The following is a 65,949-nucleotide window of genomic DNA, read 5'->3' on the forward strand; positions in this document are numbered from 1 at the left end:
GGTGCCTCTTCTCCTGTTGGGACAGTGATGAGTTTGGACTCGTTTCTGTGACAGAAACGTTTATTTAGTAAAGAACAGAAACATCAGGTTTTGTTCAGACCTGTCTAATGTTGTTCCAAAGCCGCAGGGACGGCTGGGAAGCGATGTGACAGGGCGGCCTGTTCCCGGGCTTGGTGAAGGAAATGGCTCTGGCTCTGCGGCAGCCCGCGCTGCACAGTGCAGGACCCCCACTTCCTCCAGCTGAGGGGCAGACTGTACCCCATGACACGTGCTGCTGCCCAGCACTCCCCAGTCCCCAGGCGTGAACTGGGGAGCCCCAGAGTCGGGCAAAGGGAAATGTGGGGGCTCAGCCAGGGGCCGAGCCGTAGAAGGGCAACTTGGTGTGGGAAGAGAGCCTTTGAGAAACCCAGTTAAAGACTAGAAAAACAAGCAGGTAGAGCATCCAAGCTGGCCTGGGGCAGAGCAGAGAATGGGGAGTCCCAGCCCAACCCGAAGGGAGGGAGTGAATGGGCCGAAAGCTGCATTTTCGGCCTGTGGTAAGGGGAGTTGAACAAAGTGTGAGGTGAGCAGGGGCAGCCTCAGGCCAGCAGGAGGGACAGAGATGATTCGGTTTAGAGCCTTTGCTCACTTTGGGGGTTATTTATCTCGTGTTCCAAGTTTCTAAGTACATTTTGTGCCTTTTATTGAGTGTGAGAGAAGTAAGGAAATAGTGGTTTTGAGCGAAGGGAAACCAAAAAGCATTTCACTTGTTTTTTCATTTTTGCAGTATGGATTTTCCTGGCCCCACCCTCAGCCAGGCGACATCTGTGAGCACTTCTGTCCTTTAAGCAATTCAAGCCACAGGAATTTTTCTTTCCCAGGGAGCTGAAATGGAAAATCAGCACTAATAAATTAGCATGCCCCGTGGCTGTACGTTCTGGAACCTGTGTTTCTCTCGCCGCCAGGGACCGGCTGGTTAGTTTTGTGTTTATTTTTTGTTCTTCTATCTTGGTACTGTTGGTTTCCTTATCTCCGCGCAAGATGTGTGTCACAACTCTTGCTTTGAATCTCCAGCCTGCATCTCGTGGGTGTTCTCTCACCCTGGAGGCTGTCCACGGTGCTAGAGCTTGGAGCCTGAAGACCTAGGTATTCCAGGGCTTTTTTTGGAAGATTTTATTAGAGAACACGGATGGCAGAGGGAGGGGACAAGCAGACTCCCTGCTGAGCACAGGTGCCAATGTGGGGCCTGATCCCAGGGCCCGAGATTGTGACCCGAGTCATAGACTCTTCACCCTCTGAGCCACCCACGTGCCCCCCTGGGTATCCAGTTCTGACGCCGCCTCTGGTGCGTCTGGCCCAGAGCTTATTAATGTGGGGGGTGGGGGGCGAATGCCAGAGCAAACAGCAGGACGTCGGCTGGAGGGTTATGTTCTGCACCTTTCCTGGGTTTTGGAAGAGGATGTTTAGGTAGGAAATGTGTGGTAATTTCTGGCAGTTTTTAAGGGGATGTCAGTACCAGGTAAATGACGGCCTTCAGGGTATCGTTTGAGAAAAAACAACAGGTGTCATCATGGAGAAGGGAGTAGGAGATACGGAGAGACTCCCAACCCCCCCCCCCCCCCCCCCCCCCCACCGAGAAAAGCCTTGATGAGGAGAGAATCGTTCAGTAATGCCCTCGCTGATCGGCTTGGGGAGGTGGTGGGCACCGGGGACTCGATCCACAAAGGTGTGCCTAACTTGGCTGTCTCAGGAAGCCTTGCGTATAAGAATTCTGATTCGCTTCATTTACTTCCTCGCGCCCTGCGTTTCCATTGAGCACTTCACAGGACAGCCCTATGCCAGCCAGAGTTACTTGCATTAGAATACTGCGTCCTTCAGCTAGATGTCCCTTACAGGTTTACCAGACGAGATTTATAAATACAGAGAGATCTGGAAGCTTGAACGGATCACCCAGCAAGTAAGTGGCAGAGCTGGCCTTTGAACCCCAGCAGAATGCCACCGTCCAGCCCCTGCACCATAGTGCTGTGCTGCTCTGGGGAGAACCATGTGGGGCCCGGACCTGCTGGGGAGGGAGGCCGGTGCAGCTCTCTTGGTGCCAGAGCTGTAGGCTGAAGGCCGCTCCTTCGTCAGCTCCCGGTGCGTGTGCGCGTGTAATAACGTATATGCTAGTTTTAAATCTAGTTGCACCTTATTCACAAGGTCTGTGTTTGTGAATTCACCCATTCACTAACGCTTACTTGTGATGCCAGGATGAGGACTCGTGCTTTTGCAGTCACAGGCAGACGTGCAGAGTGGTGACGAATTCAAGTGGCCCCACGCAGGGTTTGCAGCTGAGTTCAAACAAGGCAGTGCTCTGCCTTCCTGTTTGGCTCACACGTGTCTATTTAATGGCAGTTTTTTTGCATTTTTTGCTTTTCCTGGATGATTTTACCTTTTAAAATGGCCCCAAAGCACAGTCCTCGAAGTACTGTCTAGTGTCCTAAACAAGAAGGCCGATGTGCCTTAGATGAGCTCTGTTCAAGCATGAGTTACGGTGCCGTTGGCTGTGAGTTCGTCATTAGCGAATCAATACATGTTCATGCAAGTGTTTTCATTTTTAAAATTTTTATTTCTTTTTTTTTTTTTAAGATTTTTTTTAATTTATTTGACAGAGAGAGATCACAAGTAGATGGAGAGGTAGGCAGAGAGAGAGAGGGAAGCAGGCTCTCTGCTGAGCAGAGAGCCCGATGTGGGACTCGATCCCAGGACCCTGAGATCATGACCTGAGCCGAAGGCAGCGGCTTAACCCACTGAGCCACCCAGGTGCCCCCTTACAATTTTTATTTCTTAAGATTTTTTTAAAATAATCTCTACACCCAACGTAGGGGTTGCACTCACAAGCCCTGGATCAAGAGTTGCATGCTCAGGGCACCTGGGTGACTCAGTCCGTCGGTTAAGCTTCCAACTCTGGATTTCGGGTGAGGTCAGATCTCAGGGTCGTGGGACCGAGCCCCTGGCACAGAGCCTCCTTGAGATTTTCTCTCTGCCCCTCCCCCCATAAAATAAAATAACTTAAAAAAAAAGTCATATGCTTCCCCGCCGGATTCAGCCAGGCACCCCCAATGAAAGTGTTTATAAACAAAAACACACATAAAACACAGTTATGTGACGATTGGTTGATGTGACGGGGGTGTGTGTGTCACAAAAACACCCCCGTTTCCCCAGGCAGCAGTGGTTCAGTATTCACTAATCCGCACCCAGCATTTGCAGTGACTTTCTGGAACATCATAACTACCATGAATCATGAGAACCAACTGTGCGTGTGTTTGGAGCGTGAGGGAGCGTGCACAAGCCAGCCTGGCCTTGCGGAGAGCGGCGTTTCCTGGAGCACGGACTGGACGTCACTGCTGTATTCCCTGTGCGCACAGTACTTGGTCTCACCGGGGGGATCGGAGCTGGACTCCTCAGTCCCACTCTGAATGTAGGACCCGAGAAGTCACATGGGAGGGAACCAGCACTCCCCACCTATCCTTCCGTCTTCTCTACTGCGTTTATCTTCCACCATCATGTGTTTTCACGTGTCCTTTCCCGGCCCTGTCCCCCGCAGCGAGTACCCATCTCCTAGAGCAGAGAGAAAGCAGAGGTTCAGGCTGAGGCTTCATGCCCCACCGCTTCATCCTGTCCAGCTTGCCCCCATGTGCACTGCCTGGTGCACGCCCCCACCCCCCAGCAGCAATACCAGAGCAGGGTTGCCGCCCCAGGCTCTCCTGTAAACCACCACCTCATGTACCTCCTCCTCCCTTCTCAACCAACTTCCAGAGGAGTCTGCCTTTGCTTCCACCACTCCCATCATCCCAGGGAGCCTCCAGTGTTGCCGCATCCAGCCCTGGGGGCATCTGTATCGTATAGGAAGCCCAAACCCTATAGGAAGCCCAAACCCTTAGCATCGCGGACAGCACTGCCTTCTGCCTTTCCCTGGCTTGCTTCTCTGCTCAAATTCTAAATGTTAGGGTGACCTAGTGCACTGCCTTTTATGGTCAACACTCAGGCCCCAGGAGATCTTAGTCTGACCCGCCACGGCTTTAAATACCGCCCTCACGACTGTCTTCCGAGTTGTGGCTTCGGCTTCCCTTTGGAGCCTCTGCCTCAGCCTGGGTCTGTGTCCCACTCCCCTCACCCCTGCTCTGCCTCTTCCCGCCCATGCACTGGCCTCGGCCTCCCACCCAGCCTGTTCTGTCTCCTTGCACCCATCCCTTGTCCGCTGTTCAGCCTCCTGCCACACCAGCGTCCCTCACATCCCCCGGTCAACTCTGAGCGCCACCAGAGTGGGGACCTGCCTGTCCTGCGCTTTGCTTTACCTCTAGTGCCAGCACAGGGCCTTGGACATCACAGGTACTCAGTGATGTCCGGGGTGACTGAGCAAGTCTCAGGGCCTGAAATTAGGCAGGGAAGTTGTTTGTACCTGAACAACAGCCCCTGTGGCAGGAAGAGCCTGAACAGGAGCGCACGGTCAGCGTGTTGTGCCAGAGCTGCGGATGTGATGCCCCAGGCCGCCGCAGAGCCCGCCTCAGACCTCCAGACTGCCGGGCCGGGTCCGGGAGGCCGACTGTCCGCTGCTCAGGCATTTCAGACGCGCCCCCCGGCAGCTGCTGCCGCAGGTGTCCCTGTATCTTCAGAAACTGGCTTGGAACTGGTCGAGGACTGTAACTAGTTCAAGTTCCCTTTCCTGTTTGCGACATGGAGCTTTTTGGAAAAAGCCAATTATTCATTTGAGTTAGAGGAGTGATCTTTTGTTGACTTTCGGAAATAGGAATATAATTCAGTCCATCTCCAGGCTGCCTGGAAGGGGGGCGGGGAGGGCTCGGTTTCCTTGGGCAACGGCGCTGGAACCGGGTGCGCCTTCTGCCCTGTGCAAGCTCATTTATGTCTACCTTTTGGCCCATGCTTGACTAAAGTGAGCTACTGTTACCGTATTTTAATATATTTCTGTAAAGAAAACACCATGGCACAGGTCCTGAGGCACTTTTCAGTTTTCTTATTCCACAGAATATAGTAAATGTTGAATAGGACCAAAAGCTTCATCTCAAAGATCCGTAAGTGTACTTGGCCCAGCACTGGGGATGATGGTGAGCAAGACACAGGCCTTGGCTTGAAGGAGCTCCAGATCTGATACGAGACACAGACAAGAGAAAGGTCAGTGTGGTGGCCCCGTAGCACAGGATGGCATGTGACCCAGGCCTCCGGGATGTGGGCAGGGCTGAGCTGAACTGGGTGGCTCACAGCAGTTTTAAGAAAGCAAGCTGAGTCCGGATTAGTAGCAGATGCCCTGTCACAGCCCGAGTCACTAGGTTAGGGGGATTGAAGTTGATCCAAGGCCGCAGGGAAACCTGAAGGGCTGGAGGGGGGCTGGAGAGATGGGAATTCTTCCGCTTCAGAGTGTGGAGATTAGATGGGAAGGGGACAGGTGGAAAGGTCTTGCAGGAATGCAGAACAGAGGTGACGAGGGCCTGAATTAGCGTGGGACCTGTGGGACCAGGGAGAAACGTGAGAGTTCACAGGATGGGGGTGAGAGGAATCAGGAATGACAGCAGATCTGTAACGTCACCAGCTGGGTGGCTGGTGGAACGCCTTGAGACTGGGGACCCAGGAGGTAGAGCAAGCAGGTGAGGAAAGATAAGGAATTCAGCTGTGAGTGTGTGGGGGGGTGTCCTGGGACATGCCCTGCCAGGACGAGGGAGATCCAGGCTGGAGGTGACCATTTGGAGTCAACAGCCTCCTTGAAACAAGGGGAGTGGGTGGGACCCATTGGGAGGGAAGTGGGGGAAACCCCCACATCTAGGGGACAGACGGCAGAGGGGGAGGCTGCACAGGTTAAAAAAAAAGGTGCGGGCACCGGAGCAAGGAGAGTTGTTTCTAGATGGGAGGAAGGCACGGCGGAAATCTGTCCTGGAGTTAGTTTCACAGTGGCAGTGGGCTGTTGAGGGCCGGGAAGGAAGTGGTGATGACTGCTCTCTTGAGAAGTGTGGCATGAAGTAGGGGAGGGGCAGTGGTAGGGGAGGTCGGAAGGGGTCAGGCTGAATGGGAGGGGAGGCGGGGGTGGGAGGCGCCGGGCTCAGCACAGGCTAGGAGGGAAGGTGGAACTGGCTGGCAGCTGGGTGAGAAAGGTTCAGGAAGTGGGAGGTGCAAATGTAAGATCTAAAGGGCAGTGACAAGGACTAGCCACAGGAGTCAGTGGCCAAGGGGACAGAACTATCAGGAGGCTGGCTACATCGTCCCGAGCAGGTGAGCAGCCAGCCAGATGAGAAGACCCAGGGAGAAGGAAAGCAGGGGCCGTGGTCTTCCTGGAATGAGAGGGTGTGCATTGGTGGGAAAATCAGAACATGATCGACCCTTGGGATGTGCCTTGGAGAATTGGATCTTTTCCAAGCTGAGGCCCAAGGAGAAGAAGCGACTTGCCGTGGCCAAACTCCTCAGGAAATCACAGCCCAGACTGTGCCTGGACATGGCAGCTGGGTGGCGCTCCCATGGGCCTTGCCCTGACCCTCCTCTGTGTCGTTGTGTACTTGACGGGCGCTCCAATTCTTGGCATTCTAACTGCTCCTCTCCGTTCAGCACCGTGCTGGCACCTTCCTTAATCTTCTATGGGGGAGAAAGCCATTTTCTGTGTGTGGTTGGGAAACTGGCTCCGAAAACCACTGGCGATGATGACTTAGATCTTGCTTCTGTCTGGACACGCTGGGTGAGCGCGCTTGGGGCTGGAGGCACCACTCGCTGGAAGTCAGACTCTAAGGGTGAAAATTAGAGCCAGTGATTCTGTCGTGGAAAGAAGGGTCATCTGTGATGCAATGATTCTCGTTTACAAAGTGTTTCTTCCTGTTTTCCACATCATTTTACAAAGAGCTGTTGGGTTTGGAGGGTTCTGCCCCCTAAAATGCAAATGATCCTTTTCTTAAATCCCTCTGTAATGTGTGTGCATGTGTGTTGGGCGGAGGGTCGGTAATCAGACCCTGGGATTTTCCTAGGCGGTTTTTGAGTGTCTTCCTGAATTAAAAGGTCTCGTTCTGGCTCTCAGCAACGGCCTCTAAAATACGTCTTGAGAGAGAAACGGATTTGGCCTGACATCCATTCACCTCTCTTCCTACAGCTGTCAGAAAACTCGGACCGGTTGACATGAGTGGAATTTTTCTTTCATTTGGATAAATGTGTCACTGTCGGGTAGGGTGGTGACAGATGGGAAAATCCTATGTAGGGCACGCAGGAAGGACTGTGAGGGGCCGTCTGGCACAGGGGCTTGATAGGAACCCATCTCGCCCGTCAGTTAGTCTCTTAGTTAATTATTCGTATGCACTTCCTGAAAAGAATGTTCCTGTATGAACAGCTCCCTAGAACAGCTCGGTCTGGTGGACGCCCATCAGGGGCCAAGTGAGCTGCACGCGGGTGAGGACCCCGCGTGTGTGGCTGGTCCTGTGGCTTGGGGGGGTGGGGTGGCCGGCTACAGTCCCCGCGACCACCTGACCGGCTCCGGCTCCAGCGTGCGGTGTGCAGCACACGGTCCACTCTCCAGCGGGTGTGGCTGCGGGAAACTCCCTCCTCCCCACTCCAGCCACCTCACCCCTGCGGCCCTGTGGCCAGACAATGGGATACCTGTTCCCTCTCCCCGCAGGGTGTGCCCTCCTGGCCTCTCCCCAGCCCTCCACAAGGCCCATGGCCCGTCCTGGGCATCCTTTGGGACTCACCCTGGGGACTCCGTGCTCGCTTTGGGCCAAAGCGTGAGTACCCAAGGACCGAGTACTCGAGCAGGCCGGGCACCTGTTGTCCAGACCCAGGGACCAGAGAAAGCGCGGCCGTGTCGTCCGCCCGCACCACCGGGGGAGAAGGAAGGGGGTGGTGAGAGCGAGGGATGCCCGGGCTTCCCGCCCCCGCCGCTGCCGAGCCAACCCGTGTTCACTGCGGCCCACGGCGCGCCCGCGGAACCGGAGAGATGCGCACCTTTCGCCAGTTTCCGCTCCCCGGCTTCCGGCCCGGGTGGTCCCGGCCAGCAGGTCCGCGCCACCGGGGTCCCCCAGGAGGGGCAGCGAGTCCCGCCCCGCCCTTTCCCCCCTCCTCCCCTCCCGGCCTGCCAGGTCACGTGGCCCGTGGCGGCCCCCATGGGCCAACCACGTGATGGCGGCGCGCCGTTGCCTTGACAGCGGCTGCGGTGGCCCGCGGGGGCGGGGCAGCCGGCGGGGGCGGGGCCGGGAGGGGGGACCCGGCGGGACGCGCGGAAGGAGGGAGGGGGCCGTGCTCAGCGCCCCGGCCGGGCCACGGGGCCACAGGGCAACGCGGCCACGCCGCCCGCCGCAAGCCCGAGCCGGAGTGGAGCCGGGCGGGCAGGCAGAGCAGCTCGGTGAGTGCTCGCCGTGGGGGGTTGGCGGGGTGGGGGGGGTACCCCGCCCTGCCGGGGGACGGAACGGGATTGCACCGGGAGACTGGGGCGGGGGGGGGCGGGGATGGGCTTTCTCCTGGGCAGGCTCGGGATGGGGTGGCTGCGGGCGTTGGAGGGTGGCCAGGTGGCCCCAACCCCATGGGATCCTGGCGGGGTGCGGCGCTGAGAAGGCTCAGAGGTCGGGGACAGGGGCGGAGTGTGTGTCTTGCGGCTACTGAGGCTTCCCTAGGGGAAGGGACTCAGATGCATGTGGACGCCTCTGGGAGACCCCTGTGGGGACTCTGCGCCCCCTCTCCCCCGTGGGTGTGACAAAGACGGGAGTCAGAAACAGACTCGCCATTGCTCATGCCCCAGATGTTTAAAGGAAGTTAAGACAGGCAAACCCCAAACCTACCCCCTGGAAGAGATTCAGACAGGCCTGCCAAGGAGAATAGCTCATCTTCAGAGAGTCACCGTTATTCTACAAGAGCTTTTTTCTCTAACCCGTATATATGAAAAAACAAAAATCCCCTGCAAAGTTCAGCCAGGAGAGCACCTTTTGGAGCCTCTGCCACCTGACCGAAATGTCCGGTTCCGTCTTGCCCCATACCCCGTCCCAGAGAGTGAGGACCAGACTCTGCCTTCCTCTCCCAGGGGTAGGGGTAGGGAGAGGAGGCCTGGCGCAAGGTGGGACGCTGGGGCTGGGACGGTTTGGATGGGTGGGAATCCGGTCCGGGCGGCTCCCTCAGCAGGAAGTGGCCTTCCTATCCCCGGGACCCGCAGGCCTGCCCGGAGACCCAGACTCCAAGCAGACACACGGCGCGTCTTTCCTTGGACTCCCTGCCACTCTGAGGACCTGTGCGGGGCTGCGACTGGCTGGCCACTACCCAGAGGCCCCCGTCGGCCCTCACGGCCCCCAAAGCCCTCTGCCTCCACTGTCCATCTTGAGCCCAGCCTTCCCCCTGCATTTCCTGGACCCCTTCTGCAGCCAGCTGGTCTCCCTGCCACGGCCCCTTGCCTCTCAGAACCCTCCCGTGCGGGCCGCATCTCATCTTTGAGGGAGGGTCCCTGTTTGCCAGGGCTGCCTTTACTAGGTCTGTTCTTGCTCCCCAGCAGGGACCGTCTCCCTGAGGCCAAGGCAGCCAGCCCCTCCTCTGCTCCTTGACCCTCCCCCCTCGCCACTAAATCAACCTTTAGCTCACTGGGTGATAATCAACCCCCGAAGCTGCTCCCCCACTGGGAGCAGCGGAGGGGACCCTCCCCACTTCCATCTCTGAGGCCTGAGTACCAACTGCAGCCTGACCTCAGAGCCCAGTAAGCATCTACTGGACGGAGTGCAGAAGACGGACCCTCTGAGCGGGCGAAGCCTGTGACTTTCACCCGTCCACTCACTTCTGTGATGTGTGGGAGAAGGAAAAAGAAAAGGAGGAAGGCGCCCCAAAAGAGAGAGCTCTTGCCCACCTCCCGGACCTTCCCACAGAACCCTTTTAGAGATTGACATGGATAGATCCAACTTGGCCCCTTCCCACAGCCACGGACCTTGGTAAACAGCCCGTACTCTCTGTCCCCCCCAACCCCGGCCATGCTCCCTGGGACCTGGAAACACTGATCTGTTCATAGTAGCTTTAAGTAGGCTTTCGGTGGGGCCTGTGGGGCCCTGGACGTACAAGTAATATCTGATGCCAGGCAAGCTGCGAGGTGCCTGTGCCCTTGAAGTCTGCCCTACAGATTAATTAGAGCCGAGCCCGGCGTGCTGCCGTGTGGGCCGGCCCCTTGGGCCATAGGAGACGGTCAATCCCCTATTTGGATTACTGGAGATTTGGGTTTAAATTCACAAATCTTAGCAGATTGGTCCTTCCGATCTTCGCGCCATGTTATTGTCAAACCAGATACCTACCTGGGATGACCGCAGTGCCGCCGGCCTCCGCTGCTTTGTGGAACCCGCTCCTGTGGGTCGGCTCAGTTTTCCTTTTGCTCACCGTTTCCATCAGAGCATTTCCCGAGTATTTCCGGGGGGTGAACTGCGCCGATCAAAATTCAAGTTGGATTTGAGAAATGAGCCCCGGCGTGGAAATGGGTATTTCATGGTTGGCGCCTGGGCGTTGAAAAGCGGTTTTGAGTCTTCGGGTCTGATATTTTGTTTCTGAGCCCTGTTGGGGTAGAGATGTCCCCCCTGGAAGATGCTTGGGGTCCGAACGTGCAGAGGTCATGTCCAGGATCACACCGTAGGAGCCAATCCCGGCCTAGTGACCGGGTCCTAGGATCGGTGTACAGGCCGTAGCTCCCTATTCCCCCAAGAGAGGAACAATTTGGAGGATTCCTTCCGTGCTTGTCCAACCACAAGCCACACTTGCTTGGAGCATTTCTGACGCGGGGGTGGAAGCCTGGGTCATTAGCTTTGTGGAGGCACGATGGATGCAATGTGGGTGGCTCAGGGCAGGGGGTGTCCTAGAAATGCCCTCCTGACCTTCCTCCCCCGCAGATGGGCCCCACACACAACACTGCCCCTTGTGAAGGATGTGTACAGCAGGTCCCAGAGAAGGTTAACTTGCCCAGTTTCTGGCTTTTCCAGGTCTCGGGGACCCTCTGGGATGCCTGAGAGTGTCTCTCTCCTGCCCCCAGCCTGGCTCCCACCATGAGCGCCGAGCTCAACGTGCCTGTGGACCCCTCCACTCCCGCCTGCTCTGAACCCGGCCACAAGGGCATGGATTACCGAGACTGGGTCCGCCGCAGCTACCTGGAGCTGGTCACGTCCAACCACCACTCCGTGCAGGCCCTGTCCTGGAGAAAGCTGTACCTGAGCAGAGCCAAGCTGAAGGCCTCCAGCCGGACCTCTGCCCTCCTCTCGGGCTTTGCCATGGTGAGTGCAGACCCGTGGCGGCACCCGCGGCCTGCAGGGTGGGCTTCTGCTGTCAGACTCCTGCAGCGCTCCAGGGAGCAAAGAGCTCTCTCTGGGCCCTATTGGCTGTCAGGACGGACCCTTAGGAAGTCTCCCCAAGGAGTCCCCAAGCCCTGGAGGCCACAGAAAACTGCCTTCTGTTTCTTTTTCTTTTTTTTTTTTTTTTTAAGATTTTATTTATTTATTTGACAGATCACAGTAGGCAGAGAGGCAGGCAGAGAGAGGAGGAAGCAGGCTCCCTGCTGAGGGACCTGGGATCCCAGGACCCTGGGATCATGACCCGAGCCGAAGGCAGAGGCCTTAACCCACTGAGCCACCCAGGCGCCCTGAGAAAGCCCCCTTCTGACATTCCCACAGAGCAGTTACCTGGCAGGGAAGTGGAGCTCGACTGAAACAGCTTCAGTGCACAGGGAGGAAAGTGCCCACGTCCACCCCAGCCGAGAAGGGAAGTCGGAAGGACGGAGCGGGATTGGGATCGATTGGGGTTCGCTTGGGTTAGCCCGGCTCGGGACACAGATCACCTCCCCCGCCGTCCCACATGTGGCCTCCTGGTGATGAAGCAGAGTCCCTGGCCTGCCTCCAGGCTCTCAGGCTGCAGCTTTCCTTCTGAGTCATTCCCCAGGACAAGAGTCGCTCTCGGGCAGAACCGCGTGCCCTAAGCCAGGGTTCAGAGTATGAGCACAGGAGGGACCGCCCCTCTTTCTCTGTTGTATGCTTAGAGGTCCTATCTGGTGGGAATAATGTTTTTCTTCATTTAAAATTTCTTTTAAAAAGATTTTGTTTATTTATTTGAGAGAGAGCGTGCACGCACAAGCAGGGGGAGCTTCAGAGGGAGTGGGAGAAGCAGGCTCCCCACTGAGCAGGGACTCCCCCCCCCCCAACATGGGGCTCGATCCCAGGACCTCAGGATCATGACCTGAGCCGAAGGCAGATGCTTAACTGATTGAGCCGCCAGGTGCCCCAATTTTTTTTCTTAAATGTAAAAAACAATTGTTATTTTTCCAAAGCCCAGAGCGTTTGTTGTCAGGTCGGTAGTACAGAAAATAAGCCGTCAGAATGAGCCACTGTGACCGGGTCTGTGGCCGGGGCCTGCTCTCTCGCTGGTACAGGCCACCCTGGGAAAACCTGTGTGGCCAGGGCGTGGCAGAGGCCACCAAGCTAGAGGCTAGAAGTTTGGGTTTAGACCTGTAGTTTAAAGCGAAGGCTTCATTTCGGTGTTGCATGGTATTGATTTACTTATTCTTAACGTAACTTCAGAAGGGTACACTCGCGCGGGGCACAACGTTGGTTTAGAGTGATTTTCTTCCTATGGTTTCCATAACGAGCAAAAGACAGAATGCTTTCTCAAGCTTCCTTTGAAGGGACACGTGTGAGAAGTATAAACAACACTATGAAAACGAGAGCTTGTTTTCTCCACCATGGAATTATAGGGTTGCGTTACGCTCGTCTGGCCCGCTCTTAGGATTATTTTTGGGCCTGTGGAAAACAAACCGTGGGGAGAATCATGGATGTCGGGTTTCCTTCATGTGGGGGACCCGGGTCTCACAAGTCTTTTCCTGTCTTCAATGTCTTCTTAAACCCTGGCCTTCCGGACACTTGGATCTGCAGACTTAGAGAAGCTCCGCTGTTTTCCCAGCCCACAAAAGGGCTCACCCACAGAAGCCTCCAGAACCACTCATTTAAAATTGGAAAATGGGGTGGAGCGGGGCGCGTGAGTGGCTCAGTCGGTGACGTGTCTGCCTTCGGCTCAGGTCACGATCCCAGAGTCTCGGGATTGAGCCCCGCATCGGGCTCCCTGCTTAGCGGGGACTTCTGCTTCTCCCTCTGACCCTTCCCCACTCTCAGATGTGAGCTTTCCCTCTCTCTCTCAAAATAAATATAAAATCTTAAATAAATGAAATCAGGAAATTGACCCTGTTAGGTTATAATATAAAGAGTGGATTCTGGAGGACGAGTATGAGACTGAGTGGCAGCCCGTAGGGTAGGAAATTGTCTTAGAATGAAAATAGTGACCACAGGGAGACAGGCATGGGAGGGCCCGGATGCACCCACAGGGTGCCGCTGTCCATCCCTAGCTTGGCGATGGCGGTCACCCTTGCCAGCAATAATTCCTTTCTTCAGCATTTACAGAGCGTCTCCTCTGCCTGCACGTGCTCCCTTAACGCAGTCTGGGCTACATTTCAGGAGCTGTACCGTGCCCTCACCCTCCCTTCTAGAAGGTTCCTCTCAGGGTGGCTGCCACAGCCTAATACACACCAGAGAGTCAGCCGTAACGGGGAAATGGAAGGCAGTAGAAACAGCGGGGTGCAAAGACCAGCGGTGGGGACAGCAGCTGCCGACCCAATGGACTAGTGTAGACCAGGTCAGGATTCGGAGAGTGGCTGAGCGCGGGAGAAGGCAGACACACACACAGATGGGCAGAGAGCATGTCAGCCGCAGACACGGTGGCCCACGAGGGGCAGGGCCGAGCACAAGTGAAGGGGCAGTTTGCTAGGTGGTCTCTCCCTTCGTGTTCTATATCCCCTAATTAGAAGTGCAAAGCTGTTCTAACGGCAAAGCACTTCTGCCCGCGGTGAGCCTGTTTTCTTCAGGTTTATCCTTCTGCAAACACACAGAACCAGTGATCCGAGGCCCCCTCATAAAATCTTTGCATAAACACATTGAAAAATGACCTTTTGGCCCTTTCTCTCTTGAAAGCTGAGCAAAACTGGTTTCTTACTGTAGGCCTTTTACTCTTACCTCGGCGCCCTCTGTGGTTTACAACCTCCTCTTGTTGAGCCATGTCCTTTGTGGTAGCAGGAGCCTGCCCAGGCCACAGGGGGCACTGAGAAAAGACCCGTCCCTCAACTCGTGTGGTGTGGCAACTGTCTGTATGGAGCAGTGACCACTTCTGAGTTTCTGTTCAGCTGTGGTCCACTAGGACTGCCTTATCTTCTTTTTACCTACCAAATGTTCCATCTCTGCTGAGACTATGAGTCACTCACTCTAGGAGGCGGTAGTTGCTGAAAGTTGTGAAATCTTTCTTGTAAAATTTTTAAAACGGATGGCTTAGATCTCGGAAGTAAACACAGCCTTCCTCCGGCTTGGTTCCACCTTCCCTCCCCTTTCCTTGACTGGTCTGGTTTCTTACCTCTGGGTACCCGGGTGAAGGCCCTTGGTGAGCCCTAGAGTCCTTGCCAGGCCTGGACTAAACTGTTCCCTGGGGGAAGTCCACAGTGCCGGGCCACAGAGGGAGCCATTCTCCGTGGACTGGGTTCTGCCCTGGGGGAAGCAAAGCAGGAGCCCGTGTCCTAGTCTGAGGTCTGAATGCCCTTTCGGCCTTGGGCTGAGCAGGTCCTGCCCTGCTAGCTATAGGCATCCACTGCCACAGAAGTAGGCTGGGGCTTCTGGTTCCCTCTGAGGATTTTCCTTCCTTCCTTCCTTCCTTCCTTCCTTCCTTCCTGAGAGAGAGTGGGCACATATGCACATATGCACATGAGTTGGGGGTGGGGGAGCAGACAGAGAGGGAGAATCTCCAGCCGACTCCCTTGAGTGTGGAGCCCGGATGTGGGGCTCGACCTCACGACCCTGAGATCACCACCTGAGCTAAAACCAAGAGTCAGACGCTCAGCCAACCGCACCACCCAGGTCCCCCTTTTTTCTTTTGTTTAAAACTCATTTGGGGGCTGCCTGGCTGTCAGTCCGTTGAGTGAGTTACCCTTGATCTCAGGGGCGTGAGCTTAAAAATTTTTTTGGTTCAAAAAAGATAACAAAAACGGTTTTTATTTTATCAAAGTTCATACATGCTGGCAGTTTACAGACGAAGGAGCGCCTGAGGCTCTAAGCTGCCTCCGGCCCCTCCTTTCGGAACAGCTTTCTCCAGACTGCGGTTTCTGGATTTATCCCTTTCAGGCCTTACCTGTTGGCCTTGTCTCCCTTTGACTGTGGGTGATGACTCAGCTCTTTGCCCAGCCCAGCCCCCTTCCCACAGCCCCTGTCACCTTCGCCCTCATTCCGGTCACCATTCCTGGCCTTGGAGATGCGGGCTTCTCCCTAGGACGTCTGTCTCCACTGCCTGATATGTCCATGTGAGGCTGTCCAGGTTTGTAGCTCAGTCTGGGCCGGCCAGGAGCCCCCAGCACCACCTTTCTCTTGTTACCCTTTGAAAGTGCGTTTTTTTACAGGTATTTTATAGATTTTATTTTTTTATTTGACAGAGAGAGAGAGCACAAGCAGGGGGAGTGGGAGAGGGAGGAAGCAGGCTCCCTGCTGAGCAGGGAGCCCTACACGGGACTCGATCCCAGGACCCTGGCATCATGACCTGACCCGGAGGCAGACACTCAACCGACTGAGCCAGACATCCCAGTTTTTTATTGTTTGAAAACAGCGTTGTTTGGCGGCTAAGCCAAGCCATGGGTTCCCGAGGAGCGTGGCCTCTGTCCTGGCTCAAAGCCCGGTACCCGGAGAACCCCCTGCATTTGGTGCCAGGAAGGCCCCCCGGAGGGGTGAGCCCCGCCGTTCCCCACCCTGTGCCTTCGAGCTCCTTCCTTGGTGGGAGGTCCTTTAGCGCCCGAGAAAACAGAAGCTGAAGCGTGCGCAGGGCGAGGCGGGCGCCCCTGCCCTGCGCGGCCCCAGCCCAGCGCCCCCCTCCCCGCTCCCCCCCCCCCACTCTGCCTCGCAGGTGGCCATGGTGGAGGTGCAGCTGGAGACGCAGTACCAGTACCCGCGGCCGCTGCTCATCGCCTTCAGCGCCTGCACCACGGTGCTCGTGGCCGTGCACCTGTTCGCCCTGCTCATCAGCACGTGCATCCTGCCCAACGTGGAGGCCGTGAGCAACATCCACAACCTGAACTCCATCAGCGAGTCCCCGCACGAGCGCATGCACCCCTACATCGAGCTGGCCTGGGGCTTCTCCACCGTCCTGGGCATCCTGCTCTTCCTGGCCGAGGTCGTGCTGCTCTGCTGGATCAAGTTCCTGCCCGTGGACGCGCGCCGCCAGCCCGGCCCCCCGCCCGGCCCCGGCGGCCACACGGGCTGGCAGGCCGCCCTCGTGTCCACCATCATCATGGTGCCCGTGGGCCTCATCTTCGTGGTCTTCACCCTCCACTTCTACCGCTCCCTGGTGCGCCACAAAACCGAGCGGCACAACCGCGAGATCGAAGAGCTGCACAAGCTCAAGGTGCAGCTGGACGGGCACGAGCGCAGCCTGCAGGCGGTGTGAGCTGCGCCCCTGCCCCACCCCCGGCCCAGGCCCAGGCCCGACACTGCCCACTGCCACGCGGATCCAGACCAAAGTCTTACCCCCATCCTCGCGCCGGGAAGCCTGGCCGGCTGGGCCTCCCGCAGAAAATGGTGACCTGGAGAAGAAAGAGAGACTCTGTTGCTAACAGCTGAGAGCAAAACCGCCCGAGGCCTGGGGCCTGGGGATGCCCTGCGACAGGAGACGAGCGTCATGGGCAGGCTCGGCGCTCGGGGGAGGGCTGAGGGTTTCAGAGAAGAGACTGCGCCGCGCCACCTGGGGTGTGGGTCTCACGGGCCACCCTGCTGTGAGGAGATGGGGTGCAGGCCCACAGCTTGGCCTGGTGCTTCCCTCCCCCATCCTGGGGGGATTCGGTGGCCGGGCTGACAGGGGAGTGCAGGAGCTGGGGTCCCAGGTCCGTTCAGCGGGCGCGGTGGGCGCTCAGCCGGGCATCGGACTGGTCTCGCCCCCGGGAAGACTTCCAAGGACGGAGGCCTGGCCGGGCCAGGAGGTGCGTCTTTGGGCATCCCCTGAGAGATGCCCACCTACAGAGAGCTTTAACTGGGTGCTCTGGGGCACACTGGGCTCAAGTTCTCTCTGCCTAGCCAGCCTGGAGCCCTGGGCGTATTGACCCAGCAGAGTCGCCAGGTTGGGGAAAGGGCTCACAGTCCAGAGGCCTCCAACTACAAACTGGCTTCTGAGCCCACGTCAGCGGCCCCTCCAGGCTACAGCTGCCAAAGGCCCTTGCCAGAGAGCGGAAAATGCTTCCTATCTCCCCCAGGAGGAGGGAGCATGTGGCCTGGGGGCTTCCTCTCTAGACAAGGCCCATTGGCCTGACCTGGCCAAACGCCAGGCCTCTCAGCCACACGTAGGGCCCGGCTCACCCATTTCCACGGCTGCGCGTGTAGGGGCGAGCATACGGCACCCTGAGCTGCTTTCCAAACCCGCGCTTACCGCATCGGCCCGCAGCAGCCCGACAGGGAGCCTTCCTTGTTTCCGACATCGGGGGACGTCGTGCTCTGAGGCCGTCTCTGGGGGGTCTGGGTGGCCCATGCCGAGAAATCCCGGCTGGCCTGGCTGTGGCTGCAGGGAGCGTGACGTACCATTGAGGACATAAACCTTAACACATAACCAAAATGCCATGGGGCTGTCTGCGAGTCGTGCCGGGAGTCGCCGTGGTAAGTCGGGAGGTTATGGGAGTCCGGACGTTGGGTTCCGTGGAGCCAGACGAGAGCCTGGCGTCGTCCACGGGCGCGGCCCGGCTGTTCCGCAGACCTCTGCCCGTGCTTGCTTGCTGTCTAGTGCATGTCTGTTCTGTGCCGCAGCCTTGTTGAAAAGGCTTGTCTGGCTTCGTGTGTCTTTGCTTGTCAGCGTTGCTGTAAGACGGCTGCTCAGCGCAGGCAGGCTCCTCCCCGCAGTGGGGAGTGGGCAGCAGCCGCATCCTCTAGCCTGAGCCTTCGGAGAGGGGCCGTGCTGGCCTCACTTCCCCGGGCCATCAGGTGCCCCTGCCCCAAGTGTGCCAGACGTGCCTGGCTTGCCAGACTGGAAAGCACCCCCAGAGCCAGCTGGGAGGCCGGTGGTTAATGCCTGCTCCACGGACAGAGCTGCTGGCCTCACCACCTCGGGTGGGACACTGGGTAGATGCCACATGGGTAGCGAAGATGCCGCATCCTGTGTTCTTAACGCTACTTAGAACCTCGCTCTTGTTCCTTTGTCTGGAGTGTTCTCCCAGCTCCCCGAGGCGTGGGGCAAGCAGAGTTTCTGCAGGACAGAGAGGACCATGGGTCTGGGGACTGGCGGTCAGTGTGGAGTCTCAGGGTAGCCCCAGAGCTTTGGGGGAGAGGGGAGGGTCAGCTGCAGTTGGGAGCTGCAGACGCAACTCAGCAGGCGGGCTGGGGGACAGGGGAGGGCGTGAGGTGCCCCGGAGCCAGCGAGGGCCTGGCCTAGTTTCCTCCGAGCGGAGCCTTCTCGGTGCTCCCGAGCGGAGCGCCCGCGGGTGCGCTGAGGCCCTTCCCAAAGTGGAGCACGGTCTCCATTTAGTACCTGGCCAGAACACTCAAGTGTTTCTATTTTAGAAACTGCGAGGGCAGAGTGGATTCTAGCGTCTTCTAGGAAAGTCTGGTGGGGCTCAAACCGCGTTGAGTCGGAGTGCTTCAGGGCTCGTGGCGGCGGTCACCTGTCACCTGTCTCGCGCTGATTGATTGATTATGCACGACGCTGGGCCTCACGTCCGCTGAACATGACCCCTGGCCTGTGCGTGGGTTTTCCAGCAGTTGCCCGGGATTGAGCTGAATAAACAAGTCAATCTGTGATGCGTCCTCTCTCTTCTTGGCAGAGCGCCGTGGCTGAGGTGACAGGCGGGAGCCCCTGGTGCTCCCCCACTCCCCCCCACCCCCCCGCAGTGTCTGGTGCCTCCCAGAGGGCAGACCCATGCTCCTGAAGCCCCTCCTGCCTCTTCCAAATTGCTGGTCACCAGCCTCGCGTCTTAACAGTTTTCCCAGGCGAGGGCAGTGACCCCTCTGGAACGGGGAGGCGGGGTGCCCAGGCCCAGACATGCTGGGAGGGTCCCTCCAGGTGGGGCCCCAAAAGAACCGGGCGTCTCTGCCTGCTCTTCCCCAGAAGGCTCCCGCTTTTCTAGAAACACAGCAAGGGACAGCCCCGCGGGTGGCTGAGCACCCGCAGAGCCCATCTGAACAGGGCCTGCTTGACGGTCCTCATCCACACCCTCCAGGTCAGGAGCCACTGAGGCTCTGGTCCTTCGGTGGCGTCTCCTCTGTCCCCAGGTACCTGCGGCTCTGGCGTCAGGACAGGGACTCTCTCCTGCAGCCTAGTGACCCTTTCGAGAAGCTCCCAGACATTTCGGTTTTGTAACTGTTCCCCACTGAGGCCCCGTCTAGGAAAGGACGTCTGTCTTTTATTATTTTTAACTTGCAGGCGCTTCAACCTAGAGGCTCCTTAGGAGTCAGGTGTGCAAACAGGGACAAGTTCTGCCCATCCAGCCGGGGGGGGGGTGGCCCACCTGCCGCTGCCACCCAGGAGGAGGACTTCCCAGGCCCCTGGGTCTACAGGAGAGCTGAGCTCTGCAGAAGCCGGGTCCAGCAGGCCCCTGCACCAACCATCTCCCCGGGGAGTGCAGCCAACCCACAGAAGGCGGTCTCGACTCACATGCCTCCAGAAGGTGGCGAGGTAGGGTCCGCGGAGCCCTGGGCATGGGCCAGCAGGACAAGGGGCACAGGACTGAGCCAAGATTCCTCACTGGGCCCATTTAGAACCCGCAGACCCCTCTTCCCAGCCCTTGATAACTGCAGCACCCCCATAGTTACTGGGGACACAGTACAGACAGGTTCTACTTGAGTCTCAACAGGAGTGACCCAGAGGATGCTTCCCAGACCCGAGCGCCCCGCCCGCCGGGACCAGCCCCAGCTGCAGCAAATGGCCCTGAGTCTCCTTAACATCTTTCAAAGTAGGACAGGCTGTCGGCTGTGCTCTCCGTCCGCTGTGGAAGACGACGGGGCAGGAAGCCAGCCTCAGACTGGACGCTTCTGTGTTTGTATGTTCCCGTAAGGCCCAGCGCTCCCCCTAGCCTGAGGCCGCCAGACCACCGGGACAGAACGGTCTGTATGGCGTGTCTGGTGTGGACGCAGAGCGTGGGAACGCAGTAACGGCCACCTCAAATACAGGGCTAAGCAGCCACTATACTCCTCAGCCTGTGGCTGAGCCACCCCGCCCGGCCTTCCCAGCCCCGTCCCAGTGGGTGGCACGAGCGGCGGATGCCGAAGTGGGCACACTGGACCTGATGGTCTTCGTGTTGTAGCTTCAAGGACAAACCCAACCTAGAGTCACCAACTTGACCACGACACGATGCAGCATGTCCCGAGGTGGCTCCGGGGGCCGTATGGACCATGGCATGGAGTGTGTCCTGAGGGGTGCTCTGCCCCTGTCAAAGGTCTGGCCAGCACTGGGTGATTCTGGGGGCAACAGGCTTCTTTGCTGAGTGGCTCTCCCAGCCTTCACGGGCCTCCCCCCGCATAGACCTGGGGGCGCATTTCCCACACAGAAGTGTTGGCGGAGGATCGTGCAGGCTCCACACAGGGGTGCTCCAAGGCCTGGCCTGTCTGGGAGCAGACCCCCGGCCTGCAAGCCCGCTGAGCTGTTCACACGCAACAGGACTGGCCAGGGCCCCAGCCAGGCCTGCATCTGAAGCCCAGTGAGGAACCCAGAGCAGCGTCTGTGCGGGTCACAACTCCGGGAAGGAGCCGTCCTCCACCCTCCTGCTCCAAGTGAGCTGACCCCGGGGACCCCCCCGCTCTGCAGCTGGGCTCAGTTCCGCCCCTAGAAACCTAGCAGCCTTTCCTGGGCGATGCCACTTCAGACAGTGCGTGGTGGCCAGTGACTGCCCTCCCACTGCCAACAATTCACAGAAGGTTCTAGAATGACTGAAGACCAGCACGGACCATGAACCTTTCTGGGCTCTGACAGGGCCCTGGTCCCAAAGTCTGGCACCGAGCCTGTGGCTGGCGAGCGTATCTGGTCTTAGGAGCAGCAGAAGAGGGCAGGCCGCCCTCTACGTGAGTACCCCGCATGGCACCAGTGTCCCCCTACTTTTTCACAGCATGAGGCAGGGGAGGAAGGTGGGACCAGACTCTCTGGAGATATCTCTGCCTCATGGCCCCCAACACCTCCGGGGGGATCAAGCGTGACAGAGCCTGACGCAGAGGTGGTCACCAGCTCTGAAGGCTGAAATAGTAACTTTAGGTGTGTCGATTCTGCTCTCCGACTCGCTCCCCAAATGAAAGGACCGGAGAATGGGGTTATCAGGGAACTTCATTGAGAGAGGGATCAAGGAGAAAGCGTTTTTAGGTGGTACTAACAGGTTTAAGTTCAAATGACCCCACTGCCCTCCAACGGTGACAAGCCAGCCACACAGGCGGCCACGGGGTAGGTCAGACAGGACTGACCCAAGGCCCGGTGCCATCCCGTCCGGCTCCCAGGCAGGGCCCACATCGTGTCGTCGCGTCAGGATGCTGCGCCGTCTTCTCTTCAAAGCTACTAAGCTGGGGAGGAAGCGCCCCCGTGCCGGGCATCCCGGCCTGAAATCCTGGCAGACAGTCAAGCCCGGAGCCGGCGCCCTGGCCAGGCCCGGCCCCAGCTCCCGGCCCCAGCTCGGCGGCTCACAGAGGTCTCCCCTGGAAGGACAGGGAGATCTGCAGGAGCTCCTGCCCCAGCTCCTGCTGCCGCCCGCCGGGCCGGAACTCGGCCGACAGCTCCCTGAAGGTGGCGCAGACGCGGCGGGCCTCGATGTGTCTGCGGTGGATGGCGTGCTTCCACTGGTGCCGCGCGGCGCCCGAGAGCACGAGCAGCGAGCGGCGGGGTAAGGGGACGGCCACCTCCACCTCCTGGCACAGGACGGACCTGCTGGGAGCCATCACCCCTTCCACCAGGGCCTCCGGGAAGCCAGAAGGGGCCAGACAGAGCAGCAGGCTGCCGGGCGCCTCCCGGGACATGGACAGCACAGTCGGGGACAGGAGGTTGAGGCTCACCAGCCGCTCCCCCCACAGCCAGGCGTCATCCAGGTGGGGGTCGATGGCCGAGCCCCGCTCTGGGCAGTAGTCCAGGTTACACTGCTCCACGGGCCGGAAGTCCTCCAGGATGGGGTACAGGCCCATCCTCCGCACCACGTCCCGGCTGAAGCTGGGGAGGCCGCTGAAGCCCGCAGTCTTGAGCTTCTGTTTCCGGAAGTTGACTTTGGGGCCATAGTCCTGAAGGGTGAGGACAGAGAGGAAGTGGAGAAGTGCCTGAGTTTACAGGAATGGCTATCACGGGCCAGGTCTGAAGATCTGACCGCGGAGACCAAGAGAAGCAAAAATGCCTGGCTCTGGACCAGGATGTGCTCCCAGCGGGGGCGGCCGGCCCCAGCGGTAGACACTATGGGAAGAAACAAGGAGGGAAGGGGGTGTGAGGTGCCGGGGCAGGGATGTCTTAGGCCGCGCGCAGGCAGAGAGGGACACAGAGGACCTGCGCGCAGGCAGCGTGTTCTGAGCCGCGAGGCCGACGCAAGACGCAGGAGCCGCGAGGGAGCGTCAGCCCCAGGCAGCCTCATCACATGGTCAGAGCTGGGGATCCCGGGGGTTCAGAACCGAGACAGAGAAGTTCCGCTCCCAGCTACACACCCAGGGCTGGAAACACGGCCATGCAGACACTTGCCTATGGGTGTTCACGGTGACACTGGGACACAACAGCCAAAGGGCCGGCACAGGCCGGTGTCCGTGATGGGACAAATGGATGAAGGCGTGGGGGCAGGTCCGCACAAGAGGGCCATCTGGCCACAAACGCCAAGCGGCACTGTCGGGGGGGAAAAGCTGACACGGAGGGCCATGTGTTCTATAATCCTGCTTACGTTGAGATGTCCGGCACAGGCAAAGCCAGACAGAAAGATCAGTGGTTGGCAGGGGACAGGGAACAGGGAGCGACGGCTCCTGGGTACAGATGTCCTTTGTGGGTGACGGGCAGGCACTGGAGAAGGCTGCACATTCTGAACAGAGCGAACTGTACATGTTAAATGAGCGGATTTTATGGTCTGTGGATTCTGTCTTTAAACAAAAGCAATCGTTAGGGAGGAGGCTTCCAGAACACCCCTCAGACTTGAGGCCCAAGGGATTGAGCATTTATACACTGACTCCTGCCCCTCGGGCACCCCCCCCAACCCAGTGGCGAGTGGGGGTATCCGGTGCAAATGTCTTTCTCCTTCCAGCTTCAGTGTGTCAGCGTGGCTGGGCGCCCCCGGCAGCGGCAGGCGGAGAAGGAGGCTCGGGGTACAGCGCACACAGAGGTGTGACCTAGAGCGTCTCCGGAGCACAGAGGCGGCTTACAGGGACCCCACAGAGCAGCGAGGGGAGCGGAGGTTGGGATGGGGGCCTGGTGGGTTTGTAGCGGAGCAGTGGGTCCATCTGAGGAAGGGGGTCGGGGTCCCGGGAAGCTCCAGAAGGAATCCCAGCGGCAGAACTGGGTGGGGGCAGTGGGGGCAGTGGGGGTGCGGAGTGCCGTGTTCTCGGATTCCGGGCATGTTCTGAAGGAAGCAAGTGGACAGGGAAGACCAGGCCGAGGGAGAGAAATCTGGAGAGCTGCACGGTTTCCGGCGCGAGCAGATGGAAGGGGGAATTTGCCGCGCTGTGGACACTGCAGGGGCGCCGGGATGGGCCAAGACTCAGCGAGGGTCTGACGAACACGGGAAGCCGGCTGGAGACATGAACGTGGGAGTCGCAAACACACGCACGGTGTCAGAGCTGTGACTCACGGAGACCGGCCAGGGAGCTCCGGCAACGGAGAGGCCCCAGCGCTGGGCCTGACAACTGGCCGCTGGGAGGGGGTGCGGAGGCCGGGACCCAGGACGGAGGCGGCGAGGGCGTGACGCGGGAGCAGAAGGAGACCCAGTGAAGACAGAATAGACGACACTACGGAGAGGTTAGCTGCAGAGCTGGGAGGGGGAGCTTACAGGTGGTCTGGGGGAGAAGATCCAGCTGAGGTAAGAATGACATCGAGGACAGAGGGGAGCAGGGTCGGACAGCACCTCGGAGTTCGAAGGGGGCTTGGAGAGAAGCCTGGCTCCGAGGTTGAGAAGGGCACGGCCCGCGCGGCTTTCTCGGGGTGGGGGGTGACGGGGGAAGGTCCAGAAGGTCCAGTCTCCCCAGGGGAGACGGATGTGACCGCCGGAGCAGAGCAGCTGGGCGTGAGGCCAGCAGCCAGAGGAGTTGGACTTGCCCGGGGCTGGAGTTCAGCGGAAGGAGCAGGACAGTGGGGGGCGCCAGGGCACAGGAGCCCCAGAGGAAGTGGTGTGATGATGGACAGGCCTGAAGTCACTGAGAGGGAGGGAGGGAGAGCAGGCAGAGTACTGCCGGGAAGAGGCCAGGACCTGGGGGTCGGATGGGGAACGGCTTGAGTGGGAAGGTGAGCTGCGGCCTCTAAAAACCCTGAGAGCAGAGCATCAGTCTGCCCTACGGCCCTGCCGCACCGCAGCCGGTGAGTCTGGTGGGAAGCGGAGAAGGCCAGGCCTGCCTGTGCCCCTTCCTCCAACACACGCCACACACTGCTCCCCTGGCCGCCCAAGCCCCAGGGTCAGGGGCGCGCACCCCCTAATGGCCCTGGGGTGCTGTGGCTGCAGAGAGAGGCACTGGAGGGATGTGAGCCAAGGGGTGTGGGGCGAGGAGTCGGGAGCAGGATGACTCCTCCCTGACCAGCCAGCCCGGTCCTCCCCGCCTCCCGAGGCCTACCTGCTTCCTCCGTCCAGACTGGGAGAGCTTCCAGGGCTCCCGGTCCATCAGCTGCACCATCTCGGCTTCCTCCTCCCGGGTCACAAAATCCTCTATCACCGTCACTCCGGGGAAGGGGAAGGCCCAGCCTTCAAAGTCAGACTCCTCGGCCCCCACGGCCCAGCCAGTGTCAGAGTAGTAAATGAAACGGTGCGTTTTCTGCAAAAGAAAGAGGAGGGACCTGGAGCCCCTGAAGCCACACTGGAAAGCAGCTGGGGTCCAGAGGGAGGCAGAACCCCTCCCCGCCTGGGGCTGCCTCCTGGGAAGGGCCCTTTGCCTGTCCTTTCTCACTCTCCTCATCTTATGGGGAAGAGCATACACGTAACTACTGTCTGCTCTCTGTTTTAAAAATGAGGTGACTCAGCCCAGCAAAGTTCAGGAATGAGCCTGAGGCTGCACAGCGGGGCGCTGCCTGGGAGTCCACACTGCTAGTGTCGCTGTGGGGTGTCCTCCGGCCTCCCTGGCCATGGCGGGGACTGAAGGAGAGGAACCCAAGGCTGTCCAGAGGGCGAGCATACTGGGCAGCCAGAGGGGAGATGCTGTCCCCACGGTGGGGGTGACTCTGGGCTCCGCCCCCCTCTGTGGCTGCAGAGGCACTGCCTGAACTTTCCTTCAAAAGAGAGAACTTGCCAGCCATCCTCGAGGAGTGCCCAGCGCACAACCTCCTGCCAGCTCAAGTTTGGGGCAAAGGCCACCCTGGTCCCAGGCAGCCCCCAGCCAATGACTCAGCACAGGTCTGGCTCTTTCTACCCGACTCGGGACTCCTCTCTCCATCAGTCTGCTCAGGGGCTCCCAGCTGGACTGGCCATGACTTTGTCCCAGCTGCATGGCAGTCTGAGGTCCGCCCTGTCCGGTTAATCCTCCTTTACCCCAAACCTCTTACATTTCATGGCCACTGCTGCCCACCCCGGCTGGGAACCATCGCGTCCTCCGTCTTCTGGCACCTCACACGGAACACATTAAAATCGGGGATCGCCCTGTACCTTCTGCTCATCTCACAGCCAGCAAGTCGGGCTACCCCCACACCCGCGGGCACGGGCTAAATTCAGACTCTCGGCACTTCTCAGGCTTTCCTTGTAGCCAAAATATACAGGACATAAAACTGCCATCGTCACCATCTTTAAGTGTACAGGTAAGCGTTCAATCCAGTCACGCTGTCCTGCACCCATCCCCACCTCTCTAAAACTCTGGACTCAAAACAACGCTTCGCTCTTTTCCGCAAGCCCCAGGGACCCACCATGCTACTTGCTGACTCTACGAATGTGATTCCTCTCCAGGCTTCCCGGAAGCGGAATCCTGCAATATTTAATCCTCTCGTGAGGGACCTTTCACTCAGCATAATGACCTCAGGATCCGTTCATGTCACAGCAGGTGTCAAACGCTCTTCAAGGCACATAACATTCCATGGGACACAGGCCACGTTTGTTTACCCGTCCAGCCACTGCTGGACACTTTCACTGCTTCCATGTCATAGCTACTGGGAACCACGCTAGGAACCGTGCTAGGAACGGGGGTGTACAGGTCTCTCTTCAAGGGTCTGCTTTCGAGTCTACCCAGAACTGCTGGATCACATGGTAATTCTACTTTTCGTTTGCTGAGACATCACCAGATCACTTTCCACAGGACCTTCCAAGCTTTTACCGGGGATGCTGTGGGAGTTTCTGCACTGGCTTCCGAGATCCCATCCCTTCCCATCTGCCTCCCCACGTCCTGGGACCTTTCCAAAACTCACCCCTAACTTCCTCTAAAACCCTGAGCGGCAATCCGGGGCCCTCAGAACAAGTCCAGCCTACCCAGCCACCGCACACGGAGCCCTCTGGGTCAGGGCGGCCGGCCCCTGAAGCGTCACGCTCCTTCCAAGCCCCGGACCTGCCCCAGGCCTGGTAGTACCCAAGTAGTCCCCCAGCGGGAACGCCCTTCCCGCCCCCCACCCCAAACCCGACAAAGGCTCTGGATCCTTTTTCCTTAATTAATTGGAATTAATTTCCTCCTTGACCACTTCCGCTCAACGGTGTCTAGGGCACTTTGCCCTGCCTGGTTTTCGGAGTCCTCTTTCTTTTTCCTGGTCGTCTCCCCACTCCGTGAGGCTCGCAGCCCCGGACGCAGGGGAGGGGGCGCGGGGGAGGGGCGCTACGTGGAGGTTTGCTGTCACACTCTCCCCAGGACTCAAAGGGGAGTTGTGGTCGGATGGCACCCACTCCAAGCCCACCCCTCAAAGCGCTCATCTCATCCTGCAATGCCCCCACAGCGAGGGCTCTTGACAGGGGTTGATCCGGGGCCCGTCTTCGAAGCCAGTCTGGGCCTCAGTTTCCCCGTATGAAGAAGGGAGTTGTGGCACGGCCCCTCCCCCAGCCCTCACCTGCGGGGGGTGCTGCCAGGGCGGGTCACCTCCGTGCTGCCGCTCGCAGATCAGACAGGTCCGGATGCCCTTGCAGCCGCATTCCCGGAGGACCTCTGGGGAAGCCACCGCCGCAGCCGCCATCGTCCCGTCTTGGCGACCAGGGCGCAGGCGCGGAGCCGCGGGGGCCGCTGGGAGTTGTAGTCTGCCCGCGGGACAGGAGGTCCGCGGGACCGCTTCCTTCCGGTCGTCGCGCGGCACCGCCTCCAGAGTTCCGCCGGGGGCGGACGTTAGCGTCTGTCTCCAGGAGGCACGGACTCGGCCGGACGCCGGTACCGCTAACCGGCCAGCGCGGGCCGTGCCTCGTCGCCATGGGCCCTCTGTCGGCGCGGCTGCTCATGCAGCGAGGGCGTCCCAAGAGCGACCGACTGGGGAAGATACGGAGCCTGGAGTAAGAGGCGGGACGGGGGACCGCGGGGGTCCGCGGGGTCGCGGCCACACAACCCGCCCGCCACCCGGGCCTGGGTCGCCGGCCGGTCGGGAAGTAGGGCTGGGGCCCTTGCCCACTCCTTGCCCGGCCCCGTTATCGCCCTGTCGGTTAGGCGGAGGCTCCGACACTCGGGCCGAACGCTGGGCTCCCGTGAAGAGACGGGCGGGCTGGGCCCCGAGTGGCCTCTCCCTGGAAGGGCTCCCGGCTGTGGGGGAGACAGCCCTGCGGCAAGGGTGTAGAGCAGCCGGTTGAGCTAGTTCTTGAGGCCCTGGGCAGCACGGAAGAGCCCGCTTAGAGGATCGGGGAAAGCGTTGGGCGGGGGGCAGCTGTAGACCCTTGTGAAGTGGTTACTGCATTTTAACAAGGCGCGGCTGTGCGCGCCAGAGGACCTCTGCCGTACAAGCCTTCGCAGGCGCCCAGGACTGCCCCGGGTGTGAGGCCTGCCCAGCCCCCTGAGCCCTCCGTGTCTGCCCCCACCCAGCTTGTCGGGGCTGAAGCTGCTCTCGGAGCACTTGGACCCCAAGCTCCTGAGCCGCCTGACGCAGCTCCAAGAGCTGGACCTCTCCAACAACCAGCTGGAGACGCTGCCCGCCAACCTGGGCCTGTCGCACCTGCGCGTCCTCCGCTGCGCCAACAACCAGCTGGGGGACGTCACTGCCTTGTGCCAGTTCCCAGAGCTCGAGGAGCTCAGCCTGGAGGGCAACCCCTTCCTGACTGTAAGTGGGGGCCCCCCACCTGCCCCAGAGCCAGGGCCCGCACTCCAGCGGGGCTGAGCCACAGCTTGGGGGGACGCTGAGCCGCTCTCCCTCATCCCCCAGGTCAGTGACAACCTGAAAGTCTCCTTTCTCCTGCCCAAGCTCCGTAAGGTCAATGGCAAGGATGCTTCGTCCACCTCCTCTCAGGTGGAGAACCTAAACCGGGAGCTGACCAGCCGGGTAAGGGGGCGGGCCCACGTCTCTGGAGCAGGCCGGGGGGCCTTGAGGAGCGAGCGACAGAATGGACATTTGGAGGACCCTGAGGGGGCGTTCCGGGGGCTCTCTGCCCTGACACTGAGTGGCGTCTGCCCTTCGCCTGACCATGTTGCTTTGAGCCTGGCTGTGGTGTTTGGCCTCTTTCAAGGAAGGTCCTGCTCTCCGGGTGTGCAGGCAGGGCCCAGCCAGGGATCAGAAACTGTACCGAGCTGCTGCCGCCGCCTCCTCCTCCTTCTCTTTCTCCTCCTTGGGGCTGCTACGCGTGTGTCTGTGCACGCACATTCTGTGTAGGTTTGTGCACACTGCCGCTAAGGCTGTAGTTCAGGGAGACTTCCAGGAGGCGTTGAAGCGGAGACACCTGTGCCCGTGAGATGGGAGGCAGGGGCGCCACGGAGGGTCCAGGAGGTCTGGGGTGAACTGGGGTTGAGTCTGGTCCCTCTTGTTCCAGGTCACAGCTCACTGGGAGAAGTTCAAGGCTGCACTGAGCCCAGGCGAGGAGGCAGAGAAGGCCCAGGCTGACTTTGTGAAGTCTGCTGTCAGGGACATCCGTTATGGGCCTGAGTCCCTCAGCGAGTTCACCCAGTGGCGGGTATGAGCGCTCCTGCTGTGCTCAGAATCTTTCCCCAGCTCTTCGATTGGCTCCAGCTGCCCTGGAGGCTTCTGGCCGTAAGGGGTGGTAGAGAGTGGAGTGGGTCAGGGAAGGGAGACTTATTGGTTGGAAAGGCCCTTTCCCGGGCGCCTGGGTGGCTCAGCGGGTTAAAGCCTCTGCCTTTGGCTCAGGTCACGATCCCAGGGTCCTGGGATCGAGCCCCACATCGGGCTCTCTGCTCAGCGGGGAGCCTGCTTCCCTTTCTCTCTGCCTACTTGTGATCTCTGTCTGTCAAAAAAAAAAAAAAAAAGAAATGCCTTTTCCCACCTCGGGAAGCAGAAGTTCCCTCTGCCGCAGCATTTGGGAGAGGGGCCTGGGTCCCCTAGGACTGTATCTAGTTCCCCAATGTCCCCACCCCACGTAGGTGCGGATGATCTCTGAGGAGCTGGTGGCCTCTGGTGGGGCCCAGGTGCGTGAGGCAGACATCCCGGAGAGGCCTCCGAAAGCCCCAGCTGCCCAGGAACCCAGGGTAAGTGTGGTACTTTGCAACTCCCAAGGACTGCCTAGGGAGACTGTAGGGAAAGGGGATGGGGCGGAGGGTCGTGGAAAGAAGCCCAGGAGACGGCCCCTGATGCCTGAGCTCGTTCACACTAACCCTGGGCCAGCCCTTGCTTTCCGCCCCCGTGAGAGGGTGCAGGCCAGCCTGTGATGCCGAGGAAGGAAGCGCCAGGCAGATGGGCCCGTGGCCCCCAGGCCCTCAGCCCAGCCCCGACCCCCTCCACAGGCCAGGCCGGTGGCCGTGAAACGGCCGGACGACGTCTCACTCAGCCCGTCTCCCAACAAGCGGGTGTGTACCTCCTCTTCGGTCTGCGTGGAGGGCAGCGCCCCGGGCTCTGATGACAGCCGGGTAAGCCAGCCGGGGGGCCAGGGAGCAGCCGGCAGGGAGCACAGGCTGGGGCAGCTGTGACGCCCCCTCTGCCCCCACAGCCTGCGCTGGACCTGGAGCCCCTGCACTTCCTGCAGTGTCACAGCAAGAACAACAGCCCTCGGGACCTGGAGACCCAGCTCTGGGCCTGCGCCTTTGAGCCGGCCTGGGAGGAGGGTACAGCCACGGCGGGCAGGCAGGGCCAGGGCGAGCACCCCAGGGAACCGGCAGGACCGGCTGTCTAGACGGGGGGCCCAGGGACGCTATCTGGAGGGGGCCGCCTCGGTGGATGGGGGTCCTGGGAGAGAGACCGCCCCTGGAGCACCGTCAGGGCCAGGAAGGACAGGCTGCAGGGGCGGACGTCGCAGACGATGTGTTTACTGAGGCTGACCCCTCAAAACAGGGCACGCGGGGGCCACCTCCCAGACGGTGGCCACGTGCGGCGGGGAGGCCGTGTGTGTGATAGACTGCCAGACGGGCATCGTGCTGCACAAGTACAAGGCCCCTGGCGAGGTGAGGGCCCGGGGCTGCTCCCGTGGGGCGAGGGGGCAGGGAGGGGGCGGCAGATGACTTGGTCCTGCTGGTTCTCGCTTCCACCGGCCGGAGCTCGCTGGCAGGCGCAGCTCTGCCCCTTAGTGACCCCACTCTCCCCTCCCCACCGGCTCCCCATCCCCACCCAGGAGTTCTTCTCGGTGGCCTGGACGGCCCTGACCGTGGTGACGCAGGCCGGCCACAAGAAGCGCTGGAGCGTGCTGGCGGCCGCGGGCCTGCGGGGCCTGGTCCGGCTGCTGCACGTGCGGGCTGGCTTCTGCTGCGGGGTCATCCGGGCCCACAAGAAGGCCATCGCCACCCTCTGCTTCAGCCCCACCCACGAGACCCACCTCTTCAGTAAGACCCTCTCCCACGTCCCTGAGGGGGCCTCAGCACCCTGTCCTGCAGTCCGGGACGGGAGGGAGTGCGCGTGGCTGGTGAGCGTCACCACGGCCACTGGGGTCAGCTCTGGCCAGGCCAGACGCAGTGTGGCTCGGTGGACGACTGACCGGGCTTTAGCTCCTGCCTTCTCCCCTTGACCCGCTCTGTGGCCTGGAAGCCGGGTGGCTGGGCCACCCTGTGACCTGGGTGCTAAGTGTGCCAAGCCCAAGAAGGGATGTGTGGGCCTGGCGCGGGCCGTGGTAGCAGAGAGGTAGAGACTGGTGGCCCTCAAGTCTTCCACCTCCCAGCTGTGGCCCTGCACACCTCGGCGGGGGCGGGTGGCCTTGCGACCACGGTCTCATCCTGGGACGGAGCCTGCTGGAGCGAACGGGTCTCCTCAGAGCCTCCTCTCCCCTCCACCACTCAGCGGCCTCCTATGACAAGCGCATCATCCTCTGGGACCTCGGGGTGCCCAACCACGACTACGAATTCCAGGCCAGGTGAGGCTGGGGGCTGGGCAGGGGGCGGCCAGGGCGGCCAGACCCCCGGGTCCGAGGCCTCACCACCTCCTCCCCGCCGGCAGCCAGCTGCTCACCCTGGATGCTACGTCCATCCCTCTGCGCCTCTGCCCCGTGGCCTCCTGCCCAGATGCCTACCTGCTGGCCGGCTGCGAGGGCGGCTGCTGCTGCTGGGACGTGCGGCTGGACCGGCCCCAGAAGAGGAGGTGAGGCTAGCCGGGGAGGCCTTGAATGCCAGCCTCCGAGCTGTCCAGATGCCTGACCCCCAGCACATCCGCCCCGGGGGTGGGACTCAAGCCCCGCCTCATCCCGAGCCGCCAGGGGCGGCTGCTTTCAGGGGCCTCTTCATGGGGCTGGCCTGTCCCCACCTCCCCTAGTCTCTCAAGGAAAGGTCCGTGCCCTGATCGTCACTGCTGCTTGGCTCTGGGACCGGGCCGGGGCAGCTCTCGGAGCCGTGTTCACTTCACCTTGGAGGGGCGGTCGGGGAGGGTCCGGACGGGATGAGGCCCGGGGAAGGCTCCTCTGTACCGCCCGGAAGGCTTGGGCCCGTGCTTAGGCTGGCCCCGTGCCCTCGTGCGGCCCACGGCCTTACAGAAGGTGGCCCGTTACTGCCCCCAAAGCGTGGTGTCGGGTGTGAAGGGAGGAGAGGGAGGGGACGAGGAGAGGGGACGGGGCGGGTGGGCCCGAGCCTGGATCCCAGCGGGGGGCCTGCGGGCAGCGGGAGGGAAGGTGCTGGCACAGGGGCGGTCCCGCCAGGGAGGTCGGGCCCAGCCTGGAAGTGGAAGGACACGCCACAAGATGGGGGGCGGCTCCGGCCTGGGGACACGGGCTCCATCTGCTGGGGCAAGACTGAATCTTGTCCCCAGTGCTGTGGACAGTCTGGGAAGACCTTCAGGGGCGGGGTGACAGCAGTGAGGCAGCTGTGACGTGGGGGCAGGTAACAAAAGCGTCAGGCCCAGCGGTGGCCTTTGTCCAGCCAAGTGCCTGTGTGGGCCCTGCCACAGCTGGGAATGAAGCCCCAGGGCTTCCCCTGCTCCCTGCTCAGCGCAGTCTGAGCATGACCCGGTGGCGGTCACGCCGCAGAGGTGTCTGCTTCTCCTTGTGTTGACACGTGGCTGCAAGCACCGTGTGACCCTGCGTGCACCTCCGCTGGAGACCGTGCAGCAGCCCCTTGTTCCCCGGCCCTAAGTCCCTGCCTTTCCAGACCCTTCCTGTCCCGTGCCAGCCTGCACCCCGGCCGTGCTGGCTCCGTGGACGCGTCTCCTGGCGGAAGCGGAAGGCACATGGGCGAGGGGGGACCGAGCGGCTTCCTGGGCCGAGCGGCTTCCAGGTGGCTCAGCAGCACCTTCTGTCCCGCAGGGTGTGTGAGGTGGAGTTCGTGTTCTCCGAGGGCTCGGAGGCGGCGGGGCGGAGAGTGGACGGGCTGGCGTTTGTGAACCAGGATGTGGTGGGTGAGTAGACCCCGCGCGGGGGACAGCCTGGCCTCCTGGGAGCCGAGACAGGCCCTGGAAGGCCTCTGGCGGCAGCTTCTCCTGGGGCTGGGGGCTCCTGAGGGGGCCCCCCCGGGCACCATGAAGTGTCTGGAGAGGGGCCCCCACCCAGCTCTGTTCCCTCCCCCAGCGTCCAAGGGGAACGGCCTGGGCACCATCTGCCTGTGGAGCTGGAGCCAGACGTGGGGGGCCCGCGGCAAGCAGTCCTCGCTGGCGGTGGTGGTGCTGGCGCGGCTGCAGTGGTCCCCCACCAAGCTGGCCTACTTCTCGCTGAGCACCTGCCCCGGTGAGCCCCCGCACCCCGCTGCCCCCTCCCCCCCTTTGGCTGTGCCCCGCCCGGCCCCACGTCTCACTCTGAGCCTCTGGCAGATGAGGGGATCGTGCTGTGTGGGGACGAGGAGGGCAACGTGTGGCTCTACGACGTCCGGCGCCTCCTGAGCCAGCAGGCGCCGCTGCCCGCCGCGCCGCAGGCCCCGACGCAGGTAGGTGCCCTGCCCAACCCCCCACCCGCTGCGGGGGCTGCTGAGCAGGAAGCTGGAGCCCCGCCCCCCTCTTTTGCCTCCCAGATCCTTAAGTGGCCCCAGCCCTGGGCCCTTGGCCAGATGGTGACCAAGACCATGGTGAACACGGTGGCGGCCAACCGCACCTGTACCTACCTCACGGCTCTGACGGACTCCAACATCGTCGCCATCTGGAAGAGACAGTAGCCAGCGCGGGGCTCCTGCCTCTAGGGAGGTGCACGAGTTCTAGGGACCCGACTTAACTTATTCCGCTCCGGGGCAAACGACCAGACTGTTTTTATCGGGGAATATTTTTATTAAACTCTGCTGTGTAAGAAGGCTGGAGGGCTGCTTGGGGCCCTGGCTGGCGCGCCGACGCGGTAGGAGGCCGAGCCGCGAGCAGAGGCTGCCTGGCTGCCGCCCCCACGCCTGGCCTGGGTTCCCGAGAGCTGGTCTAGAAGTTCAGTCCCACCAGCTCCTCAGCCAGGAATCCGGGGTGCAGGGCCCGACCACGGCCTCCGCGCACCCCATGCACCTGCTGCCGCCGCAGCACCCGGCCAGGCCTCCTGCTGCTCTTTATCAAGAAAGCAAAACAAACCGTGTGTAGGACATGCCAGTGGGGACGGGCTCACCAGGATGTCCCCAACCTTGGGGAAGCTGCTCTCCTCTACTGGGAGCTGAAAAAGGTTCCAGCGCAGGGTAGGAGCCGGCCCAGCAACACTTCCCGCCGCTACTCGATGCCTTCTTGCTTGTCTTTAATGGCCACCTGAGGGGACAGGGGCGGCGTCCACTTAGCTTAAAGGACCACGGTGAGAAAGCAGCCCCGTGGCCCTGCGCACCCCCTACCCCATATGCCTGAAGGGCAGGGGCCACTAGTGAACATGGACAAGCCGGGGTGTCCCTCTACACCCAGGTCAGACTCTGATGCCCTCTGCGTGGACAGGTGTGACCACCCCCCACGGCCTCCTTAACTGTGGAGCACCACCCTGGGACAAGCTGCCCCCTACACAAACACCCCGGACACGGCCAGGCCTTACCAGAGAAGGCTCGGGGAAGCAGGCCCAAAGGGCCGCAGGAGCCCCTGGAGCAAGCACTCCGGTTCCCACCCGTGCCTGCACCCAGCAGGCCCCCAGCCTTAGTCCCCTACCCCTCCCTTCGTCCACGTCCTACGGAAGTGCCTCCCCCCACGCCCCCTAGAGCTCAGGACACTCTCCACGGGCTGTCCGGGCTGGGGGCACGAGGACAGCGCAGCTCGGGGCAGACCCAGCGCCGCTCCCCTGCACGCCCGGCCGCTCACCCGGAAGCGCTCCTCCAGCAGGGAGAGCTCGCTGATGAGGTCCGTGATGGCATTGGTGAAGGCCTCTTGCGGGCTGTAGTCCGGGGTGGTCTGCACCCGGATGATGATCTTGTGCTCCAAGGGGTGGGGGACTTTGTAGCCGGCGAACAGCACCTGCGGGTCCTTGAGCAGCTGTCTGTCGGGGGGAGTGACACGGGGTGCTGACCCGAGCACCCGTGGGGATGACCAGGCTCTAACCAAGGCCTCTTCCCACTGGGTTGAGGCCTGGAAGCCAGTACAGCTGGGGGTGCTGACCCCAGCGGGTTCCCTGCTCTTGATTTCCCCCCAAAAATCTACCAAGTAAAACATTTCAAAAAAGATCTCATGGGGACGCAACACACACACACGCGTGCGCACAGCATCCATGAGGATCAAGGACCCCACCCCAGGCAGCCCGAGTCTAGTAGCCAGACAAAGCCCAGGACGAGCGTCTGACAGCAATAAGGGCAGCAGGCGGAGAAGGCTCGGCCCTGAGCAGGTGGTGAACGGAAGCTCTCCGGGCAGCACCGGCTGGCAGCTGCCGCCCACACCCCTGGGGCCCCATCTGCAAGGCTGGCAGCCTGCATCTGCATACCATGCCCTGGGCCCATGGGGTCCTCCAGAGCAGCTCGGTCAGCAGTAGGCACCATGAGGGAGGTCCCTTGCATAGGTGGGGACACGGCTCCCAGAGCAGGGGAGCTGCAAGGCCCTAGAAGGGTCAGGGGGCACCACTGGCGTGGCTCAGAGTGGGAGTCACCCAGACAGAAGACGGCCGACCCCACATGTACACCGCGGAAAGACCCGGCTTCACCCATGGTGTCTTCAGCACAGAAATGACAAGACCTTAGACCAGAACAGCGACCACATCACCAACCTCCTAGCTGGTCAGGGCTACACTGGTGTAAACACGCACCCACCAACCCACATCCGCTGTCCACCGGGGCACCCGCTAGCCGCAGAGCCTCTCCCACCTTCTCCCCTCCTCCCAATAACAGCCCATCTCTGGCACATGTCTGTGTGCGCCAGGTGTCCCAGAGATCATCGTCCCGAGGAGGGGTGGGTGGCAGCACGCCCGGACTGTCCCTCCTGCTCCTCAGCACAGAAACACAAGCAGGCTCGCATCTCTGTGGCTTGCCCCGGTAAATCAGACACATGGCGGTGTGATCGGATCGAGGTCAGCGTCATCTCGGAGAGAATGAACTGGAATGTGGGAACTGCCAGAGCAAGCCCCCAGACCTTCCTGCAGCTCAGAGACTGCGGGAAATCTTCCAGAATGTGTGTTTTGCCTCAAAGACCCCCAATAAACGCTTTCCAAGAGCCTCTGACGTGGAACTTACGATTTAATGATGTTTCCTAGCGTGTGGTCTTCTTTGTTGATGGTGAACAAACAGGCATTGGGTACCTTGGTGTCCTTGTTAATGGTAATCCTGGGAAGAGGGCGAAGCAACAGGTGAGGACACCATCTCTTCAGCCATAAAGACCTCTCGGACTCAGAGCAGCAGAGGGGCTACACCCTGATTCTGCAAGACCCTCACCTGCTCTGGACTGCTCCTTGGCACCACTGACATTTTAGGGTCGGTAATTCTATTCTGTAGGGGGCTGCCTTGTACACCGTAGGATATGAGCAGCGTTCCCCGGTCTGTACCCACGAGCAGCACCCCTTTGTGACTATCAGAACTGTTGGCTGACGTTGAAAAAGTCCCCTGGGGAGCAAAATGGCCCCAGATGCCAACCACTGTTCTCAAGGACGACAAAGATAGACCGCAGAGCCCTGCACACCAGGCTGTTAAGAAAAAACCAGTGTTGGGGCGTCTGGGTGGCTCAGTGGGTTAAGCCTCTGCCTTCCACTCGGGTCATGATCTCAGGGTCCTGGGACCGAGCCCCGCATCGGGCTCTCTGCTCAGCGGGGAGCCTGCTTCTCCCTCTCTCTCTGCCTGCGTCCCTGCCTGCCTGTGGTCTATCAAATAAATAAAATCTTAAAAAAGAAAAAGCCAGTGTTTCAGAGGGTCTTCTTCGTCCTGAGCCCTGGCCTAAGCACTTTCAGTAAATTACCTCGTTAAGCTCCCCTCGGAGGAAATCCCGTGATTGAATACAGCAGGAAGCCTGTTTACCAGAGAAGGAAAACCGGCCTCGGGCAGCTTAAGTCACTTGCCCAAAGACATGGAGACGTTAAGTGAGGGAGCCGGGCCCAGGCGGAGAGACCAGGGGACCACATTCCCTTGCTCGCTGCAGGCAAGGAGCCCCCGGAAGCTTCTCACAGGCCAGTGAGGATCGGCCGTGAGCCGGAGAGCCAGCCCTTGGCTGCAAAGGCGGCGGTCAGGAGGCTGCCGGGCACCCCGGTTCCCATACGCAGCGCCACTTCCCGTGGGCGCAGGCAGTTCCCGAGCCTCTCCGCGCCTCGGGTTCCTCCTCTGCTGCACGGGGCCACTGACCACCGGCCCGCAGCGCCGGCTCAAGTCCGCAGACACAGTAAAAGCTCCTTCCGTCTCCCCGCTGTGGGCGAGCCCGAGAAGCCCCAGGCTCCGCCCGCGACCCCCGGCCCACCCCTCGCCGGCTCCACTTACTTTTTCTCGCCCTCGAAGAGCAAGAACGACTCGAAGGCGGGAGGCGCGTTCATCCTAGCGCCGCACCAACCTCCAAAGCCGAGACAGCCGCCACCACCGCCAGCAAAGCCCTATACCACCACCTCTTCCGGGTTAGCGACTGCTTCCGGGTGGCGGCTCCGCACGCCCCTAACGCCCTCCCCACCCGTGAAGTCCGGCTGCTTGCCCCCTAGCGGCTCGGGGGATGTACTGCAGGCGCGAGAAAAGCCCGGGGACGGAGGGGGGCGGGTGGGTCTGCGCATGGGTGAACCTGGGTTGCGTCTACGCGTTCGCGGCCGCGTAGCTGTGCTTGGGGCCCCGCTGGCAGCGCCCGGGACTGCTCTGTGCGCGGTGCGACGGCCTCTCTCCGCTCCCCGTGATCCTTCTTTGGAAATGTGCCCTTGGAACACCCAGCGCAGGGCCCTCAAGTGGAGAATGGAGCCGCAGCGCAGGGGGGCCGGCGGGGGAAGCCTCGTGGGCGTCCGGGCCCGTGCGGGCCGGTGCGGATAAACCCCCTGCCGAGGCTGCCTGCCACCAGAGGCCCCCTCCTCCCCGGCCGTGTTGTCGCCGGCTTGCCCAGTGGGCATGTGGCCTGATGAGCCGCTTGTTGGGCAGTCAGCGGGTGAGGGCGGGGGCCAGGCAGGTGCACCTGGCGGGGAGAGAGGAGCTGGGAGGGCCAAGCGCAGGAGCCCGCTGGGAAGGCGGGTAGTCTGCAGACTAGTTTGTCATCAGGGCCCCGCCGCGCTCTCTGAAGGGGCTGGGTCTCCCACTAGCTGCTGGAGCCACAGCAGCTGAGGATTCGCGAAGGAAACCAGAAGCTTCCACACCACTTCCTGAGAAGAGCCATCCCCTACTTAAGCCTTGGTCCCTGGGCCAAGGAAGTGTCATTCCCCCGAGACCCACACCAGCCTTGACTCTCCAGGCCAAATGGTGGGAGAGGGGGGCTCTTTAACTGGGAAGGGACAGAAGGCACTGAAGGGCATGGTGCCCTAGGGCTGGAACCTCCACCCTCCGGGCCATCCTGGCCAAGTCTGGGCCAAGGAAGCTATTAACTGGGCTGGCTGGGGGGAGGGGGCCTCACTCTCTGCCTGGTAGAACCCAAGGGGGCAGCGGGGGGTACACGGACAGCAGGGACAGTGCCAGGCACTTGCTGTAACCCCTCTTCAGGCTGCAGTGGCCACCCCACGCCAGGACCCTTCTGGAGGAGAGGGTGGAAGGTGTCGCCAGGGTGGCTGTGTGCGCATCCCCATCCCAGGTCCGGCGGCAGCCCCATAAAGGCACGCCTCTCTGCCCCTTCATGTTCTGTACTAGGGCGCAGTAGACCCTGGGGTCTGTACTTCCTGACCACAAGGTCCTGGAAACCCAAGGAGGGCTTGTGTGAGGCTCTGAAGAAGGAGCCAGAGAACAGGGTGTTGGTGATGGGGGAGGGGCGGCGCAGACTCAGCAGCCCCACAGCCAGGAAGAGAAGGTGAGGCACGTTCAGGCTCTACCCTGTGAGGGATGGAGCAGTGGGACCCAGGGTTATGGTGGGGACAGCAGGTGGGGGGAGAAATGAGTCCCCCTGTGACGTGGGGGGGTGGGCAGACAGGACACACAAAGGCCAAGGCAGCAGTGCTGGTCCTTGGTCACCCCCAAGGAGCCACGGGAGTCCCCAGGCCCAGGCCCTCCACCGACCCCATCACAAGACCCCAGAGCCCAGCAGTCACAGCAGGTTTATTGTCAGCAACAGAGCACCGGCGAAGCTCTCCCAGGGCGCCCAGCCAGTGGCTGGAGGGGAGAGGGGGCGAGGCGGCCAGGAGCTAGGGGATGCTGAGGTCAAGGCCTGGGCGCCTGCGCTCCGTGTTCCCTCCCACCTCTCTGGGTCCAAGAAGCATCAGTTCCCCTGGGCTCGGCCCATCCTAGGGGTGGTTTCTTGCCAGGTCTGCCCTGGGCAGGAGGGAGGGTCCCTGGAGAGTCTGGGCTAGCGCCAGTGGCGCCCACAAGAGCTGTGGGGAGCAGCTAGGCTTCACAGAAGAGCAAGAGTGTGCCAAGTCCCCTAGAGACTTCGGGCAGTCAACGACGGGCCTTCTGGACCCCCAACTCACCCAGCCCACGACAGCCCTAAGCCCTGCTCCCCCAGGAGTGGGAGTGAAGAGCCGAAAGCGCACCGGGGGTCTCCAAGCACCTGGCAGGGGGCTCGGCGAGGGCACGGGTTGGGGGGGGGGCAGGCCTCACGTCTGCAGTGGCCCGGGGTGGCGGGGCTCCGAGGGCGGCGGGCCGGCCGAGCCAGAGCGGTGGGCCTCCTGGAGGTCCCGCAGCACCTGCAGAAGCTGGGCCAGCGCGTCCTCGGGGGCTGGAGGCAGAGGCACAATGAGGGCAGAGCAGTCAGGGCCAGAGCTCCTGGGGGGTGCGGCCCCATCCACAGCACCCCAAAACAGAGCTCAGGCCACTGTGGGAGCCCAGCTGGGAGGGACCTACCTTCCCCCGGGCCGGTGCGCGCAGAGCCTGCCTCCGTGCCCGCACTCAGCTCCCGGCGCTTCTCCCTGCAGGGAGGGCAGAGCTCGTGGAGCCCTTGCCAGGAAGGCCGCGGGGCCCCATGTGGGCCTCCTGAGCGGAAGGGATTCTGGGAGGGAGGAGCTGACCCCTTCAACCTGGGGGGAAGTAACAGGGGCCCAGGTCGTGGTCCCCTGGCCACCTGCCTCCTGCCGTCCGCCAGCCTCCTCGGGTCTCCCCACCTCCGCAGTGGCGGGCCGGCGGAAGGCACTGTGGAAACCAAGTTCCAACCACATCACTCCTGTTTCAGAGGACCCTGGGGAAAAGGGCCTGAAAGTCCCCAGGATTAACTGGCCGTGAAACGACTTTCCTTCTTAGGGGAGTAGGAGACAATGACAATTTAAGCACGATTCCTAACCAGGGTTCACCGGAGATTGCCGAGCCCTCTGACGTACAATCCTGGGAGCTTCCGTGGAGGGAGAACCAGCAGCCACGGGGACCCCAGGCTTGAAGCTCCTTACTTAGGAATCCCACTGGCTTGGTCCTTTGGACGGTCTCCCTGATCTGTTTGGGAAGGGCTGTGTCCCTCTGCTGAGATCTAACACGCTCCTCCTCCCTCAGATGCCTTCTAGGCTGTGGGGTCGGTCCCTGACTCGCTCCGCTCATTTGCTAACTCAACCCTGACTGCAGGAGAAGACATCTGGGTCATTCCCAGCCCGGCGTCCAGTGATCCGTTACAGCCCCAGGCCACTGCGTCCGGGGACCAGAGGAGCCGGTGGCGCAGAAGGGCCGGGCCAGACGCTGCGGGACGGCAAGGAGGTGAGGCCGAACGAGAGGAAAGGTGGCCAAGCGGTTCCACAAGTGCGGAGGCTCTCAAGGCAGGGGGCTGTGGTCAGGCCCACGGCACTGGTCCCGTGGCGCGAACCACTTGAACCCAAGGTGGCCTGGGTTCGAGTCTTTGCTCCGCCGCTTCCTGGCTTAAATGGGGGACACGACTGTGGGTCCCCAGAACAGAGCAGACAGGGTGGTGGCTGTATCTGGTAGGTGGAGGATGACGTCCCCGAGCCAGGGGGCCAGACAAGGGGTGGAGAGGGGTGACAGGAGTGACCTGGAAGCTACTGGAGACTGCGGCTCCCAGGGGAGTGCGTGGTTCTCGTCTGACCCCCTGAGCCCCAGAAGGGTTTCTGAGGACGAGATAACACCCTGGAAAAGCTGACGAGGAACAAGGACAACAGCCACCACCCCTCCAGGATGCAAGCATGGGGGTGGCGACAGAAAACCGCCCCGATCCCAGCGGGCTCAGAGAAGCAGGGGGCTGCTCGGAGGTGAGCCCACACAGCACTGCACCTCCAGAAATTCTGAATCCGTGGGGGAGGCCGCAGGCATTCTGGTTGTTTCTGAGCGGGAGCCAGGGCCGAGACCAGGCATTAAGCAGCTGGCTGGGGGCAATCCCTGTGCTCCCAGGGCGCAACGGGACGGCCGGACGGGCTGGGAGGCTGGGTCAGCCCAAGGCCGGACACGGCCGTGGCAGTGACCCGGGGCTTCTGTATCCTTGAGCCTTCGTCCTCAGGTGAGCCTGCCTCCTGCCGCGGAGACCCGAGTGCCCCTCCCCTGGTGCAGGGGTCACGGGCAGGAAGCGGCCAGGCCTGATGTGCAGCCGGAGACCAGCCTCTCGGCCCAGCTCCCGCCCTCTCCCGCCACACTCCCCGGGGCCACACAGGCCTCCTCACCGCAGTGCGGCCTCCACGCCCAGCAGGTGCCGGTAAATGAGCTGGGCCTCCAGGTCATGGTCCAGAGGGTCATTCCACTCCTGGAGGGTCACCCGCGACCGGGTCTTGTCGCAGCCCAGATCTGGGGGCACAAAGAGGGCAGGGTTGCAGGCAGGCCCCGTGAGAGCTTACATCCAACCTCGTGGCAGCGTACGTGGGGACACTGCGGCCTGCAGAGGGACAGGAATGGGCTCAGGGGCCCCAGGAGGGCAACATCTCATCTCTGTCGGGTGCAGCCCCCAAGCCCAGAGATGCACGACGGCCGAGCACGGGGGCCGCACAGGAGACAGCCCGGGGGGCTGGACAGCTTTCCCGGTGGCTGCTGGCCTGGAAGGAAGGGAGAGGCCTGGGACCGTAAGGCCATGGGGACGGAAGCTGGAATGAGCTGGCATTATGACCTTGGCAGAGGCACTGCCCCCACCCCGTGAAGCCTCCGGTTTCTCCTCCATAGAATGGGTTACCGGACCCTGCCTCCTAGTGCCCTAGGGAGTGCCCCCAGCCAATAACAAAGGCCATCGCCACCAAGGTCAAAGCCAGTGGCTGCGGGTCAGGTCACCCAAGCAGCGACACTGGTGTACAGCGCAGCTGCTGTCCCCTCCCAGACCCGGGGCCGGGCTGCAGCAGGTGCGGCGGCTTCCCAGGGACTCCCCGTGTAGCAGGCTCCGGGGGCCGAGTCTCTTCCGAGACCAGGGAACAAGAGTTTTGTAAAGCCGATGAAGGTAAGAGAAGGAAGGTCCTAACTGAGCTGTCCCACAGGAAGCCAGCTGATGACATAATGCCACTTAAATGCAGAATCATTAAAATTACATAAATTAAAACAAACTTAAGTCTCAGCTCCTGGGCCACACTGGCCACACTTTAAGTCTGCCCACACCTGTTCGCGACAAGCACACGCACAGTTCTGGGCACCACAGCCACCATCACGGAAAGTTCTAGCAGCAGCTTGTCTCAGCCGTCCCTCTGGTGCCCGGGGACCGCCCCCACCCCCGCAGCTCCAGCATCAGGCCTCCAGGTGGGAACGTGAAGCTCAGGGGCCCTCCTGTGCCCTCGGCAGCAAGGAGTCCCTACGGTGTGTCCCTCAAAACCCTGGTTCACAGACACCTCCCTCCCTGGGCAACAGAGAGTCCCTGTCATGTGAGCGAGGTAGTGCTGTGTTACATAGCATGACGGATGGCACTCCAGCTCGTTTCCAGGCCTCCTCAGAGCCTTCGATGAACCCATGCGCGGCACCCACACCAAGCAGCATTTCCCAAACTCCCATTCTGGAACCCTTCCCGCCCAGAACCCCTGCAGGGACTGACCTGCCACCAATGACTTCCCCCAGGTGCATAGGTGGCCTCCCTAGCCGGGCCAGCCAGCCAGGGCTTGGAAGCCCCGTGTCCCGGCCAGGGTGCCCAGATGCCGTGTAGGGGAACCCAGGCCTCCGCTCCCACCTGACTTGTCCTTCTGGTGGCAACAGCTCCACTTGTCCCCACGGAAGACGCCAGGGTGGTAGGAGCCCAGCAGGCCGGGGTTGCTGATGCTCACCTTCCGCAGCGCAGACAGCCACTGGTTCAGCTCATTCACGCACTGCAGGGACATGGGGGGACGTCAGCGGTCACCTTCTCCAGGAAGCCCGCCCTCCCTTCCTGGAGCTCCCCGGCACATGGCCTGATGAGCAGAGCAGCAGCTGGACGTCAGCTGCCACTGCCCCCGACGGCCGTGCCTTGAGCAGTGTACAACCTTGCCAACCGTACAGGTAGCCACCATTTTACCCTGTGGCTCTGGACAGTCCCTGCCGGGGACAAGCCAAACCCCTCTGATTTCAGCCTTCCTTCTTGCTCCCCGTGTGCTGCCCCTAGACGTTTTCCCCTTCACGATGCCCCTGCTCAGAGGCCATCTGCCAGAGGCCCTCCCACCCACACTTGAAAGAGCAGTAACCCCCTAATGAATGCTACTCGGTTCCCTCCCTCTCCCCCTTAGTCTCCTCTGTGCCCTTCAAGGCGCTGCCACCATCTGACATGTGAAATATTGACCTAGCAGTCCGTCCGCCTCCCTGGGAGACAGCCCCAGGAGGGCAGGGCAGTTTCACCTGCTGCTGAACCCGCCCCTCCACAACCCGCGCCTGGAGCCTTGTGGACGCTCTGCGAATACTTCTCAGATGAATGGGTGAGCTAATGCATAAAGAGACGAGACTTGGACAGCATGCACCCAGAGCCACACGCCTGCACAAACATGACGACTGCGTGTTGGGTCGCACCGCAAACACACAGGCACCAACAAAGGTACTCACAAAACCAGTGTCTCACAAACATGCACAATGTGTGATGCTCCGATTGACGGGAACGTACACGTCCTATACCAGACCACGCAGACCTAGATGTGGGTGCTTAGGCCCAGGGAAAGCCATGGGCACAGGGCCCCAGGACCCCCAGAGCCCAGGACACACACACACACACACATCAGATCTCACACCTGCTGGGCCTGATACAAGTGACAGGGGGCAGTAGGCTCACCGGGGCCTCCTTCTAGCTGCGCCCCCCCCCCCCAGCGGCCATTCCTCCAGCAGCCCTCCCCGAGTGCCCCCCCACGGCCCCCACCTTGCACTGCAGGTACATGGTCTGGGCCTTGCCCGCATCGTCCTCGTAGATGACCTGCATGACATGCGAGCTGCCGAAGCTCTTCTCCTCCACCTTCTCCGCTGCCCGGATGTTGGCTAGCTTGATGAGGGCACTTTTCTGGAGTGGGCCGAGACAGGGAGACTCAGGGTCCAAGCCGGGGCCACTCTATGTCCCAGTTCTGGGCCTGAGTCTCCCCTTCTACAGCCTGGGGAGTTAGCATCAGGGACCCGGCTCTGTAAGTGACCCCAGTGACTCTGTGAGTGACCCAGTGACCACAGAGCACCGGAACTTCCTAGCTGTTATAAACCCCTCAAATCCCCACTTGGCCGCCTACTTCCTCACCCACCTTAGAGCTGGGCGTCTTGGCGAAGCTGAGGGCCTCGGTGGTGAGGGAAAAGTGGAGTTTCTTGAAGGAGGACATGAGGTGGCCCTTGCCCTTGGTCCTGTGGATGAAGAGCGGCCCCTCCTTCACCGGCGGAGCCTGCAAACTCAGGGTCCGCTGCAGGTCCAGCTCTGCGGGGCCGGGGAGGGGGATAAAATGTGAGCCCAGGGATGTAGTGGGGGGGTGGCCGGAGACTCGAGGGGAGGGGCACAGGCAGCAGATGGTCAAGGCCATGCAAGCGTGATGGAGAGGCTGTGGGTGAGACCCAAGAGCCACAGAGATAAGATAGGTGGGGACCTGGGCCAGAGGACAGAGCAAACTGGACAGGGAGGCTGTGGGCGGGGCTGTGGGCGGGGCCAGTGTGGGTGGGGCCCCTGGGCAGGGGCGGGGCAAAGCGGGAGTGCTCACCCTCCTTCTCCCCGATGTCCACCAGTTTCGTGATGAAGTCCTTCAGCTGAGCCACGCCCTGGCGCACGGTGGGCTGCAGCGGCTCCATCCAAGCCTCCTTGGCTCTGGAAGCCGGCGTGTCCATGTTGCCCACGTTCTGGACCGCCTGCAGGGGACGGCAGCAAGGGCCAGGCTCTGCTGGGTCAAACCCCCCCACGCTGCAACCTCCCCCACCCCGCCACCAAATCGATGGCCACTCGCGTAGGAGAACCCGAGGCAGCAGCGGCACAAGCTCTGCTCACGGGCCCGGTCCATCCGCCCTGCGGCTCGGGGCTGATCCGATCCCGGAGTGCGAGGCCTTTCGGGACCGGACGGTTGAGGCTACTTGAGACCAACCCGCTGGCCTTGCTCGGCAAGTTTAGGAGAAGACTGCTCCCCTGGGTTCGCCGGTCCCAGCCTGGCGGCAGGCAGCTAAGGGCCGCCTGGGAATAAGAGGCTGATCTGGGGGCCAAAGGGCCCGCGTTCACACACACAGGCTCCGGGCCCGAATCTCCTTCCCCGCAGGGACTCGCTTCCTTGTCCATGGACTCGGGTGACCACGAGAAAGCGTTGTCCAGGGTCAAGTGCGGTGCCACGGGCGACCCGGGAGCCAGTCGGGGACACGGTGCCGTGCGGGCCGGGCCCCGCGGGCACCCACCTTGGCCAGCAGCAGCAGCGTGCGGCTGGTGCGCGCGTCCGCGTGCCGCTCCCGCAGGTGGAAGAGCTTGGGCGCCATGATGGCGGGAGACAAGAAGCGCAGGCACAGGAAGCTGGTGACGGCGATGAACGGCACGTTCTGGGGGGCGCGGGAGAGCGGGGGCTGGGCTGCCCGCGGGCCTTCGGGGCTGTCCCGGCCTCTGCCTGTCCCCCTGCCCCACCCCCACCCCGCCTGCGGTTCTAACCAACCCCCCCAACGCCGCTTCCTTCCCTCCGCCCGGCCCCACCGGCAGGGGGCGCACCTCGTGCTGGGCGCCGGGGAAGCGCTCGCGCACGCGCCGGAAAAGCTGCCGGAAGGTGGCGCGGACCACGGCGGGGCAGGCGCGAACGGAGCGGCTGAGCGCGCTCAGCAGCGCCCCCAGGTGGATGCGCAGCGTCTGCGCGCTCTGCTCCAGCACGTCGGCCTCGGTCTGTGGGCGGTGCAGCCCGGAGCACCTGAGTGGATCCCGCAGAGAGGATGGAGGTCAGCGCCCCTGCACGGGACTCTCGCGGGGGCTCCCGGAGACAGGCGCAATAAGGCGTCAGCAGAAGCGGGGACAAAGGCAACGCACAGGTAGGCAGAGCGACGGAAAGTAGACCCGGGCAGAGGAGCCAAAACATCCACTTGCAAAGAGGGCCTGGCACCGCCGCCCCCGCCCCCGCCCCCGGGGATCACATCCGGCCTCACCCTACGTCCTTGACCTCCACTTTGCTGGGGTCCAGCTCCACGTACTTCTTCTCCTCAAACACCCTGTCGATGATGGGGCCCAGGACGCCGTGCAGATACCGCATCCCCACCACCTGGGGGCCAGGGCGGGTGGCATTGGTCCCACCTCCCGCCTCCAGCTCCCTGGCCGTCTCCCTGCAGCTGCACACCCCCCCCCTTATGCGCCATCTGCCTGCTGTGTCCGCTCAGGGTAGAGCCAGGCCCACAAAGGGGACAGCGAGACCAACCGCAGCTGCGCGAATGAACACGCGAGTGGATGCATGAACTTCTTTATCTCTTGGCCCTTCTGAACCTCGGTCTCTTCATCTAGGCAACAAAGATGTATACCACTCAACCTCACCTTCAGAAAAGACTCCATGGACTTTGAGGCAAGAGAGTTGCTCCGGAACAGGGTGTTAGCCTCACCTGTGAGCAGAGGTTCCAGTGGGTACGGGTTGGGGAAGGGAGGACCACGGGGCTGGGGGCCCTAAGCTGGCCCCTCTGTAAGGACCTTCCTTGGCCCCTCCCAGCACACTGCCCCACCTATGCCTTTTGCTCATTCCTTTGCCTCCTAATTGGACCCAGCAGCTTCCTACAGGAAGCCTTCCCAGATTTCTCTGCTCTCAGCATCTCTGGAGTCCTTGGCTCCCGCCTGCCCTCTCCACCACACCCTCAGACAGGCCTCCCCCTCCCAGGCCTCACTCGTGCGACCCAGCTCCAGCTGGAAGAGCAGGTCCAGGAAGTCTTTGGCCAGTCCCTGCCCCAGGAAGAGCTTGAGCAGGTTGGTGGCCACCTCCTGGCGGCACTCTGTGCTCGTTGTCTCCTCTATAAGAGGTATCAGCTGCCCTGGGCCCTGCAGGAAGCAGCAAGGAGAGACAGGGTTGGAGGACCCACAGGGGAACCCAAACCCTTCACTCTGAGGACCTCAGAGGACCACGGGGAAGGAGGGATGCTTTCCCAAGGGTTGGCAAGGGGCCCTGGGTACTCGCTAGTTCCTTACCGTCCTGAGAACCGAGAGCTTTGCTCTTCAGAGCGGGTATAGGACAGGGAGGACTGGCCTGCTGGCCCCGGCCCCTCCCACCTTCCCCCGGGGCCCCCTCACCTGGGTGCCCAGCTTCACCTCACGGCACAGCAGCCGCACCAGGGGCTGGTAGCAGCCGGAGGGCAGTACCGTCTCGTCCCGCAGCCGCACCTCCAGCTGCAAGGAGCCCAGGCTGCCCCTGGAACGGGCAGCCTGTGACCTCTCCACCAGGGACCCAGGCCGCCTGCGCCGGGCCCCTCCCCGCTGGCTCCATATTCCCTTCTCTGGGCCAGCCTGTCTCTCGGCTCGTACCCTCCACCTGCCCCCCCCCCGCCCCGCCCCGCCCCCCTTTCCCCCCCCCCCCCCAAGCTGCTTTCCTTCCCTGCTGGGCAAGCCCTTCCTGCCTCCAGCCATCTCCACCAGCTGGCTCCCTGCCCCCTCTAGACCCCTTGGACTCCGAGCTTGACCCATGCAAACAGGCTGGGCTGCCCAGCCTCAGATCTGTAAACTCTAAGAGAACAGCTCCTTCGTGTACACGCTTTAAGCTGGAAGCAAGTCCCCGACGGTTTTAACAACCTGCCGGGGCAACTGAAGCTTGAGCAGGCTGGAGAACTTGCCATAACAGATCTAACTGCCAAGCTCCCCTGCTCGGATCCCTCCTGGTGGGTCCCTCCTGTTGGGGGTGCTGACCAAGCCTTAGCAGTCTCTCAGCACCCCCCTTCCAGAAGCACAGTGCAGTTCACTAAGTTTGCTGCTCAGCACGGCCTCATCCCCAGAAGCCCTCCAAACAGCCCTGGGCAGGTTCTCTGGACATGCCTTGCGGCTGGACACAGCCATCTGCCCCCGCCCTGTCCATGGTAGGGATGGGGGGGGGTGTGTGGGACTTTCTGCAGAGAGACGGAGCTGAACCACCCACAGTGGGGGACACTGCTGACCTTCCACTTCCCGGTTGAGTGGTGGGCAAGGAAGCCAGAGAGCTTCCTTGATAGGTTGCCAAATTTAACCAAAATAAAACTACAAGACGCCCAGTGAAGTTTGAGTATCTTTAGCCTAAGTCTGTCTCCGACACCGCATGGAAGTACCACACGGAAAAATGATTCACTGTTTGCCTGAAATTCAGCTTTACGTGGACATCCTATATTTTATCTGGCAACCTCATTCCTGGAAAATCTGAGGGAGGGTCAGAGCTCTGGGGACTTGAACCCTGGTATGAGGTCTGCTGGGAAAGCCTTAAAGGGAAAAAGTCTGATGGCCTGTTCCAGAATCTGCCAGAAGGTAGAAAGCAGGAGACCCGTAGTGCCTTGGAGCTTAGAGGACAGGGCCAAGTCCAAGGCTGTGAGAAGGGCCAGGCGGCAGTACTGGTCAGGATAACAGAGTCTGGCCCTGAGGGCTGGGGTCTGCCCCCGACTGCCTGCTGGAGCCAATTGTCAACTCTCCCCGCACCCCCGCAAGCCCCCTGGGGCCCAGAGCCCACCAGCCCCGCGGCCAAGCCCAGGCACTCACTCTCCCCGCCGACTCTTGGACTGGTCGGGCTGCAGCCGGAACCAGCCCTCCTCCTGCTGGGCCGCCCACAGTCTCTGGACATTGAACACCACCTGGGGAGTAAGGCAGAGTCAACTACTGTTCCTTTGGGGGGAGTCCCTCCTCGGGGTCCCCGATCACCAGTGGCTGGTTCTGGGGAGTGCCCCTCCGGGGCAGTGGGGGGCAGGGGGAGACTGGGGGTGGTGCCGGAATGGAGGCAGGTGCAGCCCGAAGGAGTGGGGCACTCACTCTGCCCAAGAAGTCATTCCGGCTGACAAGGTCCCAGTCCCAGGCTTCCACACACACCGCCTCCGCGGCCCCCTCTTCCAGATCGAACTCAAATGTCTCATTCCAGCGTGGGTAGCATGATTTCTTCACAATCTGTCCAGAACGGGGCAAGTAGAGGTGGGCTGACCCCAAGGGGGTCCCCAAAGCAAGGCCCAACCAAGGGTACAGCCGCCCCAAACACCCCACTTGGGATCCCTGCAGGGGCCTTGCAACAGCAGAGGTGTAACCTTCCTGTCCAAACCCCTGCTCATTTCTCAAGGGGGAATGGAGGCCCAGAGTGGGCAAGGTACTTGTCCAAGGCCACACAGCACAAAGGTAGCAGCAGACTGCACTGAGAAACCAGGCCTCCACCCCTGGCCCACCCCAGGGCTGCGCCCACCACCCTGGCTGTTTCCTGGGGCAGAACAATGCCGGGGGAGCTATCGGACGGTGCAGCTGAACCCCACACCGGCTGTCTTGGGCCAGGAGGCCAGGAGTGAAAGGCAGCTGCGGCTGTAGGGGTTGGTGACAGAAGAGCGGGGACCTGCTATGCCCCAGGGTCACCCGGCCTTTCTTAAATGTCTTCTGTGAGACCACAGTCCCAGCCTGACCGCCCAACTGATGAGGGCTCCCCGCCCCCCTCAGCCCCCTCACCGAGGTCTCCTGTGTCCGGCCGTTGTAGCGCACTCGGACGAAGGGGTCAGATGCACCGTTCCGGTCCTTGGGGGCCAGGTCCCTGGGAGGGAAGCAGGGCATCCACTTCTCACACTCTGTCCCCAGACTGTCACCTGACCGCTGTGGGGTCACCCCCAGGCTGGGCTCATCTGTGCCCAGCGCCTCTCCCCGGGACACTGATTCCCCCAGTGTTCCCCCCACAGGCCTCTACGGGGCACCCACAGAAGACCAGGCCCCCCACCATGGCTCCTCTGGGTTGACAGCCGCAGGCGGGCTGTGAGCTTATCGTCTGCTCTGGGGAGCAGGGAGGCAAGTACACCGTAGAACAGCCTGGGCTGTGTCCCCCACCCGGCTCCCCGATTGCCAGCGCAGCCCTGAGCCGGGGCCATCTCTCCAAGCCTCGGTTTCCCCTTTGCGGAGTATAGAAGATAACCCCCACGACTGAGATCACGGGCTTCTAGAAGGCCTGCCCCACAGTGGGGGAGGTGGGTCTTGGGGAGCAGCCCTGCCAGGTCATCCTGCCAATACTCTGCAAAGCCCAAATCCGCTCACAGCACCCCAGCACCCCGCTCGGAGCCCTTTGTGGGGCAACAGCAAAGCCCGCCCCTCTTCTTTTTACTGTAAATACTGTTTTCTGCTCTTCTCCGTATTTTTAGTTTAAAGCCTCCCGTGCCGGCTTTTCCTGCCTCCTCAGAGCCAAGAGAATTCCAGGACATGAACTTGAGAATCTGCCCAGAAAGATGAGAAGAAACGTTCTTTCTGCACAGACAGCTTCTCGGGCCTCCCGGAATGCCAGTGGGGTCTGAGCGGGGGAGGGGCGGGGCGGTGGGGGCCGAGACCCCCCCCCCCGCCCATGCTCTGCACAGAGGTCTGGACAGACGGCTCCTCCCGTCCAGGCCCCTGCTGACTGGAGGCCAGGCTGGGCCAGCCCCCGCATCCCCAGGAGTGTCGGCAGCACGGCAGCACATGCGTGTGAGCCCGAGGGCGGGAATGGCCGGGTGTGAGGGTGTGATCGGCCCCTGCCCAAGTGCACATTCTCCCGCTGCCTCCTCATCCCCACTCCAGCCCCAGGACAGGGAATCCGGCCGGGGAGCCACCGTCCCCACTTGCCGGAGAGAGATCTTCCCCCGGCCCTGCTCCCTCTGCAAGCTGACAGCCCTCACCCCCTCACCCCTGCGGGGACCGGCTCCCCCACGGGCACTGGCCCGGCCCTGCCCTCCCACCCCAGAGGCAGCCAAGGGACCCTGTGGAGGTGGCCCGGAGCCACAAGGGAAGAAGCTCCTCAGGGAGCACGTGTGACTCACACTCAGGCCCCGACAGGAGGGGAGCCCGCAGCTAAAAATACCGCGGATGGGGAGGGGAGGGAGGCCTGTCGTAGGTGACTCAGGCCCACCTTTCTGCCCAAGTCACTGTTCCTCCTGGAGAGGACTGCACCCCACCCCCGCAACACACACACACACACACCTGGAGAGGACCGCACCCCCCCCCCGCAACACACACACACACACACACACACACACACACACACCAGGCCAAGTTCATACTGTAGTTAAACCCCAGGGGAAGCCCAGGCTTGGCACGCAGGCTGCACGCGCAGAGCTTGGGGTCCCCTCTCCCCTGCCTTACGATGCCCGAAGTCCCACCATTAGAAGATCACCCTGTCCCTTAAGAGACATGGCGTCCTCGGCCGGGTCACCCAGGAAACGCCTTGAGGTCAGGCAACCTCCCCAGCCCGCTGGCCCGCAGGGGCCTCTCCCGTCTCACCTGGCCTCCAGCACAGAACAGCGCAGCCGACCCGCCGGCGTCCCCGGGACCACCTCAAGGCGCAGGTGGATCTCGCCTTGCACCTCCTCGTCAGGGTCCACCTCCGTCAGGTGGGCCCAGCCGCTGAAACCTGTGGGACCCACGGCTCAGCCCTGCCGGGCGCCATGGCGCCCCTGCACTGGCTGCTCAGGGTCCTCTCCAGCTCCAGGGGGCAGGGGCCATCGTCCCCGGGGACAGATGGGGACACAGTCTCAGAAGCTGAGCAGCGGCTCTTGGAAGAAGCTTGATGTGAACCCAAGTCCAGCGACCCCTGTGTCCTTCCTCTCGTGCCCTCTGCCCCCGAACCTAACTTGTGATAGAACCGCTTTCTCTGGCCTCAGTTTCTCCATCATAAAACAGCAGCTCTTGTCTGGGGCTGCTGGAGGAGGGGCCGAGCGCAGGTGGGGAAGCATTAAGGGCCCAGCATCCCCTGGGCCACTGGACCCCGAGGGGCCTGTGGGGGCCGTGGGCAGGAGAGGCCTGTGGGCCTGGCAGGGGCCCGAGAGTCTCCATGAGTCAGCAAAGTCCCCCACCCCCGCATGCCCGCCCCGGCCTCACAGACAGGAGCAGGTGTGTGCCGGGAAGGCCCGGGAGGAGTCACAGGGGCTGCACAAGCCAAACCTGAACCGCCCGAGAGCTCCAGGTCAGAACCCTCACTGGCAGCCAGGAAGCCAGCCCAGAGGAGGCAGCAGCTACCCCAGGTCCCACAGTGAGGATGGGACAGGGCTGAGCTCTCAAAACAGTGTCAGCATCCCAACCATCATCCAAGGGGCCTAGCCTGGCTGCAGGCCGACCGCTCAGGCTTAGGGCCGAGCCGCCCCAGGGGCCCAGGCTAAGGGGACACCAAGGGTACAGGAAAAGCCAGCCCGATGGCAGGAGGGGTTTCCGCACCTCCGCAAGCGTGGAGAGGCTCCTTCTTGTGCCTGCAGAGGCCTCAGATCCCAGCACTGGTAACCCCTCTTTGCCCTAGGGACATGCATTTCCAGCAGGGGACAGAACGGGGCCCAGGACATTGAGGCTAGGGGGCAGGAGATGGGCCAGAGGCCCTTCTAGGGAGGGCACACATGGCTTTCCCTGAGCACGGGCTGTGAAGGAGCCTAGAGGAAGCATCTCTGAGTTGGGGGAAGGCCAGGGACGGGGCCACCAGTACCGGGAGACAGGAGGGGGCCGGGGGAGGGGAAGCAGGAGCAGGCCATGGGCTCCCTCCCAGGAATCTTACCCTTTGGGTGAGCAGCCAGGGTGTCCCTGGTAAGGCAGACCTTCCCGATAACGTCGTCCCGACTGGAGGATGGAGAGGGGGCCAGAGCTGGGCAGGGCTCCGCAGGGAGCCTGGGAAACCACCCCACCCCCAACCACCCCACCGCCCAATTCAGAGGCCCTGTGGGAAGCAGAGAAGCTGACACTCCAGTCACTTGCAGGAGCCGATCCGAGCAGGACCCGTGACCCTCCTGCGGGCCCTGCATTCTGGACACGCTCACGGGCATGTGCTAGGTTGCTACACACGGACGGACACACGGGCTCACATATATGCCAAGTTCGTCCTGGGTTCCCTAGCTCGCACGTCCCCACGCAGAGCCCAGCACACCTGTGCCTTTACTCCCGCATGTGCACGTGGGGGATGTGGTGTGAGCGCTGTGAACACCCCCGCCCCCGCAGACCCCGGCTCGCTCAAACCCGGAGCCCTTCCCCCCCCAACCCCCGCTCCAGGCCACAAAGAGGACGCAAAGCGACCTGCCGGCCCGGCAATGACATGGGCCAGGGGGTCAGCTGGCAGGGTCGGGGCCCCCATTTGAAGGGTGGGGCCCACCCACCTGAGGGCGTCCTCATCCATGACGTAGAAGGCCACCGCGTGGAAGGTGGGCGGCAGGTGCACCTGGTACTCCTCGCCCCAGAATGGACACAGGGTCTTCCACACAGTGGCTGTCCTACAGCAAAGGAGCCTCAGTGCCTGGCGGGGCCGCCTGCAGACCCCGGGCCCACCCACAGGATCTGACGATTCTCCTTGTCCTCGACCCCACTGCCCACCATCAGCCGTCCCCTCCTGACCGTCCCCTCTGCCCTGGGAGGGGCACAGGGCTGCATCTAGCAGGCCATTTTCCATTTGGGGAAACTGAGACCACAGGGGGCCATAGCTAGCCTCAGGTCACATGAACAGGACAGTGGCAGAGCCTGACCCAGAGCCAGACCCAGGACAGAGCCTTCAGCCCAGGGGACTCAGCAGGGAATGCTGGGGGGTTGGGGAGCCGAAACCCCCAAGGTGGGCCAAGGACCCGGAAGGAAGCTCAAATGATCACCTTGACCCCAAGCACTTCTCCGACAGGCCACTGGAATGCTGGGGCCTCGGTTTCCCTGTCTGTCACAGAGATAATCAGAGCCATCCTGCCCGCCCCCCTCTTGGTATCGTGGTTTGCAAAGAATGTGGAAGAAGAACCTGAGGTCCTATTTGCAAGGGTGAAGAACCACGAGCCCGGCAGCCTCAGCCGGCCGTCAGCAACGGGCACTTCGGTGGGCAGAACTGCGGGGCAGCTCTGGTCACGAAGTCCAAGGTCGAGGCCAGAGACGCAAAAGGAACAGGACCTCAAAGAGCATGCCCAGAATCGTGGAGCCCAGGGACAAAAGCACGTCCGGGGAAAGTGGCCCTTCTGGGAACAGGCTGGGGCCCCCTTGCCTGAAGCAGCCTTTCTGGGGTATAACCACGGTGGGCATCTCTCAGGGCACAGGAACCCCAAGGGAGAGCCAGGATAAGAGAGGGGGACGAGCCTCAGGCTTTGGGGTCAGCCAGATTTGGGCTCCAGTTTGACTTTGCCAACTCCGAGGTACGCGACCCTGAGCAAGTTAGCCTTTCTCAGTCCCCGGGTTCCTCCTCTGTAAATGCAACTTAATCATAACACATCAAGCTCCTTGCAAGTTATAAATGGGCTGCAAAAGGTTTAGCACAGGACCCGGCGGACCACACTCCAGAAGTGACAGCCGCTGTTGCTAATCATCACCCTGTCCCTTCCGAGGGCCGTAAAGATCACAGAAAGGAACAGCGCTGGCGAGAGGCCCTTGGATCCACGGCCTGGATGGACGTTCAGGTCAGTAATCAGCAGGAGTCAGAGGTGGATTTTCTCACCTCCCAGCAGGTGCGTCAGGGCAGGGGGCCGGCCTGGGGATCAGCCTGTCCCCTCCCCTACCCGGAGGATGTGAGCGGGAAGCGTGGGGAGGAGCAGGTGCTGGGTGGGGGGGAGGGGCCCATACCGGATGACAGGCTCATTGTCCACCTTCACGATGCAGTAGGGGTCGCTGCTGCCGGTGCTGCAAGACACAAGGGCAGGGCGGGGCTGACCGGCGGCCAGCGGCAGGTGGGGAGAGCGTCGGAGCGCCCAGGGGCTCCCAGGCAGCTCAGCCCTCGGGGACCCCAGGGAACGGACGATCAAGTCTGAGGCAAGCAGGCCTGGGCTGGGGTCCAAGGGCTCGAAGCGTGTACCCCACACCCCTCATCAGTCTGGGAGGCTGGTGGTGAGCAGAAGGCAGGACCCTGCACGAGGGGTTAAGGCCGTTCCTGCCTGCCACCCCTTTCCCCTCAACGCCCTGCTCTGCCCCAAGGAGGACAGAAACAGCCCCAGGCCAGGTCCACAAACCCCATCCTCAACACCCAAGTGGGCGCCTTGTTCTCTCTCCCTGGAGCCTTTGCTCCTGCTGTCCCCAGCCTCTCAGAGCCCGGCCCCGTCCCAGAGGCAGGGAGTAAGGTCTCCTCTGCGGGCCCGATGCCTGCAAACCCTCTGACTTTCCCTCCATCCCAGGACTGCTAGCGATGCGCTGTCCTCAGCTGCCACTACTGCCCCACACCACCTGAGGGAAGGGTCCCTTCTGTGTCCCCAGGGTCTAGGACAGGGCACAAGACAGGGGGCCCGGGGGGTGTTTGCTGGAAAAATGAACAAATTTAACAGGCTGGCCTCGAGCTCTTGGCCATCTGGGAAAGAAGGAAGAAGAAGACGAACCTGGGACTGCTCAGGTGCCCTGGTCTCCCTGGTCTCGGTTGGTAGGGGGTTCCTGGGGTGGGTTGGGGGGACATTCCCAGCCAGGCCTAGGGCTGGTCCCAGGCAAGAAAGGGGGTAAGGACTGTCTCCAGGAGTGCCTTTCAGGCGCAGTGTCCATAAAAAGGAAATGATTTGCATGTGGTAGGCTGGGGAATTCAAAGCCCCAGCTCTCATCTCCAAAGGGGCTCTTCCTGCAGAGGAAGCCCCGATCTCTGAAGGTCCTCCTGATGCTGACCGGAAACTGACCTGACTGGAAACTGACCAGAAACGTCTGCCAGGACTCGGTTCCCCACACAGAGCAGTGGGGCGGGGAATGACCACCCACAGGGTGGCTGCCCCAGGTGCCCGGTCTGACGGGAGGGCCCGCCCATGACAGATGTGCAATTCTGCCAGGACTCGGTTCCCCACACAGAGCAGTGGGGCGCGGAATGGCCACCCACAGGGTGGCTGCCCCAGGTGCCCGGTCTGACGGGAGGGTCCGCCCATGACAGGTGTGCAATAAATGTTGGCATGGCCCTAGACTCCCTGCTTTTCTGCCTGCTACCCCTTTCCCTGTCACTTAGGAGCCCTCTCCACCAGAGAGCCCCTTGGGAACACCTCAGCTTGTATCCCATCCCCCCAAATCCGGGGGACTCTGGACCTCTAGCAATCAGGCCCCTGTGCACTCCCAGAGCTGGGCTGGGTAGCAGCCCCCAGCAGCTGCATGCATATTTGCACAAGGAACTGGGAAGGAGGAAGATGTCCGTGTGCTCTGAGAAGTAGCGGGGTGCGGCAGGGGTGGGGTGGGGGTTGGGGACGGGCCTCCTCTCCCCTGCCTCTGCCTTCTGGCCTGGCAGCCCCGTGAGCCTAGCTTTGCTATGGTGCAGCTCTCACTCAATGAATGAATCTCTGAATGAACCGTGAGATTTGGGCTTTGGGTTCGGGGCCAGGTCACGGGGTGGGCAAAGGCCCAGAGGCAGGAACAGAGCTGGGTGTGCAGGGGCTACGAGGAGCTGGTGGCTGGATCAGAGTGCAAAGGGGACAGCGTCAGGAGCAGGCTGAGGCCAGAGGCCCACCCATGATCCCTGGTCAGCTGCGGGGATCTGTGCCCCTGCCTAGTGCCCTCTTGTCCTGATGAGGCCCCGGGACTGGTCCCCTGCCTCACTTCCCCTTCCCCAAGCCTCTTGGAGAAGCCAGCCTGGCTACTTGCAAGTCCTCTATATTTAGCCCCTTGGCGGTTTCCAGGCTGTGGAAGGGGAAGGATCAGTGTAAACCTTGAAATAGTCCTCGGCCCGTCCCCAGGGCCACTGGGCGTGGGAGCCAGTCGGTTACCGGTCATTATGAGACTTAGCTCCTGTCTGGCTGATCCAGGCACGCAAAAATGGGAGACAGTGGATGGCAACAGAATGGGAACAGGTGGGCTCTGAAAACGGTCAGTGACAGGGAGCACAGCTGTGCTCTGTGCCCTTAAGAGAACTAAGAGCCCATGAGTGGAAATGGCAGCTGTGATGATGTGTCCCTCCTCAGAACGGTCTCTGTCAAGATGAGTCACTATGGAAAGGTGGTGAGATCCCCGTCCTCAGAGGTGTGCAAGTCCTGGCTGGAAGGGAGGCTGCTCAGGAGACAGGCTGATGAGGCACAGTGAGGCAGGCGCACCCCCTTCCCAGCCTCCGCCCCCTTCCCAGCCTTCTGACACCCAGTGAGGGCCTCCTGGGGTCTCCGAACCCCTGCTGTCCCTGAGCCAAGTGGTTTGTGTCGCATTTCCAAGGCTCAGTCCCCACTGAAGCCCGTGGTAAGGCTGCAGCCTCGGCCCAGCTAGGATTCTCAGCCTGTCAACAGCAGTAAGAGTGGGTTTGAATCCCAGCTTCTCTCCCTAAACACTATGTGGCCTTGGCAAGGGACTTACACATCCTGAGCCTCAGTTTCCCCTTCTGCAAACTGAGCATATCTGCCTTGTAGAACTAATGCAAGGATTGAACGGAAGGGTCCTCCACAGCCCTTAGTCTCCTCTGCCATGGGCCAGGAGCACCCCCAGGGCTCCTGGAATGCCAAGACGAATGAGTCACGGTTCCTACCCTTCATGGTCACACAGCATGGTGGCAACTGCTACCAAGAGTGTGCTCCTGACTCTGGAGGGCACAAGACAGGGGCACGAGCACCAGTGCTGCTGGAGGGCACAGGGAAAACCCTGGAACGGAGCCTAAGTTTGAGAGGGGTCCTGAAGGATGAACAGGAGTTTTCTGGAGGACTCCGAGTGGGAGTGTCTGAAGACAGAAGCCCCTTAAACCTGTGCAAAGGCAGGGCTCGAATGTGGGGGCCTGGGGGGGAGTTAGAGCTGCATTTAGGAACCAGATGACAGGAAGCCCTCTGACCAGAGGCTTCAGGAGGGGACAGAGGTCAGCAGGCAGGGGGCCGGGCAAAGAAAGAGATCCTGAAGGCTAAACCAACAGGACTTAGTGGCGACCCCCCCAGGGATGGAGCCCCAGGGTCCCCGGGCTGGGCCGAGAACCTGGCACCTTGGCTCCCAGGGAGACCCAGTTGGCAGCTTCACTGCCCTGGGGCTAGGGAAAGCCTAGAGCCAGGCACTAGGGCCTGCGGGGATGGGGAGGGAGGTGACAGACGGAGGGGCTGCTCCTCCCAGCAGCCACCAGCCAGAGGAGGCCAAGCTGACCTAGTTAGCAGTGCCAGCCTGGGGGGGGCTGCTTAGAGCCTGGGCCAGGAGGCTGAGACCCTCCTCAAAGCTCATCCGCCTGGCTCTCCGCAGAGATGGCTTTCCCGGGGTCCGCCCCACCTAGCCCCGAGACCAGAAACCCACCTGGAGATGGCCTGCCCAGCCCCGCCCCCCTTAACCATTGCCATAGCAACTGCTGAGCCTGGCCTCACCAGGCCCAGGGGGCCTTGAACTAGAACTGCTCAAGGCTTTGAGTGAGCAGGCAAACTCACAGGGGCCACTGTCCGGGTGAGAGAGACGCCCTCGCCCTGGCCTCCTGCACCCCGCCCCATTCGCCACCTCTTGGCATCCAGGAGCAGGCTGAGGAACCCTAGGGGGGCAGGGGAAGGGCATGGGGGGGGCACTCCAGACAGTGGACTTTGGACCCTATGCAGCCTCTGGGCTCCCCTTCCCCCATACCCTGCTCCAGGAGGCCAGTGCACCTAGAGCCTTGTACTTAAGGGTTTTTTTGTTTTGTTTTGTTTTTAAGGATTTCAGGGGCATCTGGGTGGCTCAGTCATTAAGCGTCTGTCTTTGGCTCAGGTCCTGATCCCAGGGTCCTGGGATCAAGCCCCACATCAAGCCCCACATCAAGCCCTGCATCGGGCTCCCTGCTCGGCTGGAAATCTGCTTCTCTCTCTCCCACTCCCCCCGCTTGTGTTCCCTCTCTCGCTGTGTCTCTCTCTATCAAATAAATTAATAAAATCTTTTAAAAAAAATAAATAAATAAGATTTCATTTTTAAGTAATCTCTACACCCAACCTGGGGCTCTAACTCACAACCCTGAGACCAAAAGTCCCATGCTCTACCAACTGAACCAGCCAACATCCCTGTGCTTAAGGGAGTTTGACCTCCAGTCTACAGAAAGGGAAACTGAGGCTTCAGAGCTAAGATGCTGCCTAAGGCTGTATACAAGCGTGCCAGGGATGAGATGGGGAACCTCAGCTCTGGGACTACTGAGAAAGGCGCTGGGACAAGGGGCTCGGGAAACCTCCTCAAATCTGGCCAGGGACCAGGGAATGCCCTAGATGTCCACGGGCGTTAGGAGCTCTGGACCCAAGCCCTTCCTCTGCCATTTAGAGCCAGCCTTTTCAGGTCTCCCAGCCTCGGTTTCCTTATCTGTAAAATGGGATGATGAGAACTGCCTTGCTAAGTCCTTGTGACGAGGTAAAGCCACCGCAGGGCTCAGATAAAGCCCAGGGCACAAGGAACAGCTGCTCCCCGGCCACCCCATCTTTGCACGGTCCCAGCCTCCTGACCTACCGGTTCACGCCTCACTCCTGCGCACAGCTGGAAGCCCCGGGACAGGGGGACAGGCCCGGCCCCCCGGGGCTGGTTTCAGGTGCACACTCTCGGGTACTAAGGTTCCGGAACTAATGAGGAAGTCCCCTCGGTTCCCAGGGGCACCCCCACCCCTTCCAGCCACACTCCCGCAGTTCACCGAGACATCTCCCTGCGAGGTGCCCCCCACGCTCAGCCCCTGTCCTATTAAAGCCCCTTCCCTTCCTGAGCGCCGTTCGCTGGCTCCCTGCTAGCTCAGGCCCCTTACTGACCCCCCCGTCCGCTCCCCTGTCCACGGACCTTCCTTGTCCCCCTGCCCCACCCCCGCCCCGTGCTCGCCACAAATCTTACCGTCCCCATTCCCTTCCAGTCCCCCACGGCGGCCACACTCGCCACACCCTCGCCGCTGCTCCACTTGCGGGCGGGCCGTGTGGACCCTAGAAAGGTGAGGCTTAAGGAAGGGGCAGCGCCCCTCCCCACAAAGTTGGGGCCCCCACCCCGGGCAGCGCTCACATGTCCTTGGCGGGCAGGTTCTTCCCCTCCACGATGCGGATGGACAGCGAGCTGCGCTTGGCCATCGCGGGTCCGCGGCGCGGGGTCGGCGCCCGAGGGAGCCGGACCGCAGGGTCGCGTGCAGCCGGCGGGCGCGGGACTGGGCGCCGCGGGGGACGGGCCGCGCAGGGCGCGGGAGGTAAGCGCGGGGGCGGGGGAATCGCTTCCACTTCATTCACCCCCGCCCCCGCCCCACGTGCGGGGGCCTCAGCGCCGGGGCTCGCCAATCGGCGGCCGGGGCTCCCCCTGGGTGGGCGGGGCCGGATCGGGTCGCGGCGCTCATTGGCCGCCTGGGGGTAGGGGCGGGGCCTGCGCCCAGGGCTGTTACCCTGCTGGCTCGCCGCGGGCGGGTGGTCACAGTGGGGTGAGGGCGCGACGGTCGGCGCTCGGGTGGCCTGTGCCACCGGTACGCGTGGGCGGCAGGCGTGGTCCCAGAGTACCAGTCTCCAGGTGCAAGGGGGCTACGGGTCCTAGTATGTGCTCAGAGGCGTGGGCCGGGGACTCGCGCGGCGGACCGCCCTGGCCACCTGAGCCTGGCGCGTGGGACACCCCGCGTGGGTGTAAGATGAATGAATGCACAATCGCACGCACTTAGCAAACAGTATGTCTGTTTGTGTCAGAGCCAGCTGGACCCAGAAGGAGGCATCGAGAGTCAGGGCAGTTCAGAGTTTTGGGGACCGCGCTTTTGAGTTTGAAAGATCGGGTTTATTTTGGGGACCCTGCCCCGGAGGAGGAGGGGTCTTTCTCAGTTGTCACCTCACTTAGGCCTCCTGCCTCCCCAGCCGTGGGAATTTGGATGAGGCGCTCAGGTTCACAGAGGGAAAATCACTGGCTAGAGGTCACCCGTTCGGCGCCGTCAGAGCTAGGCTTGGCCTTCCTGCTACTCCATGAGCACGGGCCTTTCCGTGAGGGGCACCATTCTTCTCCCAGACTCAGAGTCCAGAGCTGGGTTTCTAGAAGCAACCCCTTCGTGGTTTTCTCCCAGATGGAGAGGTCACAGTCCTGGGGCCGGCCCAGCCACAGCTGGCCCTAGGCATCTGTCTGCCCCAGAGGGCACTGACTGCCCCAAACATCACTGCACACTTGGGTCCCAGACCCAGCTTCTCCACTCCCTTGCCAGTCACTCACTCCGAGTGGCTTTCTGATCTTCTGTGAGCTGAATCCATTTCATCACCTGCAAAGAGGGAGCAGTGGTACCTGCCAGGGACATCCAGGAAACACTGTATGTGTAGGTGCCTAGCACTGGTTCTATTTTTCTCTTACTTTGTTTTCTTTTCCTGTTTTGTTATGTATACAACACATGCACACTTGGCTAAATGCAAAAGATGTTGAATGTTTACCATGTTTTCAATGGTTACTTAAAAAAAAAAAGTGTGGGGGCACCTGGGTGGCTCAGTGGGTTAAGCCGCTGCCTTCGGCTCAGGTCATGATCTCAGGGTCCTGGGATCGAGTCCCGAATCGGGCTCTCTGCTCAGCAGGGAGCCTGCTTCCCTCTCTCTCTCTCTGCCTGCCTCTCTGTCTACTGTGATCTCTCTCTGTCAAATAAATAAATAAATAAATAAAATTTAAAAAAAAAAAAAGTGTGCCTGGCTGGCTCAGCATGTGACTCTTGGTCTGGGGATTGTGAGTTCGAGCTCCACCTTCGGTTTTTTGTTTTTTGTTTTTTGTTTTTTTGTTTTAGATTTTATTTATTTATTTGACAGAGACACAGCAAGAGAGGGAACACAAGCAGGGGGAGTGGGAGAGGGAGAAGCAGGCTTCCCGCCAAGCAGGGAGCCTGATGTAGGGCTCGATCCCAGGATGCTGGGATCATGACCTGAGCTGAAGGCAGAAGCTTAATGACTTAGCCACCCAGGCACCCCAGAGGTTACTTTTATTTTTTTTTAAGAGTTTTTATTTATTTACTCGACAGACAGAGATCACAAGTAGGCAGAGGCAGGCAGAGAGAGAGGAGGGGAAGCGGGTTCCCTGTGGAGCAGAGAGCCCGATGCGGGGCTAGATCCCAGGACCCCGGGACCATGACCTGAGCCAAAGGCAGAGGCCTTAACCCACTGAGGCGCCCCTAGACGTTACTTTTAAAAGATGCTTTTGGGGGGCGCCTGGGTGGCTCAGTGGGTTAAGCCGCTGCCTTCGGCTCAGGTCATGATCTCAGGGTCCTGGGATCGAGTCCCGCATCGGGATCTCTGCTCAGCAGGGAGCCTGCTTCCCTCTCTCTCTCTCTGCCTGCCTCTCTGCCTACTTGTGATCTCTGTCTGTCAAATAAATAAATAAAATCTTAAAAAAAAAAAAAGTTTAAAAAAAAAAAAAAAGATGCTTTTGGGGGTGCCTAGGTGGCTCAGTCAGTTAAGAGTGTGCCTTCTGCTCAGGTCGTGATCCTGGGGTCTTGGGATTGATCCCTACATGGGAGGGGTCCCCTGCTCAGTGGGGAGTCTGCTTCTTCCCCTCCCTCTGCCCCCCACCCCCGGTTCGTGCACTCTCTCACTCTCTTTCAAATACGTAAAAAAAAATCTTTAAAAATAAAAATAAAAATAGGGACACCTGGGTGGATCAGTTGGTTGAGCCTCCGACTCTTGGTTTCGGCTCAGGTCATAATCTCAGGGATGGTGGAGCCCCACGTGAGCTCCCTGCTCAGTGGGGAGTCTGCATGAGATTCTCTCCCTCTGCCACTGTCTCTGTCTTTCTCTCAAACAAATAAATCTTTAAAAAAATAATAAATTTTTAAAAATTAAAGGATGCTTTCAGAGCATTTGGCTGACTCAGTTGGTAAAGTATGCAACTCCTTTTTTTTTTTTTAAGATTTTATTTATTTGACAGACAAAGATCACAAGAAGGCAGAGAGGTAGGCAGACAGAGATGGGGAAGCAGGTTCCCCACTGAGCAGAGAGCCCGATGCGATGCGGGGCTCGATCCCAGGACCCTGAGATCATGACCTGAGCCAAAAGGCAGAGGATTAACCCACTGAGCCACCCAGGCACCCCAATGCGTCATCTCAGGGTTGTGAGTTCAAGCCCTACACTGGGTGCTAGAGCCCACTTTATATATACAATAAAAGTAAAAAGTAAATAAACGTTTTCGATAAAAAGTCAGTCTCTCATCTCTCCCAGTCACACACATTCCCTCCCCCAAGGCACCCACACGCCCCATTCCTCGCACAGCCTGCTGGAGACATTCTCTGACTACAGAGCGAGAGCAGACATATGGGTCTGCCTTTTACATGCAAATAATGGCTAACGGGTTCTGCTTACAGTTTCTCTTACTTTATCTTGGAAAGCCGTACATATTTATACATTAAACAGATTCTCATTCTCTGCCAAACTGCCCCATTTTCCAGTGTGGGGATGCACCCCCATCCCTTCCACAGCTCTGCCGTGCGTGGATGGGCTGTTCCTTTCACCAGACAATAGCCTGGCTCACACATCATTTCGTATGTAAGCAAATGCAGCCAAGGATAAATTCCTAGAAGCGGAATCCCTGGGTCAGAAGATCTGCCTACACAGGATGCAGGTTTCTGGCCACGGTGGTGGTTCTGAGGACACAGGACCTCCAGGAGCGTGCTGCCTCCCCCTTGTTGTCCCCAGCATGCCCCATTATCAATCTGTGATCTTTATCTGCATCATCCATGGGAAAATAATTGTTTCTCAGGGTACCCAAGGCTATGTCTTTAGGTAGTTTATCAGGGACATCTTCAGTCTTCATGGTCACTGAGATTTGCCCCCTCTGCCTTGCCATTCTTCAGGCGCGTCCCAACCCCCGGGTCACCTGGAGAGTGAGAAGCGGCTTTGTTGGCTTCTTGGTAGATGGGGTCTCACTCCCTGCCTCCCCCACACTGTGGGCTGTTATGGAGACCTGGTTGGTGAGTGGTGGACCACAGAGCTTCTGCCAAGTCTGATGTTTGGGGGTGACGCAGGCTGATCTCTCTCCTACCCTGGAGACCCACACCCTCAAGCAGAGCCAGGGAAGCCCAGGCTGGGCTCTTTTGTCCACTTCAGGATCCAGCCTTGTTTACCTCCAAAACTGGGGAGCTCACCTCCTCCCGAGGCGGCTCTGTCCATCTTCAAACTATTCTAGCTGTGAGCCAAGCCTGCCACCGCCCCCTACCCCACTAAGCTACCAGAGTGGACTTTTGGAGCCTAAACCATAGCTGTTCTCTCCAGAGCCTTCTGCCTACTCAGCTCCAAGCCAGGCTTCCTTCTCCTGCCATGAGTTCTAGATCCTATGCTGACCTGGTCATTGTCCCTAGAAAGCCTCCAGTTTGTCACAGGCCTTTCTGGAGTGTGGCTTCTGGAGAAGGGTTGAGCCTCCCTGCTGTGCTGTGCTGCACAGAGCAAACACGAACAGACCAAACCCTCCTTTTGTCCGGGCACTAGACCTTTAATGATGCCACCCACAACCCCCTTAGCTTTTTTGGGCCACGCTGCTCTGGTTTCTGGTTCCAAGCAACAGAAACCAGCTCTGACTAATTTAAACAGAAAGGGATTCTTTAGAAGGCTATGGAGTGTGTCACAGATTCTCCGGGAGGACAAGAACCAGGCCCAAAGGGTGTACCCAGCCAAGAACAACGCCTCAAAGCAAATGCCAAAAGTGGCTTTGTCAGGACACCCCTGGTTCTGGCCCTAACCACAGACCCCTTATTTCAGGCCGACACCGGACGCAGGGGTATTGCTGTCACAAGTACCTCTCTGTGGCATCCCCCCGGCCCTGCCCCATCAATGCAGGGCTGAGAAGGCCAGTGACAGCGCCATCGGCACCTGCGCTGGGAGGGCCCTACCTCCGAAGATGGGGCAGGGGAGAGGGAGGACAACCCTGGATAGAGGAAGGGGGTTCAGGTGCCGTCACTCCCTTTCCCCTGAGCTTCCCATGGCATCTCGGGGGGGGGGGGGCTTGGCATCCAGCAGTGAGCCCCACTTTGCAGGAAGGCAGAGGCTCTGTGGGGGCTACAGCTGGCTGGCCTCCAGCTCTGCCTTCTGCCCTGCCATTCTGCCCCCCTCCCCACCTATGGTCCCTGCCGCAGACTCATGAGCACTGCCCCCCCCAACCTCCCAGCCACCACTGCCTCGGTCTTGGCCATGCACCCTGGGAGCACTGCCGCTGAGCACTGAGACTCCCCGGGAAGACCGTGGCCAACAGAGAGGATTCAGCCAGGGAGGCCAGCCAAGCTGTCAGCGTGTTCCCAGAAACCAGTCTCTAGGGAGGGGTGAGTCAGAGGGCAGGGCCGTGAGGGGAGCCCAGCCCTGGCTCCATCCCCCAGGGTCCAGACCCTTCCTCTGTGGAGGACGGCACAACAGACCCCTTTGTGGGGCCCTTGTTTCTTTTCTTTTTTTTTTTAATTAATTTTTTATTTTTTATAAACATATATTTTTATCCCCAGGGGTACAGGTCTGTGAATCACCAGGTTTACACACTTCACAGCACTCACCAAAGCACATACCCTCCCCAATGTCCATAATCCCACCCCCTTCTCCCAACCTTCCTCCCCCCAGCAACCCTCAGTTTGTTTTGTGAGATTAAGAGTTACTTATGGTTTGTCTCCCTCCCAATTCCATCTTGTTTCATTGATTCTTCTCCTACCCACTTAAGCCCCGATGTTGCATCACCACTTCCTCATATCAGGGAGATCGTATGATAGTTGTCTTTCTCCGCTTGACTTATTTC

General features: G+C 60.9%; 6 protein-coding genes across 15 annotated transcripts in view; 3 read left to right on the forward strand and 3 right to left on the reverse strand.

Moving 5' to 3' along the window:
- Positions 1-906, forward strand: part of PRKRIP1 (PRKR interacting protein 1) — a 25,165-nt gene extending 24,259 nt beyond the window's left edge. Inside the window, exon 6 of the mRNA XM_059414634.1 lies at positions 1-906. This exon is cut by the window's left edge and continues 393 nt beyond it. The gene's annotated coding sequence lies outside the window, so the exon portion shown is untranslated.
- Positions 907-6,091: 5,185 nt separating this feature from the next.
- On the forward strand, positions 6,092-16,885 carry ORAI2 (ORAI calcium release-activated calcium modulator 2). Of its 7 annotated transcripts, none has more exons than XM_059414629.1 (3): positions 6,092-6,240; positions 10,985-11,222; positions 15,922-16,885. In XM_059414629.1, exons 2-3 carry the CDS (start codon positions 10,998-11,000, stop codon positions 16,459-16,461), a joined length of 765 nt encoding a protein of 254 aa, XP_059270612.1. In that variant the 5' UTR covers positions 6,092-6,240; positions 10,985-10,997; the 3' UTR covers positions 16,462-16,885. The 7 variants fall into 7 exon arrangements, with proteins under 7 accessions (XP_059270612.1, XP_059270610.1, XP_059270607.1 ...); XM_059414627.1 differs by having other exon boundaries at positions 6,098-6,240; positions 10,935-11,222; XM_059414624.1 differs by lacking the exon at positions 6,092-6,240 and adding an exon at positions 7,639-7,727.
- Positions 16,886-21,285: 4,400 nt separating this feature from the next.
- On the reverse strand, positions 21,286-27,309 carry ALKBH4 (alkB homolog 4, lysine demethylase). The gene is made up of 3 exons (XM_059414632.1): positions 27,145-27,309; positions 24,747-24,944; positions 21,286-22,238 (listed from the first exon to the last, which is right to left on the reverse strand). Exons 1-3 carry the CDS (start codon positions 27,265-27,267, stop codon positions 21,651-21,653), a joined length of 909 nt encoding a protein of 302 aa, XP_059270615.1. The 5' UTR covers positions 27,268-27,309; the 3' UTR covers positions 21,286-21,650.
- Positions 27,310-27,401: 92 nt separating this feature from the next.
- On the forward strand, positions 27,402-33,725 carry LRWD1 (leucine rich repeats and WD repeat domain containing 1). Its single transcript, XM_059414623.1, has 15 exons — positions 27,402-27,574; positions 28,095-28,329; positions 28,432-28,548; positions 29,033-29,173; positions 29,598-29,702; positions 29,958-30,080; positions 30,161-30,275; positions 30,502-30,611; positions 30,779-30,986; positions 31,438-31,510; positions 31,594-31,734; positions 32,888-32,979; positions 33,149-33,304; positions 33,388-33,500; positions 33,585-33,725. Exons 1-15 carry the CDS (start codon positions 27,495-27,497, stop codon positions 33,723-33,725), a joined length of 1,950 nt encoding a protein of 649 aa, XP_059270606.1. The 5' UTR covers positions 27,402-27,494.
- An 88-nt stretch (positions 33,726-33,813) lies between these two features.
- Positions 33,814-37,541, reverse strand: POLR2J (RNA polymerase II subunit J). Its single transcript, XM_059414637.1, has 4 exons — positions 37,398-37,541; positions 36,171-36,260; positions 34,816-34,990; positions 33,814-34,284 (listed from the first exon to the last, which is right to left on the reverse strand). The coding sequence occupies exons 1-4, from the start codon at positions 37,448-37,450 to the stop codon at positions 34,249-34,251; spliced, it is 354 nt and encodes a 117-aa protein (XP_059270620.1). The 5' UTR covers positions 37,451-37,541; the 3' UTR covers positions 33,814-34,248.
- Positions 37,542-39,110: 1,569 nt separating this feature from the next.
- LOC132026597 (ras GTPase-activating protein 4) lies at positions 39,111-60,417 on the reverse strand. 4 transcript variants are annotated; one of them, XM_059414638.1, is made up of 21 exons: positions 60,259-60,417; positions 54,994-55,050; positions 53,565-53,678; positions 52,973-53,034; positions 51,715-51,844; positions 49,930-50,011; positions 49,258-49,389; positions 48,991-49,082; positions 47,569-47,686; positions 47,169-47,319; positions 46,828-46,892; positions 46,449-46,561; positions 46,024-46,216; positions 45,723-45,860; positions 45,047-45,191; positions 44,603-44,769; positions 44,236-44,373; positions 43,090-43,225; positions 41,618-41,738; positions 39,873-39,937; positions 39,111-39,747 (listed from the first exon to the last, which is right to left on the reverse strand). In XM_059414638.1, the coding sequence occupies exons 1-21, from the start codon at positions 60,321-60,323 to the stop codon at positions 39,626-39,628; spliced, it is 2,406 nt and encodes an 801-aa protein (XP_059270621.1). In that variant the 5' UTR covers positions 60,324-60,417; the 3' UTR covers positions 39,111-39,625. The 4 variants fall into 4 exon arrangements, with proteins under 4 accessions (XP_059270621.1, XP_059270622.1, XP_059270624.1 ...); XM_059414639.1 differs by having other exon boundaries at positions 53,565-53,673; positions 60,259-60,350; XM_059414641.1 differs by lacking the exon at positions 60,259-60,417 and adding an exon at positions 60,097-60,163 and having other exon boundaries at positions 53,565-53,673.
- Positions 60,418-65,949: the final 5,532 nt, after the last annotated feature.

This window comes from Mustela nigripes, chromosome 11 (genome assembly GCF_022355385.1).
Source record: "Mustela nigripes isolate SB6536 chromosome 11, MUSNIG.SB6536, whole genome shotgun sequence".
NCBI classification, from domain to species: domain Eukaryota; kingdom Metazoa; phylum Chordata; class Mammalia; order Carnivora; family Mustelidae; genus Mustela; species Mustela nigripes.

Bases quoted from the DNA above. Each gene is read 5' to 3' on its own strand.
- ALKBH4 (XM_059414632.1), bottom strand. From the start codon at position 27,267: ATGGCGGCTGCGGCGGTGGCTTCCCCAGAGGTCCTCCGGGAATGCGGC. The intron at 24,945-27,144 runs GTGAGGGCTGGG...TTTCTTTTGCAG, and splicing joins CCTGGCAGCACCCCCCGCAG to AAAACGCACCGTTTCATTTA. The intron at 22,239-24,746 runs GTAGGCCTCGGG...CTCACCCTTCAG, and splicing joins AGTCTGGACGGAGGAAGCAG to GACTATGGCCCCAAAGTCAA.
- POLR2J (XM_059414637.1), bottom strand. From the start codon at position 37,450: ATGAACGCGCCTCCCGCCTTCGAGTCGTTCTTGCTCTTCGAGGGCGAG. The intron at 34,991-36,170 runs GTAAGTTCCACG...TCCCCCCGACAG, and splicing joins CTAGGAAACATCATTAAATC to ACAGCTGCTCAAGGACCCGC. The intron at 34,285-34,815 runs GTGAGCGGCCGG...CTGTCCCCTCAG, and splicing joins TGCTGGAGGAGCGCTTCCGG to GTGGCCATTAAAGACAAGCA.
- ORAI2 (XM_059414624.1), top strand. From the start codon at position 7,663: ATGGCCCGTCCTGGGCATCCTTTGGGACTCACCCTGGGGACTCCGTGC. The intron at 7,728-10,984 runs GTGAGTACCCAA...TCCTGCCCCCAG, and splicing joins TGCTCGCTTTGGGCCAAAGC to CCTGGCTCCCACCATGAGCG. The intron at 11,223-15,921 runs GTGAGTGCAGAC...TCTGCCTCGCAG, and splicing joins TCCTCTCGGGCTTTGCCATG to GTGGCCATGGTGGAGGTGCA.
- LOC132026597 (XM_059414638.1), bottom strand. From the start codon at position 60,323: ATGGCCAAGCGCAGCTCGCTGTCCATCCGCATCGTGGAGGGGAAGAAC. The intron at 53,035-53,564 runs GTGGGTGGGCCC...TCCATCCTCCAG, and splicing joins ATGGATGAGGACGCCCTCAG to TCGGGACGACGTTATCGGGA. The intron at 46,562-46,827 runs GTGAGGTTGAGT...CCTGGCCCCCAG, and splicing joins CCATGGAGTCTTTTCTGAAG to GTGGTGGGGATGCGGTATCT.
- LRWD1 (XM_059414623.1), top strand. From the start codon at position 27,495: ATGGGCCCTCTGTCGGCGCGGCTGCTCATGCAGCGAGGGCGTCCCAAG. The intron at 30,987-31,437 runs GTAAGACCCTCT...TCCACCACTCAG, and splicing joins CCACGAGACCCACCTCTTCA to CGGCCTCCTATGACAAGCGC. The intron at 31,735-32,887 runs GTGAGGCTAGCC...TCTGTCCCGCAG, and splicing joins GACCGGCCCCAGAAGAGGAG to GGTGTGTGAGGTGGAGTTCG.